At 40.6% G+C, this 59374-nt stretch overlaps 1 protein-coding gene across 1 annotated transcript; it reads right to left on the bottom strand.

Moving 5' to 3' along the window:
- Positions 1 to 6271: 6271 nt before the first annotated feature.
- On the bottom strand, positions 6272 to 37935 carry LOC124273461 (delta-like protein C). The gene is made up of 3 exons (XM_046708736.1): positions 37770 to 37935; positions 7339 to 7452; positions 6272 to 6894 (listed from the first exon to the last, which is right to left on the bottom strand). Exons 1-3 carry the CDS (start codon positions 37882 to 37884, stop codon positions 6815 to 6817), a joined length of 309 nt encoding a protein of 102 aa, XP_046564692.1. The 5' UTR covers positions 37885 to 37935; the 3' UTR covers positions 6272 to 6814.
- Between the last annotated feature and the right edge of the window lie 21439 nt (positions 37936 to 59374).

Genomic DNA, 59374 nt, shown 5'->3' with positions numbered 1-59374 from the left:
AAACAAAACCATGCCCCTGTACATGCAGTAAAGAATGTGTATTATTTCCAGTTAAGCGAAATTTGTCCATTCACGACCAGTGACCACAGAATGGGAAAAGTCAGTTTAAGGCTGCTTCAACGATTTCACAGTTCCTGACTTGTCATGGATAAGGATATTGGTTGATTCCCCTGAAACCAATTTTGTTTAACTGCAACAAATCAAAAAGAGTCATTTTAAGGTTGTTTCAACGATTTCACAGTTACCGCGAAATAAAATTGTGGTTGAAGTGATTGGGAGAAGCCTTAAAATAAGTATATATCAAATCGTCTGTCCCATGACATCTTTTAAACCGTTGTTACATGGTGGTAGGTAGCAGTCTCGGAATGATTGTACATATGTGAGCAAAGACCCTTCACTTTGCAGGAGGAACTGTATTCATTCTGCAGCAATGGTGTTGCGAGCGTGAACACGGAAATGCGCATGGGAATATCCGTAGACATTTAGCTTGTGTCAGCGTGTCGTTTTCTTCTGAGAAAGACCGGAGAGATGAAGCATATATAAATACTCTTTGCCATCGCTTTGTGTGTGAGAATCGAAGATTATGTAGATGTAATCACAGATCACTCTATGTCCAGTATATACGTGCGCATATCTGTGAGAGTGTATATACTAGAAAAAAAAGAGAGCATTGGTTAGAAGCAATGACAATGGATCAGGCTGGTCCTGACACTGTGGGCTATGGCGGCCCATATCGTCACACTTTCACCATAAAACATGTCTACTTCCTGGATACAGTATGCACCTGTGACGTCTGTATACCTCGACATCTTCTACCAGGACGACACAGCACAAATCTAGACGCGTCATTGAATCAGACACGTCTCCGTCGCTGTTTGCACCATTGGTGCCGCTGTTGACGATGTTGAGATGCAAGATGGCACTGTTTGTTCCGATATTCGCCGCATGCCCTGTGTTATCGAGTGAGTGAGTGAGTTAATATTTAACGTGACATCGGCAATGTTTCAGCCATATCGTGACGAGAACAAATTTGACGTTGATAAAAAATATATATATTTTATAAAACCTGTAGTCAAAGGACAGTAAACCAACTAGACTATCACAGTTCCAATTAATACTAGTATGTGAAGTTATAACTACAAGCACTATTTGGACATAATATAAAAACAGGCTATAGATCGCCAAGAACTGACGGTAGATCACCATACTAGGGACCATGGGGACTTACAGTACTTTTGCTACCTGCATGACCCTAGCCGGAGTTACGCCATGCCTTTAGCCGCTGGCGATTGTACTGATATTTAGCCATTATAAAGCAACAAATATTCTACGTTTAAAAAGGTTGGTAGAGCTAAATTGACTTTGAAGTTTTGGGACATACGTACCCTCTCAGTAGCCCTGTGTTATCGAAGCGGTTAACGTTACCGTAGTCGCCCTTTCACGTAGGTGATATGTAGCAGTCCTGGGCGGCCGTTGTAACACGTGGTCAATTGCATCTGGGTGGTCACCCGAGCTGTTGATATCGACCCCATAGTCTGGAAATGTTGGTTCTGGGTTCGCCTGCCTCCAAGCGTTGTTCCTCTATACTGCCTTGAGTCGAATCAGCTCTTCTCGTCGTTACGTTCGCAAAAAGGACACAGGAAAACAAAAGCCTGCCTCTCTATCCGGTTGACGTAGGTATGTGTACATGTACGTGTAATACATGCAATATAGAATGCGTATTATTTCCAGTTAAACGAAATTTGTCCATACACCACCAGTGACCACAAATCAGGAACAGTCATATCAAGGCTACTTCAAAGATTTCACAGTTGTTGATTTGACGTGCATAAGGAGATGTGTTGATTCTTTCTGAAACCAATTTCGTTCAACTGTCACAAATCAAGTACAGTAATTTTAAGGCTGCTTCAATGAGTTTACAGTTGTAGATTTGCGGTGCGGTGAGGTGAAATTGGGTTTAACGTCGTGTTTGAGAATACTTCGCTCATATGACGACGTGCATGCGTGTGTATGTGTATGTGCAGCTGCTTGTACTAGCCCAGACTGAAGCTGGTTTTATAGTGCTAGCCCACTGAGATACCATGTCGCAGTGAAGCATGAATACCCCACTCAGACACATTATACTGACTCCGAGCCGACCAGTCCTTGTTGTACCCATTAATGCCGAGCGCCAAGCAGGGCCCAACAAGTACCATATATTAACGTATTTTGGTATGACGCGGTCGGGGATCGAGGCGGTCAGTTGTAACCACTACACCACGGAGGCGGTCAGTTGACGACGAAAAGAGGAGACATGTTGGCTCTCTCTGGAAAAAACAATTTAACTGTAAAAAAATAGTCAAGGACAGTCATTTTAAGGCTGCTTCAACGAGTTCACAGTTGTGGATTTGACGTGGATGAGGATATGTGTTCATTCTCACTTAAACCATTTTTGTTTAGCTGTAACGAACCGTGCAGTGAGAGTGCAGACCTTTTCTTTGATAGCTAACATACTTCCAAAATCCCATAACTAGGTCTGGTCATCGATATCACGTGGGGGTCATGTGCACGTGGGGCGGCGGGGTAGCCTAATGGTTAAAGCATCCGCTCGTCACGGTAACGACCCGGATTCGATTTCCCACATGGGCACAATGTGTGAAGCCCATTTCTGGTGTGCCCCGCCGCGATGTTGCTGGAATATTGCTAAAAGCGGAATAAAACCAAGCTCACCAACTCAAATTGGATAAAGAGATACAGTTATTGTGTTTTTTCAAGGAATAATTTACCTATGGAGGAAGGTTGGACGACAAATAAGAAAATGCTGCCTACCTGCACCTTTTTTCATCGATACAAAGTGTAGGGCATGTGCAAGTCTGTATTATGGTTTCGCGGTACAGCAGTGATCATTCGATTTTCGAATCCGCATAAAGTTGCAAATGTCATCTGAGTTTTACTGAGAAAAACGTTTTACTGTTTTATTTAGCAAAATCAGTATTGAACTTGATATCTAAATTATTTCACAAAACGGCTTAACAGTCAATTACCTTCCACTGAATCACCCACCTGAGATAAAAGTAAAAAACACGATTGAATCGGTCTTATCTGTTATCTAGAAGAATGCATAAAGTTAAAGAGAGACAGAAACTTTCAACTAAGTGCGACAATTTTCCAACACCATCAACTTGACACACATGGTAATTGATAGCAATGGAACCCTTTCAAGAAAAGGGCAGGGTCAAGTGTACAACTATCTTAACAACGTGCATATGAACCACTATCAAATAGTAATTATGACAGATGTTTGCGGCGACATCAATTGTGAGTATCCTACCCCCTGATGGTACCCGTCATAAACACATGCAAAGGCTAGTCAATGATATGATGCACGACATTGCAAACTTGAAATCACCCCCTAGTAATATGACCTTTGAAGAGTGTTTTACCAATCAGATTTGTATGCACAGGTGTAAACGTGACACACACATGGGTGTCTCACTGGACTCCTATAATTGGTAAATCATTGGAATGGAACTGACTATTGATGGTAATAAAGGATAATTAATTTATATACCTGATGCTAAAGTCAAACTTCTTGGTCAGATTACCTTGTTTTGATCTTGCCAACAAGAGTCATATGCATAAGAAAGTGTGCACAATAAGTGTACTTTGTGATGCTTTTGTTTTTGCAAAATATTTCTTCGCAAATGGGGAAATCCAGCATTTCACATATTGTTTTCTTTTCAGCTAAAAGTTGCTTTTATTTTCTACTAATAATTATTGTTCTGAACCTTTCAATCAGCAGTGGTATAAATTACTGGCAAATATACTGAAACAACCATGGGGGCTTAGCACTGGTGACCATTCGACCATTTGCCAGGTACAAATATATTACTTTTAACAGGACATCATTCTAATCAATACGGTCAAAGGTATTTATTGACAATTATCATGTTTCAAACGGAGTTTTGAGCAGATCATCCAGATCTAGATGCCCTTATATATTCTTAAAAAAACAACAACTTGACATGCTGTTTTGGAGTTGATTTACTGAGTGCATATAACTGATTCAAACATAACATCATTTCTCAATTACAGTGAAATCATGACTTTACACATTTCCAAAATATGATTATCCAGAAAGTGTTTGGTAAAACCACAGAGGGCTAGTAAAATGTCAGTATCGGGTGTGACCACCATGAGCATCGATAACAGCTTGGCAGCAGTGAATAAAGAAAGATGCGAAAGTTGTCTTGAGGAATGTTTTGATACCCTTGCTGAAGTGCCGTGTGCAGTTCTTGAAGTGTCTAAGGTTGCGGATTACGTTTGCGCAAGCGTCGATCAAAAGTACCCCATAGATGTTCAGTGGGGGACAAACCCGGTGATCGAGAAGGCCAAGTTAGCAACTGAACATTGTTTTGCAGGTCCTGTCAAACATGTGCAACGTGAGGTTGAACTTTGTCATGCTCCAAAGATCAACCGTTGACGTTGATGAAGGGAACGCCGTCTTCTGGCAAAAAGTCTGGATTCCCATAGACAATTGCAAACTCTCTGGTCGGTGATTCGGCGCAGTCCAGGGATTTGGATTGTTGTTGATGATGCGGCCCTGGCGTTTGAACGAAGATGTCTCAACCGGATGTAGCCAACCAGGGCGGCGGTGCTAACTCTAGGTCGACCTGACCTGGGTCTGTCATTAACACTCCCAGTATTGTTGTATCAGGTCCAAAGGTTTGAGATGGTCTGCCTGGACACGCTGAAGTGCATTGCCGCCTCATGCTGCGATGCCCGTCCTTGTAAGTGGCCGATTGCGCTGTGTCGTTGAGCTTCTGTCAGTCTTTTCATTCTCTTGTCGTCTATAGTGGCTTAATGCAATGCATGTGGAGTACCATTGATGTGGTTATTTAAAGCCTTCAGTCATAGGCTTCAGCTCAGGGTGATACTCAATTTCTTGATGCACGTGCATTTCATATAGGGGGCGTTTAGCGATTCACTACAGACGTGAGCGTAACGTTACGTTTTTGTTCAACGTTTCTTTTTTCAAACGTTATGTCGTCGGCAACCATTTCCCCACATGTTGGGATTCAGCATGAATGCCAAATATTTACCTAAACTTCAAGTTTTTCCTATGTCAAGTTTCTTTTTTTGAAGAGTATATATTGACTGTTGAAAAACGAAGGCATATCAAAATCACAACGTAATTCAGACGGTTTAAAAGGTGTAATGTATAGTTTATTATTTAGACGAATACGACTTTGCTCTTCGTGAAACAGCTTTAAATTCGATGCGTTACTGTTGGAAATGTGAAAAGTGATGCGATAAGCGAAGCAGCATTTGACAAGCCGTTATCTCCTTGTACACAACACAAAAAGCAAAAGGTGTTGTTTGTCTGCTGACAAAATATGGCACCCGCATAAATATACTGTATCAGAAAGATCGATCATAGATACTGCCTCACAAAGGTTTGCAGATGATGACGAGGAAGAACGCGTGTTGCAGTGTAATGTTTAAATGCAAAAATATTGTACGTTCGCTTCATGTAACATCTTCTGGATTATTTCCCCTTGTCCATGGGTCTCTGTATACGCCATCAAGAGAGGTTCTTGAAGGCTTTGCCAGGGAAAGGAATGACACGCAGTTCCTGTAATGTTTTTGTGTTTGCTGGTCCATGGTTCACTCCACAATATCCCAGTTCCTATATAACAGCATGAAACACATTATCAAATCTGGATTAGACAAACCAGTGAGGGATATTATGATAGACATCCCACACCGTTGCCTACGACGACAAGAAAACACCCAACTGGCCCACTGGGTTGCTTCAAACTTTGATCAGACTGACTGACTGACTGAGTTTAGTTTAACGCCGCTTTTGGCAATATTCCAGCAATATCACGGCGGGGGGACACCATAAATGGGCTTAACACATTGTGCCCATGTGGGGAATCGAACCCGGGTTTTGGGCGTGACGAGCCAACGCTTTAACCACCAGGCTACCCCACCGCCCCACTTTAATCAGAGGTTTTGGGGGACCAAATTACTGAAAATCCATGTATGATTATGTCATTATCAGTTTTAGCTGAGGTACTGAATGACGTATGAGGTTTGGATGCTAGTAGTTTAAAGCTCGTGTTGTGGCGCTGTTAAATTGATGTCCAAATGCGTTTCAACTCAATTACGTGTTCACTATCCCGTGTGGCTGAGGTAAGGGCAATACTACATTGTTTAGTCAAGCTGGGGGTTTCCTGGTAAATTTGTGGAAAAACACGTATCGAATAAACTCGAATACACATGAAACTGCATGCTTCCTTATTTTATTATAAATGATCGACATACATGTACTATTCAACCGACTATACATAAGATAACACACTTCTGGCTGGTAGGTGCCACTCACTGTCACTGTAGATAAGAAGTAGATGACATTTACTCTGTGTCAGTGGTCACTGGGGGACAGGTCCACGTCATCAGTAACATGTCATCAATGGCCTAAAGGCAGACAGGGGAAAATTTTGTCTTCTTATCTGCAGTGAGGTAAATACATTGTCATGAAACAGACGAGGACCAGAATCACTGATGGGCAGGCCCGAGATATGTGTTTAGATAATTATGTTGAAGAACATTTCAAATTGGTTATTGGGATAATTCGTTAATGTCATCAGAAAACCCACCAAGTATTTCATGTCCACTAAGACTACCAAATAACACACTGATTGATACTGCTGTAACCACTTTCAATCTCTTAACGACAATTAATCAACCAATTATTAACGCAACATGTGCCTAATGTTCACTCCAGACAAAATAAACACGTCTAGCATAAAGTAAGGTCTTGTGGTCTTCAGTTGAGGCTCAGCTTTGTGAGGACAGCAATAACAGCAAGCTTCCATATGTGTACCGATAGCTTAGCAGCACCAGATGCTGAAATAGAGTACATTCATGTCAGTGTTTTGCTTGTACCATCTGTAGATTGTCATTGATACAGGCAACAATAATTTTGTCAGTACTTTATGAAATATAACATGTTTTCATGTAAGTATTTCTAAAGGCGTGTTGAAACACAGTTCTCCTCTTTCATTATCCATCTCGCTAAAACCTGTACTCAAAGTAATCATATTCCAAATCATCGCCCACCCTATACCATTCAGTCATGAAATCAGATTCAGAAGGAAACAAAACATTTTTCACTCTGTATTCATTTCACGTTTTCTTAAGGATCGTTGAAAAAATATTCCTTTATCGTCGGAATGCTAAGAATTGTAGACCGAATAATAACACCAGATTGCCTGCATCAGAGCAACCATGAAACATAATTTTCCCACAAATTATCTTTGCCTAAGATGATCACAATCTATATGATGATACCTTTATTGCATGTGTCGCCCCCATAACCTGGGGCGCAGTCACAAACATACTGGTCACTGCTTTTGTCACAGGTTCCACCATTGAGGCAATCTGTATCAGCATCGCATAGTGGCTCTGTAACAAGGAATGCATGATAACTTACAATGAGAATATGATATAAAACTTGCAGCTGCATGACCGTCCCTGTAATCTTAGTTAATTTGGTTCGTAACGCTGTCTTATTTAGAACATGGAAGAAAAACGATTAAGGTATTTGAAATAAGATAATATATTAAAAGCATGCACGGTATTTGCACATGCTTTTCAGCAATTTAATGCATGATCCTCGTGCAATTCATCTGCACAAGGTTTGCAGTTGGTTCCACCAAGTTAGTGGAGAAATCAATCTTCGATGTAACCATACATACTAGGCACATAAAGAAACTGTGCATACAAAAATTTAAAATCTAAATTTATCAAACCTGTGTAGACACATAAGGATTTAAACTCAGAGATTAGTGACATGCATCCAACATGCATGCACGTGCCACGTTCCATGACGTCAGTGGGTTCGTCCTTGAGACGTGCAATACGTTGATGCACGTGCATTCCGGGAATGAGAAACAGAGCAAATGAATGCCACACAATACTGTCACTTTGGAAAGCTCAACCCCTGCCCTTGTGATCGTTCAAAAAATAAACGGCTTTTGAAACGCATAGCATGCCAAGGCTCACGTCTGCACAACGTAATGAGGCCATTGGGATGGTCCGTGGGGGAATGTCTCAACGACAAGTGGCTGCACATTTCCACTGCCACCGGAACACCATTTCTGCACTGGTGAGACGCTACCAGAACACACATGACGTCATCGATCGGCCACGTTCTGGACGTCCACGTTTAACAACGCCAAGACAGGACAGATGGATAAGGGTGACCAATCTTCGCCACAGGTTTCAGACTGCCCGAACAATCCCAGGACTTCGCCGTATCCACCCCAACACAGTTCGCCAACGTTTACGTCATCACAGGATCGGACCACGACGTCCCGCCATACGGCCTATCCTGACACTACGTCATCGACAAGCTCGCCGAATGTGGTGCCGAAATCATGTCCTCAGACCCTTGTTTTGGTGGAGAAATGTTGTTTATACAGATGAGTCCAGGTTTAACATTTCCCATAGTGTTGGACGTCAACGTGCCTATAGACGCGTGGGAGAACGTTATGCACAGGCCTATGTTTTGGAGAGGAATCGCTTTGGTGGTGGTTCCATGATGATTTGGGGTGGAATAACAGCACGCCAAAGAACTCCTTTGGTGATTGTTCAGGGCAACGTAACTGGTGTGGGCTACAGGGATCAAATTCGTCGACCTGTGGCAATTCCTTTTCTGCAACGTCATGGCCCTGGGGTAACATTCCAACAGGACAATGCCCGCCCTCATACGGCAAGGGTTGCTATGGATTTCTTGCAACACCACAACATTGACTTACTGCCTTGGCCTGCAAATTCACCGGATCTCTCCCGAATAGAGCATGTTTGGGACGAGATGGATCGACGTCTACGCCGTCTTCCTCATCCGCCAGATAACGTCCTTGACCTTGCAACAGAACTTGAGAGAATCTGGCGTGACATCCCACAAGCCTTCCTTGCACGTTTGATAGGCTCTATGCGTCGTCGATGCACTGCTGTTCTCAATGCTGATGGTGGACATACCCGTTATTGAGCTTCTGACATGGTCGTTTGACCCATGTCCCGCTTGTGGACTTCAATTTGAATTTCTCTTGACTTGTTATGGTCTCATGATCCCTCCATTAAAGTTTATATGAACCTTTGACATTGTTATCGTACTTATCAACTGGGATAATATTTTGACAATGCACAGTTTCTAGTATATATATATATATACATAACATATAGCGAGTGTTTTAAGTGTGTCTAAACTTTTGATGGGAAGTATATATCAAGAGTCGGGGTATGGTATTCACGGTAATATGACTGTTAACTGTCATAACGATAATAATGTTTTTTATAATTTCATTAATATCTTCTCTCCAAAAGGGAACCATAATCATTTTCTTTAAAGCATTAGTTAGTTTCTCTGTTTGCTGTACCAGCAAAGTTTCAGCTGTATACCGAACGTCTGTAAATACGGAGGCCTTGATCAGACAGTCCATTGATTGACATCTTCAACTTGGGCGCAAAGTCCGGCGGGTTTAGTCTCCATTCGCCTACATCTCAATTTGCCTACATCCCATTTCGCATACAAAAACAATGCAGGATAATTGGGATTAGAAAATGCACCCCTACTCTTATAATGAACCTGACTCACTGGTCAGTGCCATACTAATCAGGTAAATCTTCAAAATTATCCTTGCTCATCTTTAAATTACTTTTTTAACGACACACATTTTGGAAAAAGTAAGCATAAATGGATAATGAACTTTAAAAATATTGTTGACGAAATTGGACTTGGTTATATCTGGAATTCCCAAAAAATTTAACATTTGAATAAACTGAAAACTACAGTTAAATGTAGACTAGAAGATGCGTATAAGCAAGTGTGGTTGTCTACGGTAGAACATTCATCAAAAGGTAACTTATATTGCTCCTTATCTAACATGGATTTAAGTTTTGGAAAATATTGGGATATTTTAAGTGATAATTGTTCAAAGGCATTGTTACGTTATAAAAAAGCAAATCGTAACTAACCCATTGAAACAGGCCACTGGAGCTATATTCAAAAACGTGATAGAATGTGTGACCTTTGTTATGGTAACGACATTGGCGATGAAGTTCATTATTTATTTATTTATTTATTTATTTATTTGTTCTCACTCTATAAATGCAAGAAGTAAATATTTAAGCCATATTTTTATTCCAAACCAAATTTGCATAAAATGTATCCAGTATTCAATAACAATAAGATAGGTATTCTTAGAAAACTCTCTTTTGTCTGTAATATTATTATAAATGTTTTTTTAAGAATCGTTGGTAAGAATACTCCATCTAAATATTTCTATTATCTTTATGCAATCTATGGAATCTATCTATATATATAATGCATTACTTATTCATCTGTATATATGAAATACTCGACTGCACACACATTGTATATAACTATATGGATATATTTAATTGTAACACATATGTAACCTCATATGCCGCTGTCTGCGGCCTGAGTTGAAATATAGTTCAGTTCAGTTCAGTTAAAATAAGATGAAAGGGATTAATGCACAGGCTAAATTGTAAAAGCAATGATGAGATGTAGTTAATTTCTCACTGTAAAATACTCAGTTGTTATAAGGATATGCAGTTGAGTAAAGAGGATTGGTGCATCCACTAAGAAGTTCAAACAATTTTATAATAAAATACTCAGTTTCTGCTACTAATAAGCTTTAAACCAACTTAACCATATAAAATGGAGCGTTCGCCAAGCACTGACAGTCACAATGGCTAACCTGCAGAGGGCAGAGTTCATCTTGTCTCAGAGAGGAAGAAGACAGGTACCACATGATGGCCACAAGTAGCGATTGAATGTTATGAGACAAGAAGCCACACACTGGAAGTGCGTCATAGATAAATGTCAAGGTTAATGCCGTACCACTGGCGACCACATATCTTTCGTCACAGAACACAACCACCCTCCTCTGGTGAATGAAGAAGAGACCAGACTCCTCATCAGACTGAGACAACGTGTTCGTGATGAAGTGAGAATTGACATCCGCACAAGTAAACTTCCTTAACACTAATGTGATATGATGTTATATGATGTGACGTGATGTGAATATCATCGTGATCGGAAAATGGCAAATAGCAGAGTAAATAAATAACAGACAAATAACAGATATATATTCTTTTAAAAAAATTCTTTTTGTCCTTCAACTACTTCAACAAGAAGAGTCCACTTTTAGATCATAGGGGTGCCACTAGTTTACCATTGCGTAATCAACAGTCAACAGACCGTGAAATGTTGCTTTAAAACTGTAGGCGAATTGGGATGTAGGCGAAATGAGAACATGCCGTCCGGCGCGAACATGCCCAGATCAGTTAAGTGACACATAATTTAGGTATATTTGCTATTAGCTCATTATGTCTCCTTTGAAACAAACATGGAATGAGAGATATGTTTACCGAGGTCACATTTAGCTCCACCGTAGCCAGCATTACAAGTACAGACTTCTTCAGGAGGATCCGATGAATCAGGTGCACATGTCCCTTTGCCATTACATGGATCAGGTAGGCATGGATCATCTGAAATATATTGCTGACCGTTACATGTTAAACCTCATTTGACATCATCATGAATCTGTGGTGTTGGGGTACTGTAGTGTAATGGTTATAGCGTCTACCGTCCCGTTGAAGACCAGCGTTCTATTCCCACATGGGTACCATATGTGAAGCCCATATCTGGTTTCCCCCGCCGTGGTATTGCTGGAACTTTGCTCGAATAGTTAAAAAACCCCATAAAATATACAAAGCAGTATGTGTCTTCAGATTTCCATTTTTTATTGTCTAGTTGATGCATGACAAATTTACTATCGAAACTTCGATTTGACGTCCCACTAGATTTGATTAAGTTATTTTTTGCACATATATAATTGTACTTTGATAGTTTTCTATATCCACCTATTGTTTGTTGTGCTATTCGTTGCCTTAATATTACTGTCAGTGTTTAATGCTCTGTGTGCTTTATCATTTTACGTCCATTTTCAAAATATATGTGTGCACTTGAAAGAGGAAAAATACATTTCTATTATCATAAAACAATCTACTAGAAAATACATGATTCTGATTATGACTTGAGCATTTGTATGTGAATCCCTATAAAACAATGACGAGACCAGGGGGTGGCGGTAAGGTCTGACAAGTTTGACACAAAAGTACACAAACAAGAACAAGTGTTTCAGCATTACTTTTTTTTCCTTGACATTTTTAATCGCGTGGTGGTGATAGTTTTAATTCCAAGCGATGACCTAAAACAAACTTTCAGATTTCATTTTCTTTCTGATTAATGTCATGAAAGTTAATAAAAATAGATATGAGTTACCATATTCACAAAGTCACCAATGAAACCAGTGTTGCAGGTGCACGTGTAATCCGTTTTCACAGGTTCCTTGTCCACTGCATGTAGAGTCTCAACTGCAATCAGCCATACTGAGTGTCCCGCACATGGTTGCGACAACACCTGGAAGAGAATAATATGTTTGGTCATTTTAAGAACGGACGTTATGTAAGTTGCATTCTGTTTTGGGGGTATTCGATAGCAATTATCAGTCGAGTCTGAAACTGTCAAAGTATTTCTACAAGATGACTTTGGTAAACATGAAAAACACTGAACCTTCTCTTCCCAGGAACACTCAGAGAGTAATGCACGTTTTTTGTATGCTTGAATCATAGCCCCCTAAACTGAGATTAAAGACCACAAGTTACAAAATACAAAATACTGAAAAAGACAATACATTTATTAAGTTTTATGTGAATAGTTTAGTAAATAACAAGGATTTATTTCATATTTACTCCAGCTTGTATACATCACGTGTAACATTAGTTAATACATCGAGCGCAAGCTAAGATTATTTTTCTTAAAGTCAAATAACATATATACGACGTATATGACAAGCGTCACTTACCCAGAAGCAAAACCGTTTGTGTAAGAGCTTTCATGTTTGTCAGCGCCGTTCTGTCCTCTCTAAGACCGCTAAACGTCTAGATTCGGTTGCGCTTGTCTTTTATATAGGGGGATGTCATAGCGACCGATGTTGATTTTTGTGTTTGCCACAGGTGCGCAAGGTGCTACGAAACGTTTGAGTGATATGTTTTTTCTATAAGACAAATACCCATATGTCTGCCTACTCATGACATCACCATACTGGCAGACACTGTTGTGTGGTGACTGTGCATGTTTACTACTCAGACGTGAAGGTTTCACCATATTTCAACGTTGTTGATGGCCGAAGCTCTATACTATAAATTTCAATTGTAGTAGGGTCGGTGGGGTAGCCTAATGGTTAAAGCGTTGGCTCGTCACGCCGAAGACCCGGGTTCGAATCCCAAAAAGGGGAACAATGTGTGAAGCCCATATCTGGTGTCCCCCGCCGTGATGTTGTCGGAATATTGCTAAAAGCGGCGTAAAACCAAACTCAGTCAGTCAGTCAGTCAATTATAGTACTTTAACTCACGAGCAAAAGAATATACTGATAACTAAAATAGCATAGGGAAAAGGATAGTTGGTCAGCAAAGCTTCGTAGCTGAATGAACAATATCAATATTTTCACATGGGAGGGTTACTGTCACTAATCCTACCAAGCATATACCGAACTCTGCTATATAAACTATGAAATGAAGGAAACAAATAACGAGAATACTTTTGTCATAGAAAACCCACAGCTATTCTCAAGGTGTTCAGCTATGCATCACGTCTTTTGATATATACTACCCATCAAAAGTTTAGACTCACTAGTGTAAATGTAGCCACTTACTTCAGTCAACCGTTATTTAGATTTTGCAAAATATTCCATACTGTTTAAAGGTATTGTTTACACATGAACTGATGTATTGTAATACAAATTCGTAATGTTGAAAGATTACTGTCACGAGTTCAATAAATGATCAAACTCAATGACAATTGACGAATTCTTAACTAAACGTTTCACACCAAAACGTAGTAGTTCATATGTACGATATTTGCACATGCTTTCCAGCAATTCGATGCATGATCCTCGTGCATTCATCTACATAAGGTTTGCAGTTGGTTCCCTCAAGTTTGTAGAGAAATTCATCTTCGATGTAACCATATGTGTACACATAACATATAGTGAGTGTTTTTAAGTGAGTCTAAACTTTTGATAGGTAGTATACATGTGACTGCAGAAACTACAAACACTATGTACAACTGAGAAAGAATCTTACAATGCATTTTCTTTCATGAGTGACAAGCGAATATTAAAGTTCACTACAAGTCTTCTCAAAATCCGTATATATTTTCAATAGAGAACATTTTAGATGACCTTTATATTTTAACAGTGTAGTAACAAGTGTAAAGATTTTGGACAGTAATTCTAAAAACATTGAATTTGTATTAAAGCATGACCATTCATATTGTTCAGGGATAGTGTTATGGACATGATTGTAATAAGCTTATCTGAATTACTTAATTATTTCATTATTATACTTAGTTTTCAAACTGTGATCTCAAGTGTGACGTATGGTCAGACAACTGATTAAGCTCGGCATATACGTTTTCCTTCAGTGTGACTACTTCATTCCAGATGTATCTGAGTTCAGAGTTTACTGCATTGTGTCTGTACACTTGCACAGATTGCATTAAGTTTTCATTATGTTTTTCCACTTTCAATCTTATTCTTTAAAAACTCGAAAATTCGTGAAAGTAACGGAAATTAAAACCACATGAAATAAGTAACGAATTTTTGATAATGTGGATATTTACGTTTCCTATCATGCTCTTGTTTAATTGGAATATCCATCTATTATGTATTATGAAGTTTAGACTGGTACTTGTTCATGGAACATTTAATCAATATTCGTTGTTAACATAACCATAAGGTCTATATGTACGACCTGTAATTTTGCAGTGAAGATTACGTTTGACAACTTTTATCAGTGTTTGGGCTTGACCTTGCCTATCCCATTTGTCTGAGAGGCATGTAAAAGATTCACCCATACATCTTATCCATACTTCTAATGTCCATCTTTATCAACAATTCTGAAAAGCAGCATATTATTAATGATACTTCTGAAATGGTTTTGGGGGGTTCCGGTTGACGTGATTAACTGAGACATGGCGACATATCTGCTTAAGAAATCTAGCCACGGCTATTAAACAAGTATTTACAGTCTTGAGGTAACCTTCTTCCTTCTTCAAGAGCTAATCTAAACTTACTGATGGTTATTCCGTTATTATCATGTACATGTCTTCCTTTGTGGTTGCTAAGGAAGAATTGAACACAAACCAACAATTGACAGTTAGGTAGTAGACTCTATTGTACATGCGTATATAGGAATCTTAAGTTAAAAATAAGATATATCAGACATTACTTGTTCCGTGAAATCATCCGAGGTCCTTGTTGTCCTACACCAATGTACATATGGCTCACAAAAGTACCAGTTTATGCATTATGTGAGTATCTATATGCTTATATGAGTTTCTTTACAAACTGAACTGGCAGTCAAAGCATATGCATTTGGATACCTAATAATATTATATACTGATCACCTTTCAATTATGGATAGAATATGTTATTGTGTGCAGTACATGGCTTTTTGTAAACAAATACAGACATACTATTAAGTGCCGTCAAGAAAAGCGAAGCATGGACTTGGACCCTGAAACATCAAATGATTCGAGGTATTGATCTCTCAACAGCCCAATATCTGTTGTGTGTAAAACCAAATGAAAATCCTGTCACCAAAGAGTTCTGTAAACGGCAGAATTGACATTTAAATAACATTGAAGTCCTTTAACATTGAATTACACATTTTCTTTGAGAGGGAAATGCATGGGTCTGGACTGAAACCCTATAGATGCAATGAACGTCTGTCTATTCTCAACACCAGTTGGCCCTTTTCATGTCATGTGGTACGCGTCACCAGCATTGCCGTGGCAAGAAACCCCCTAAGACGTTTCTTAAGACCTATTCTCCACAGGCGGTCCCCGTTGGTAAATATGTCATGATCGTGGTGCCTAGCCTTGATTTATGGTCGGTGTCCACAGACACATGTCCAATATGAACGCAGTACTGAACAAATGGTGAAAGACAGGTGGTATAGTTGTCACAGTTGGTGAAGTACCTAGAACCTTCTACAGAGGTACATGTTACAGATGCCATTTGAGGCAACGTAAGAGGTTAGTGAAGATGCAGTATTTAAAAGGCAAAATACAAAGACACAATTGTTCTTGACCACCAATCATGTCACAGCTATATCAATTCAAAAGGCAAGCATATCCTTTTATGGACATTTGCAAATCCAGATTCAATTCGTCTGTCATACATGGGGCTGTTAATAGCATATGTCTTTTAACTTGGAATGATGTGTATAAATTATCTCAATACCGCTTACAAATTATTACATACAGAGTGGTGTTCAGCTATTATTATGAGTAAAAGGAACATACATGAAACTCGCGACAGCTACATACCCGTATCAACACTTAGAATGATGTCTCGAAACGATAGCTTTATGGTGCATATATAGTGTCATATTTTACATATGCTGCAATTAACATAACAATACAGTGTTTGTTGTAAACTGTATTGATGAGTAAAAGGAGCATAACTGCCTCACGTTAATTTACATGTTCGAAAACTATGCTTACACTTCGACATGGAGAACGTGACACAAAGCGCATTAGTGGGTGCAGACTCAACTTATAAAATCAGAGTATCAAGCCAAGGAGGCATTAAGGTGCACTTCAGATAAATCAAATAAACGATTGTCAAAGACCTCAGTGCATCGGTTCAAAATTTATTGCAGTGAAACGGAGATTACAGGCCTTAGTTTTATAATGTCATGTGATTATCCGTGCACGATGTAATTCAGAAACGATAATAAAACATTCTTAGTACGACACAACTAATCTCCAGGTACTTAGCAAAATCGAAGTTATCTGTCCAGTGTTACAATCTTGTGAGTTATGGCTTAACTGTGAGCGAGTAGTGGCGTGAAGGAATAGTGTATTGATAACAATTAGTCAAAATCACATAAGAAAATTATTTACAATACCTACAGGTAATTACTGGTAATGGTAAAAATGAACACACAAATCTAAATGTAAAGCAAAGACCATATCAGCATGACTGTATTACTCAAAATAACAGAACTGGAGGGATATATGGGAAATATCTCCAGTACTATCATTATATTCCGGATTCTTTGGCGGCAATACGGTAGGCTAATGGTGGCACATTGGTAGCATCAATCTTATGTCGAAATGTTTCGCTTATTCAATTATTTGTTATGACTGTTTCCAGATGTTACATCTCGACTTCGTTTTGTACTTTCTCGTAATTTTCAAGTCATTCTTGCAGGTATTTCAAGTTTGTTTTAGACTCAAAACTTTCGAAGCTCTAGTGAAGTTACGAAAAAATAGTCATAGGTGAAAAGCGGTCAATTTTTAATAAATATTATCATAATGAAAGTAGTGAAGTACGAGAAAATATGTGAATTTTTATAGACTCGAAACACCTAAGAATAATCGAGGGATTAAACAAGGTATAATTGGTGATGTAACGGGATAGAGAACATTTAAGGTTTGAAAACTATACAACTGTTTGTAATAACGAGAGATGAAAGAAAAAAGATCTTTGTTTGTCCAAAACCTTAGTTTTAAAGGATGTACTTGCAACTTCTATTCAGAAGCTAAAATCTTACGAATCCAGCAATTGCAATAGAGGGCATGTTTGTCCCTTTCTGAATATGATGAAGCCTTTGTTCATGAACTGAACCTATGTGTTACCAGAAGGCATGTTGAGACCCTTGACAAGATTATTACAGTAATGCAAAGGCAACATACAAAGACTACAATCGTTGGTAACTCATCTCATCATGGTTCAGGCTGAACTTAACTACTTAAATACCACACGACTAGAGATGCTTATTATAAAAATGATTATTGTATCGCCCAAAACAGAATTTATTTGTGTCATGCTTTTGATCAGTTGGAAATATTTAAATAAACAAATATATATAGAGCGCATTATTTGGAACCTATTAGCATAAAAACCTTGCTACGCCTTAATATAAATCGTACGTGACACTAAATGAACATTCAAATACGCTTGCCAGACCCGTGAAGATCTGGGTTAGACTTGATCTTCAGTAACCCATGCTGTTATTGTAGAAGGCGACTAACCGGATCAGGGCGGTCAAGGCTCGCTGACTTGGTTAACACATGTCATCGTGTCCAAATTGTGTGAATCAATGCTTATGTTGATTAAATGATTTTCTGGACCAAGAATCGATTGTTTACAGATTAGCGCCCTATAAGCTGGAATATTGCTGAGTGTGGCGTTAAGCTTAACAAACAAACAAACAAACAAACGTACCACACAGACAGCTCCAAACCCTTAAATATGCACCAAATATCTGATTTAACGATATTTTTTTTCCACTTTATGGCTACAAAGTGTAGAATAGTTTGGATAATTGTAATCAAACACACACAAAATCCGCACATCAATATTTAACAAAGAACAAATTGGCTCACTGGTAGACAGGTTAGGGCAGTTGTTCTGTTAATTAACAAAGACCCGATAATGACAAAGTTTGGTTATATTCTATTGTCGAAAAGTTTCGGTGTTATTAAGCAATTTCTGTCTACGTTGAATAATAGCTGCACCGCTTACAGAGATCTCGATATAAGTGAAACCTTGCAGAAACACTCAGCAATAGAGCTTACAACGGTGTATGTGTCCAAACATAGACCTAAAACTTGACACACTCTGCTGTATAAACCTTCAATTGAAGTCACCTGGAAGAAAAATTAAAATAAAGAATTGCACTCACAGTCTGGGCGACGTCCCCTTCAACAACTCAGGTATCCCACAACTATGTACAGACATGTCTTGTTGAAGTGATCAATACATGCAGGCCTATTTGCTGTCACGAGCTCGAGTTCAAGCATACTGTTTGTTACCTTGCAACGATAATAAACTTAAACATATCCCGCGTATCCTAGAACTACAGACTCAACCCTTATCCTCACCCTGGTGTTTTATGTTTGTCTGCACGTCACTGTTGAGGTTTACCACAACCATTAATTGCCCTGCACTAACAGGACGTTTGTTTGCGCAACACAACTTGCCCTGCTGAGAACAAGTGAGCGAACTGTCTGCAATGAATACGAAACCAGTTTCAGCTGAAAGGAAGAAACACACCGGGAGAAAAACCAGGTGAAAGTATTACACAACGTAGCAACAGGTTATTGCTATATTCGTTACCTGGAAAATATTGGCTCCTTTTAGGTGAGGGGTGTATGAGAAGACTTGAGGGCAATCCCTGGCAGCACATGAAATAAGAGTTGAAGTGAATTTTATGATCGTAAGTGCTACTTTGAAAGCTGAGTAGCCAAAGACTTTGCCCTGCTGAGAACAAATTGAACTGACATGATGCAATAAATTAGAAGCAGTTTCAGCTAAAAATAAGACACACAGAGGAGAAAAGCAGAGACGAATGTGTTACACAATGTAAAACAGTTTATTCTTGGAGGCGCTACACAATGTATTGGGTTCTGGTGAGGTTATTGTGAGAAAAGAGGTGACGGTAGCACTAACAACACAACGGATTATTATTATAGTAAAGAGATGCTACTTTGAAAACTGAGATAGAATAATAACATGGTTATGTAACTCAGTATCCTGGCAACCATCTTTAATGTATTGAATTAAACGTAGCGGTACACACTGAGAAATGTTTACACTGAGAATTGAATGTTTGGTTACAGTAAATATTTTCTCAGATGATTTAAAAAGTGTTCTTTCAATCATTGTGGGAGGCATGACTTTATAAACAGCAAATGGTATTTGGCACCCACACTCTAGATAATTCATGGTATAGACTTGGTGGGTTTTGTGTTTGTAATCGCACACCGAACTTTGCTCATAATATCAATCACAGATGAGTGACTATGGGCCTGCTTGGTGTGAGGGTCTATCATATGCCCTTTTGTTATGACATATATTGGCAACGTGGCATATTTGCAGGCAATACACGGTTTTCTATCGCGAATAACAAGTGGTTCGAAAATAATGTACAAAGAAATGCTTCACATGTGTACACTATGGTGGAACTGTGAATTCAACTGACGGTCACTACCGAACATGAAGGAATGTGATTATTGACAAAGTGTATTTTTAAACATCAGGGATACCGAAAATAAGACAAACTGTTGAATCATCGATTGCACAAAGTTGTTATAAGGGCAGTGTTGATCTGCATTAAATGGAGATAAATCCGTTTTCATCATCAGATATCAAACCGTACACATGGTTCCGTTTTTGCCACCGATATAAAAGTTACATGAATAGAATGAGCCAATATATTGCACTACTTATCTATTATTGACAGAAACGATTTGAGTGAACTTGAAACGCTTTTGTGCCTTGAGGCAACATACTAATAATGGCTATTTCCACACTTGTACATGCTAAAAGCGCTAACGCATTATTACTCCTGATAACCCATGATGCATGTGAGGCGCTGAAGTCAAAACCCAGGGCAAACTCCTCAATCCGGTCACCATCAATCACTGTCCGCGACCAAAGGATTTATCGCTTCAACTGATTTGACATGGAGGCTCTACTATGCACAGGACCACACACCACCACCACCGTATAAGCAGCCATTAGCTTTATCATACCGGTGGTTTTAATAACAGGATATTGTTTGTGTTGTTTCGTTATGCGATGACTTCGTTTTTTATTGAAATAATGAATAAATACCGCGTTCGCATTATGACATATTTTATTGATGAGTATGGGTTCTACTATTGCAAATACGAACACTAATAAACAAGGTGATCCCAATTGTTATTTGAAGTATGTTTTGAAGCTACTTTTTGTCTACAGGCATCTCCAGTACGTTTAGATTATGATAGGCCATACAAAAAGCAAAGGACGCAGCAAGAATCTGACAAGCGCATGGCGGTATTTATCTGCTTAAACATGGTGTTCTTAGCTGTATTCGATACACCATTGGAACCGTTCTGGCAAAAACAAAGTGAACGAATACAACACACATTACTTTCATCTACCCACCAACAACCAAGTGAAAAGTATAGTGCTGTGTGTTGACGGGAACACATCTAACGTCTACCTAGATACGCCACTACAATTTCGTTAGGCTTAAATCGTGTTGCTGGTTGACTGTATGCACATGGATTTCGGTGCGCATATGGGACTTGTGTTGCAAGGTTCGTTATGTTTTGCTTTAATGTTCGCAACTTTGTGCACACTCATGAAAGAGCTCCCTACATGCGGTGATGGGATTAAGAGATTTTATTTTTCATAATTACTGAGACGTTGGCGTACATGGACTCGTGAAACTCTGGTGTAGATGTAAAGCACATAGCAAGAAATGTGACTTTGACATTGCAAAGAAATGGGGTATGTTAACGTCATTGACATGTGACATAAATTATTGCTCGTTTATTAATTACAGTAAGATTTGAATGGGTCTATGAACCGAATCTATAGCTGGCATATGAAATACTTGCACATGCATTCTGCGGAAGAAAACGAGAATGTCCACTAAGTGCTCTCCATAGGCATTGGAAGATGATGCATGCAGTTACAAATGCAACTGAACTGAAGAAATCACCACCCAGCATTGAACGTAATGTAAATACCTGCTAGAAATGGCTGCCACAACCATTGAAAAACTGAGCATGCCATTTAGCATTACCGATAATACTGGTATGAAGATTGATTGTATCGAGAACGTACCACTCTCTGAAGTAGGTACAGCAACCATCGTTAGCAGCACAGTTATTGTGGAGGTAATCCCACATATAGATATTAGCCATGTGATTACATCTGTTCATGAACCAATATTTTGTGATTATAATACCGCAGTTGAATCGTGGATTTCTTCATGTTGAGTTGAGTTGAATTGGGCTTTTACGTCACATTGGCATTATTCCAGACATATAGTGACGGGTAAGTCTGTATTCATAAGCATTTTAAGTACTAAGTCCAAATAGATCTTTTTAATATACATATTCATAACATTATTATTTACAAACAGAATATGTCGCAGCACCAAATTCAAAAGCAATTAGGTCATTCACATTACAGTTTATGATACAGGTCAACTTCGCGGGAAGTTAACAATAAGATGTCCGCTCGTGGAGAAAACAAGTGCTTCAGATATCGCTTCATAATGAATTCCCTTGCATTTGAAAAGTCCGCACAGTTAAGAATATGCTTCATGGTGTACTTCTCGCAAGAGGCACACATGGGAGTCCATCTCCATCTGTTTTCAGCAGATAGTCATGAGTAAACCGACGTGGCCAATACGACATCGTCGTGAAATTATCTCATCACATCTCGACTGACAACCCAAGTAGGTTATAACCAATTGTTGGCTTCAGTTTATGAAGTTTATTTCTTCCCACGTTGTCCCCTTTTTATGGCCCGATTTCTTCATGTGTGTGCTACTGTACTGTTGTAGACTACTAAGCATCATTAATGATAGGAAACATCACATCAATCTGAGGATACGTTGACTACACACGTCGGTATGTACATTAATTTTAAAACTCAAAGTGGCAACGCATGAAAGCTGTTAAATATTCCAAACAATCCACTGATTGGCATCATAAAGATAAGATGACGTGTATATTGCTACATCTCTATCAAATAGTGATGATACCAAGAGTTCGAGGAAAAGGCGAAGCGATATCCAGCCATACAATTACAAACCTATGTCAAAGACCAGTCAATTATTCACCTGAAAGTTTCGAGAACACATGGTACAAGTGAAAATGGTGGTGCATCGGACATCATTTTGTCCCTGGCGCATTAAAATTTGAAATACTTACATGACTACCATAAAACAGCACGAAAATCTTACTGAGGACTTAAATATTTAAACCCTGATCGAACATCTTCTGAGCAAGTGTTGGTATGACGATCTTTAAATCTTGGTAAAGGAGGTATACCGCGGTGACCAGTCTTACTGGAGGTATACGCGGTGACCAGTGTCTGGAATACGCGGTATTTCCAGTGGCTGGAGGTATACGCGGTGACCGGTGGCTGGTATACGCAGTGACCAGTGGCGGAGGTATACGCGGTGACCGAGTAACGGAGGTATACCACAGTGACCAGTAACTGGAGGTATACGCTGGTGACCAGTGGCTGGAGGTATACGCGGTGACCGGTGGCTGAAGGTATACCGCGGTGACCGAATGGCTGGAGGTATACGCCGGTATTGACCAGTGGCTGGAGGAATACCACAGTGACCAGTGGCTGGAGGTATGCATGGCGACCAGTGGCTGGAGGTATACCGCGGTGACCGGTATACCGCCAGTGACCAGTGGCTGGAGGAATACCACAGTGACCAACTTGAGGTATACCACGGCGACCATGGCTGGAGGTATACCCCGATGGACGGTGAACGGATTGATTGGTGGCGTTTGGTACTGCAAAGGCTGGGATGGAAATGGCGGACGCTCGAGAACGTAACATACCAGCGTTGGCGGATAGCGGGACAGGAAGAACGTAAAACGCCGGAAACGTAGAGACAGACCGGTATTCTGGAGGCATACCGCAGTGACCAGTGTCTGGAGGTATACCGCCAGTGACCAGTGGCTGGAGGTATACCGCGAGTGACCAGTGGCTGGAGGTATACCGCAGTGACCAGTGGCTGGAGGTATACCGCAGTGACCAGTGGCTGGAGGTATACCGCAGTGACCAGTGGCTGGAGGTATACCGCAGTGACCAGTGGCTGGAGGTATACCGCAGTGACCAGTGGCTGGAGGTATACCGCAGTGACCAGTGGCTGGAGGTATACCGCAGTGACCAGTGGCGGTGACCAGTGGCTGGAGGTATACCCTCGAAGACCAGTGACCACCAGTGGCTGGAGGCATACGCAGTGACCAGTGGCTGGAGGTATACCGCAGTGACCAGTGGCTGGAGGTATACCGCAGTGACCAGTGGCTGGAGGTATACCGCAGTGACCAGTGGCTGGAGGTATACCGCAGTGACCAGTGGCTGGAGGTATACCACAGTGACCAGTGGCTGGAGGTATACCGCAGTGACCAGTACGGCAGTCACCAGTGGCTGGAGGTATACCGCAGTGACCAGTGGATACACCTTGATCTCTTGCCTGACTGTCAGTCACGTTACCTTGAGTAGTTTCACTTACCAGACCTTTATCTCCATCAACTTCAGAACTGTCTTTTCTAAACACAATATCATCAATCTCTCGTGGCATCTCACAATCAGTTGGATCAACATTACAATATTGGCTTGTGTCTGCCTTGTGTTCTAGATGAGAAGTAGGGTCAACAGTTTCTCCACCTCTGTATCCACCACTATCAACAACTAAAGGAGGAGATTCACCTTCGTCAGCAACGCTATCAAAAGTTATACTGCTGGTCAAGGCGACTTGGTCACGGATCTTTTGTGTCATTGCTGAGTCCTGGTTGCGTCACTTTCTATTGTTACAGAAGGTGTGTTTCCTTTCTTTCCGTCTGCTGTTTGGGTGCTGTCAGATCGTGGTGCACGTATTTGTAGAGTTGGAATCTAGATCGACAGCTTCATACTGCGGCACTGTGGATAAGTGATGACTGGCCTTTGCATCTTTGTCCTTCATAGAGGTATTAGTTTGCACAGAATTAGGCGATGTCCTGTCTGTTTTGGGGGATGCAACGCCTGTTTTTGCAACTGGTCCTTTTTTCAGAATGTGGACATACAGGCCGTCTTCATCTGTTTGTCGTATTTGTTTGTGTTCAGAAATTGGGGCTGTGCTGGCAGATGGCAGCAACTCAGTCGTCATCGTGTGACTCTTTTGAAAGAACTCTGCTTTTCCTCGATTGTCAAAATCTCTCGATGATGTAGTATCTGCAAAAACATTCCTTCCCGTTGAATTTGGTTCTAATTTCAAAATCCGTTTGGTGACATCATAGTCCGTTTCATGAACCTTTTGGTTTTAAAGGGAGACCAGATTCTGTTTTTTCTTTGTTGGTTGTTCACATGAGACGTCAGCTTCAACCATGGACGGAATAAGTGGATCATGGGTTCCCTCTCATTCTCTGAATAGCTGACTCTTTATGCTTGAATCATTTGACGTTGCTTGGATGCCTCTCGGGACCTCCAATGTCTTTGGTCAAGTGTCCTTTTCAGACAGAGCAACATTTACCTGCATTGCACTTGAAACAGTAGCTGGTTTAGGATTTAACAGCCGAAGACTAAAAGTGCAGTTTTCAATTTCATTTTTATCCCATCAGCAATAGTTTTTAAATTAACAGACGATGATATTGGCGGCTTCGAAGTGGTACAGGATAACGGTTTCCTTGGTCTTGTCAAGTTAACTGGTTCCAGATTAGGACGTGTTGAGTCAGGAATGTTGTAGAGGAAACCTGCGTTACGATCCAGACTTTCGGGGTTCACTAGAGTTCCAGCTGTATGCAAGAAGGATGGTATGTTATAGGGTCTGTGGAACAGTGGGTGGATGAAGTCATGTATGGATGCCGATGGGCTCGCTGGAAACCGTGTAACAATATGACAGATATGAGTGTCTGTTTAACAAAAAATCGGTCTAGACTCCCACTATAGTCTTAACAATTTATGAACACATGCGTATGTCATATATAATTGGCTTTGTTTGTGTCAGACTTCTGATAATCACATGGGCGGCAGGGGTTGCCTAGTGGAAAAGGCATTTGCCCGTCACGCTGAAGACCCGGGTTTGAGTCCCCACACAGGCACAATGTCTGAAACCTATTTCTGGTGTCGCCCGCCGTAATATTGCTGGAATATTTCTAACAGCGGCGTAAAACTAAACACACTCATTCACTCACTCAATTCTAACCTGGATCTTCAAAAATGTTTTCGTCGAAATTGTGGAAGAGATATGCCAATCAGGCATGTACTTATCCGGTAAGTAGTCCAAAACAATACTCACATATTCATGTTTAGAATAACGTTTCAATGTATATTGTTTACTGCAATACAGCAAAGATGGGTGCCAGGATATCTAGGTTATATTATTAGTCTCTTCGGTTTTTCAAAATTTCACTTTACCATCATAAAATTCCACTTCGACTCCCATCTGAAGTCCTTCCTTGATCGCTCTCACCTCTTCTCATACTCCCTCACCTAAAGACCCAGTACTTTGCAGGTAGCGCCTGTTTTTACATTGTGTAACACATTCGTTTCGTTTTTCTCCTCGGTGTGTCCTTTTCCTTTCAGCATAAACTGGGTTTCTTAATTTATTGCAGCATGTCTTATTCTCTCGGCAGGGCAAGTTGTAAAAGGTGCAAACTAACGTCCTTTTAGTGCAGGGCAATTTACGGTTGTGTGGCAAACCTCAACAGTGACGCGCAGACAAACATAAAACACCAGGGTGAGGATAAGGGTTGAATCTGTAGTTCTTAGATACGGTGGATATGCTTAAATTTATGATAGGTGCAAAGTAACAAACAACAAGTCTAAACTCTAGACAGAAAGCAGACTTGCATGTGTTGAGCACTTTAACAAGTCTGTACATGGTTGTAGGATACCTGGAGTTGGAGAAGGCGTCACCCGGACTGTGAGTAACAGCACTCTTATATCAGTTAACACAAGTTGCTGTTTTCAAGTAACAGTGTAGTGAAAGAATGTATGCAATAAGGAGAAAAACGTTAAAAGAAAAAATGTATTGGTATACATTTCGTAGTGTCATGGATTTGTCAAAATATTATCACCTGGAGTGAGTGAGTGAGTTAATATTTAACGTCACATCGGCAATATCTCAGCCATATCGTGGACGTTATCCCTGGGCGAGTGATCGTTTTCTCTGGCTATTTACTTCAGAAAAGATGGTGCAGATCAACATTATTTAAAACGCTACTTTAGTATACTATGATGAACAGGGTTGATTTTATATCCATTGGATGCCTTCTTCTATTAAAGTGATATTACTGTAAGAAAACTGGTTTTATGAACAGAAATGCCCGAGGTGTTCGATTCTCCCTGTGAGCTGGGAGCGCATTTTCGGAGCCTTCGTTCCTCTGGTAATTGTTTTTTGTTAATAACGCATTTGCTGTAACCCTTTCTAGTCGCTAACTGATTAGGTATGTAACATAGATCCATGAATTTGGGCTGATTATTACAGTTTATAATCTAAACCATAGGGACACATACGCTAGATTGAAACGGACATGTCCTTTACAGGCGCAACACAAGACGACACAAGAAGACAACGCCCAACCATCCACATCGGCGCTGGAGTGAACCGAACAGGAGATATGGCATCCTCAATAATCTCCAGGGTATACGTTACGACCACACTCCACTATACCCTCGATGCATCCCGATAATTACATTACCTCGCTTTGCTGGCTCCGAATTCTCACAGTAGCCAATCAGCTAAGCCGCCGTTACATCCAAGCTTGCCAGTGTCAACAAAGTTGAGTCGCGAAAACTGTCAGCTCGGCGACGATATAGCTGCATTCCCCCTCACTCACTCATATGTTTTGTTCTGCATTGGGAATTTTGTGAATATAGTTTGTTTTTCAGTGCTTAAATAATCTTGTTGATGTTATATTCTGACAATTATCATCAGTTGTAAGACTTTATTTTATTATGACTTAATGCTGTGCTGCTGTGTTTGGTTCATGTTGTACAAGCAGCGTTAAACAACATTCATATATTGGATCGAGCAGTCGTGCCCAATTTAGTCAGTCCTTTGTTCATCTATAAATAAAGTTTAAGTTAGAGGTTGGAGAAAATGTTGGTTATTTATAACCAACAATTGTGAATCATATTGCGAATCACAGATGGAAATGTGAGATGTCGGGGTATGATTCATGGTGAAGAGCGTGCCGTTCTGGTAAATGGGCAAATCTCTTTCTGAAGGGCTAATAGTTGGTGTCAACAGCACTTATTAGATATGTTACGCACGCTTCTAGTAATTTGTTTTAATGTTTTATTTTGTCAACTAATAAGTGAAAAAATGTTTCCTCAGAAAAATACATCACATTTCTAGAAAATTCTTAATTGATTTGATATTATAGTGATACACGTAGCACATGAAAAACTGTGAAAACATTTTGTTATGACAAACATGTAAATAATCAATTTTAAGCAACTGTACAACTACAGTTCATACTTGGATAGTTTATCAATTCCTGAGGATACATACTTAATACTTCTTTATGTATTTGATATCTGTGTGCAGTAATTAGTTCCTCCGTTCATGCATAGTTTCATTATGTTTATTTTAGCTGTCGTTTCACTTCACTTTCATTCTAGTATTATTAATTCTTCCACTCCAAATCCAGCTTTTACTGAGCTTAGTGATGCGGGACGTTTGCTGAGTTCACACTCCTTTCGTATCTTATGACACATTTGCTCGGGTAATAATCCTATATATCACACTCTTATTTAAGTTGTGAAGAGAACCTACACAATACACCATGACAAACCAAGGGTTATAAATATTTATGCACCAAACACAGTGTTGGTCTAACTTAATCTTCTCCCTGGTGAATTTTTTTCGAGGTGTAATTTGTCTTTCCAAGGGTTGACACCATGCGATTTTCACAAAGAACACTAATTTACGCCCTTCACATGTGATTGCACAAAGACTTTGTCGATTTCCCCAAGGGTGGCACATACTGCATACAGCATGCACGACATCCTAATTAAACTAGAAGCAGACGTTCTATCAAAAATGAATCCATCAACAGTAATGACAGAACGTCTAACATATTTCACTGTTAATCAGTTCTGAAACTCGTAAATTGGTAACGCTAGAAATGTATATATTATCTCGGAAGTCACATGTGAAGCATCGTAAAATCTTCCTGTTGAGCACAGTTCAAAGACAAAACCCCCGCACTCGAAAACAGACAAAATAAGGTACATAGGAAGCGCCTTATAAGTAGAATATTCTTGTTGAATGGCGAAAAATAAGAACTCCATATAACTAATGAACACACAACAATTGGTACATGTTACGTTCTTTTACTCATTCAGAGTAATGGAAATACAAGACGATACATGCAATATCTGCGTGAATCTCGCAACTTGTATCTGTCACGTCGGGAACCATTTATTTCAGCACAACACCATTGTTGCCTGCAAAGTAAAATTACAAGGTTTTGTAGTGCTAAGTGAGCACTTGTGTTTCGAATTCATTGATCACAAACTGATGCATATGTGTGCGTCTGTTGAGCTGAGCAGGATTCGATCTGCCAGTTGCGGTAGAGGACATCACAATGTCGTTCTGTGGTGTCGACGGAGGAAGAGATGTCACTGCTGCGGCAGCAAGAAGGGGAGGCATTACTGAATCAACTTCTGGAACCGGTGGTATGTCTGGTAGTTCCTCTGACAGTTCCAGGTTTTCCAGTTTTTGAAGACATTTATTTTGTTTTCCCAGGCATTGGCGAAATATATCCCCTCTCATGGAGATAGTTTTCCTTTCATTACGTGCATTCCAGTTGGTTAAATGGACATACGCATATCCATGAAACAGGTGACAATTTGTGACTGTTTACCTTCCAGCCAAATGTGTGAGATCCTCCTCTTAATCTTATGTATAGTCTCATGAATGGTATACAGCTCATTTAAAATAAAATATGAATGCATGTTGTTGATTATTAGGTAAATATCGTCCTGAGGTGGCTGAAACGACCACATAACTTTACATTGTGATGTCACCACGGCATTGCTTTAGCCAAACAGCGACGTGAACCAGATATTGTTGTCAATCTATCATAGTTGGAATCAATTTGTATTCGTATTTAAAATAGAAAGAACTCGTCATACTGCTCAAAACAAGCTACCAGCATTCAAACGCCATACATCAATCAGTGCCTCAACGTCCAGCAGGAAATCCCAGTTTGGCTTAAGTCTTCATTTCTTCATACTGGCCATTGTGAACACAACTAATCAGCGTTTATCTTTACTTAATATCTGAGCCATTGATTACTGATTATCAGAAGCGGAGATTCCAGGTTACTATTGATCCCCAGCAACATATGTGTTCTGTGAGAGTCAAACACATGGATAGTTTTAGTAGTATTTGTCACGTACGACAATATGGGATCTTGTTCATACCAGTCACAGGTTTGTCTAGTCCAGGCCAGGAAGTGAACCTTTAATCACATTTTATTTCTGGTGTCGATTTCATTTGTAATATGGCGCTCTCTCTGGTCATAGTGAAACCGTTGGACAAGGGGGAAAGCCCCGAAGGTGTTCCAAGAAGCGATCGTACAATACCCATGAATTTCAGCATTGGCTTTGTACAAACGTCCTTCCCCGTCACCATGCCCACCATGTGATGTAGTATCCATAACATGTGGTTCATTTAAATCCATACTGTTTATTATGTCTGCATAGCTGTTCCATATTTTGCATATGGCAAAAACATATTTTTTTTCTTCATTTATCTTCTTCTTTTTTTGTGTGTGTGTGTGTGTGTGTGTGTGTGTGAGAGAGAGAGAGAGAGATATTTTAATCATTGCACTGAACGGATAAAGGAGGAAACGGTTTGTCAGATGTCGCTTCAGCTCTAGTATAGCTTTTGAGATGCCAACATTACATTACGTCAGTGCATGAAATATATAACCTGCTAAGGGCAATGATATTTACTAACAGTATTATTGAACTAATCTGAAAGCTACTTGTTGATATGAGAGGAAAGTGTTACTCCTCTGACATGTAAATAACGTACGCAATGAATTACATCACGATGAAGTATCTCAATTTAAATGTTAATATGCAACACAACCAAAAAAAACCTAAAGCACAAAGAGGTTTCAGTTTCTGGATAACTGCTAATGGTTAAAGCGTAACCAAGTTTAAAACCTGGGTTCGATTCCCCAGATGGGTAAAACGTGTGAAGCCCATTTCTGGTGTGCCCCGCTGTAATATTGCTAGAATATTGCTGAAAGCGGCGTAAACTCCTTACTCACTGGGTCACTCTGTTATCAAGTTGGCATGACTACAAAGAGTCAAAAACTTGAAGAAATTTCTTTTCTTATATTTTTTTAATTTTTCATACCATTTTTACAGTTGCACATGAGCTCCAACATGCCAAAATGAATTTGTAAAAGCGTCGATTCTGGAGAAGAAGAAGTTTCTTAGTGATTAACTAATTGTATAACGGACTTTAACATAGGTGACATTCTGCATCATAGATTCATTGGAAATACATATAAATAGAGCCAACAAAACAGGAAAAGCAATTTTGCCAAAAGAAATTAAGCTCACATTTTGTTTCGTGACCGACTAAAGAATTTGTCGCTGAGTTTTGTTCCCAAAATAGTGTGGTTCCAAAGATACCGATATCGCCTTAGTGTGTTAACTTGAAGTGGAAACATAAGCGCGTGAAACTTCAGATTTATGATTGGCTTGATATGTATCACGAAACGTGTAGTGGCAAGCCCAGTAATAGGGTATCGAAATTACCGCTGACTTCAATGATAACATATCATCCCCTTACTTCAGGGTCTTTACCGCGAAATAAAATTGTCCCCAGCGAGAATCAATTGTGGATTACATATGCGGGTTCGAACTGCAGCCAGAAGACTGCGCAACACACATGAAGTCGTTGAAGTGATTGAAGCAGCATTAAAAGAATTATATATCAATTCGTCTGTCCCATGACATCTTTTAAACAGGTTGTTACATAGTGGTATGTGTCAGTCCCGGAATGACTTTACATATACGAGCAAAGATCCTTCACTTTGCAGGAGGAACTACAATCATTCTGTAGCAGTGGTGTTGTGAGTATCAACACGAAGATGCTAACGGAAATACATTCAGAGTAGAAAATTACTGTTAGCCTGTTGTTTTCTTCTACGAAAGACCGCAAGGATGAAGTACACAGTAAATAATCGTTGCAATCGCTTTATGTGTACTTTTATGTAGACGTGATCACTGCTCTCTCTATGTCCAGTATCTACATACGCATATATGTGAGTGTGTATATACCTGGGCCTCCCTTCACAACGCACTAATGTGATCGTAAGTCACTAAGGTCACCTTGCAATGCTAAAGAATGGGAGTTAAGGTTAACATAAGAGACCATAGATTAGGTAGCCCTGACAATGGATCAGGTTGGTCCTTACATTGTGAGATATGATAGACCACAATTCTACCATCAAACTATTTCCGGGATACAGTTTGCATCTGTGACGTCTGTATACCTCGACATCTTCTACCAGGTCTGCACAGCACAAATGTAGACTAGTCGCTGAACCAGACACGTCTCCGTCGCTGTTAGTACCATTGAAGCCGCTGTTGACGATGTTGAGATTGCACTGTCTAATCCGATATTCTCCTCATGCCTTGTGTTATCTAAATGGTTAATTCTACAGTAGTCGTTCTTTCACGTACCTGTATGTAGCAGGGTTGGGCGGCGGTTGGCTATCTGGGTGGTCACCCGACCTGTTGATATCGACCCCATAGCCTGGAAATGGTGGTTCTGGGTTCGCCTGCCTGCAAGCGTTGTTCCTCTGTACTTCCATCTTGTCGTTCACCAAATACAGTGCACAGGAAAACAATTTAGTACAGAATGTGTATTATTACCAGTTAATCGAACTACCAGTAACTACAAATGAGGAACAGTAATTGTAAGGCTGCTTCAATTTCACTGCTATTTTGTGGCGTGGATAAGGAGATGTGTTGATTCTCTTTGGAACCAATTTTGTTTAGCTGTAACGAACCCTGCAGTGAGGGTGCAACCCTTTTCTTTGATGGCTAGCATACTTCCAATACCCCATTTATCTGTGTGGTCATATGCAGGTTCGGTACAGCAGCGATCATTGTATCTTTGAATCCGCACAAAGTTGCAAATTTCATCTAAGTTTTACTGAGAAAATATTTACTGTTTTAATTAACAAAATCAGAATTGAAACGGCTCCCTTTTACTGAATTACCCACCTGAAATATTAGAAGTAAAAGAGACCAGTGAATCGGTGCCATCTGTTTAATATCTATAAAATGTTTAAAGTAATAGAGCGACAAAAACTATCAACTAACTTCAACTTTCCAACAGTCAACACAAAAGGACATCATAATCAGTAGGGCTTTAAGCTACTGGCAAATATACCGAAGGAGAAACATTACAATCGATGGGATATAACGGCGATTCGACCATGTGCCAGGTACAAAGATATTAGTTTTAACAGGACATCATTGTTATTAATACTATCAAATTATTGGCAATTATTACGTTTGAAACGGACGTTTGGGCTGAAACGTCTCTTTTTGTTTACATAGTTAGGCGCCCATACGTATTAACTATTGAAACATAAAGGCATATCAAAATCTCAACGAAATTTAGACCGTGTAAAATGTGTAATATATAGTTTGTTAAAGACGAGTACGACCTTGCTCTGATATCTGCAAACAGCTTTAAATTCAGTGCATTGATGTTGCCAGTAAATAACAATAGCCTAAAGGGTTAGATATTTTATGTAAAAACTGATGCAAGAGTTGAAGCAGCATTTGACAAATCGTCATCTCCTTTGACATGACAGGTACAATGATTATATACAAAACACGAAAGCAAAAGGAGTTGTTTGTCTGCTGCAAAATATGGCACCTGCAAGAAGGCACAAATATACTTCATGAATTCACGTGAACGATCGATCATAGATACTACCTCACAAGAGTTTGCGAATGATTACGAGGAAGAACGCGTGTTGCATCGTAATGCTTAAATGCAAGGGTATTGTACGATTGTTTCATACAACATCTTCAGGATTATTTCTCCTTGTCCCAGAGACCCTGTATGCGCCGTTGAGACAGATTCATGAAGGAAAGGAAAAGAATGCCACACAGTTTTTATAATGTTTTGTGCTTGACGGCCCAAGGTTCTCTCCACAATATCCCAGTTCCTATATGACAGCATACAGCACATTATCGAATCTGGACTAGACAAAGCAGTGAGTGATATTATGAGCAAAATCATACAGGAAAGCACTCAACCGACCCCTTGGGTTGCTTCAAAGGTTTATCAGAGGTTTCAGTGGACCAAAAGCACTGAAAATCCATGTATGATTATGTCATTATCAGTTTCAGCTGAGGTACCGAATGACGTAATAGGCTTGGATGCTGGTAGTTTATAGCTCATGTTGTTGCGCTGCTCAACTGATGTCCAAATGCGTTTAACTCAATTACGTGTTCACTATCCTGTCTGGCTGAGGTAAGGGCGATACGACATTTCAGTGTCCAGTTAAGCTGGGGGTTTTCCTGGCACATTTGTGGAAAATATCACGTTTCGAGTAAACATGAATACACATGAAACTGCATGCTTTCTTATTTTATTATAAATGATTTATTACAAATTTACTATACATCATACTATACATAAGATAAGGATAACACACTGGTAGGTGACACTCACTGTCACTGTAGATAAGAAGTAGATGACATTTACTCTGTGTCAGTGGTCACTGGGGACAGGTCCACGTCATCAGTAACATGTCATCAGTGGCCGAAAGGTAAGCAGGGGAGAAATTTGTCTTTTTATCTGCAGTGAGGTAATTATATTGTCATGAAGCTGACAAGGACCAGAATCACTGATGGGCAGGCCAGAGATATGTGTCCAGATAATTATGCTGATAAACCTTTCAAATTGGTTATTGGAATATCTCCTTAATGTCATCAGAAAACCCACCACGTATCTCCTGTCCACTAAGACCTTTGTATAACACACTGATTGATACTGCTGTAACCACATTCAATCTCTTAACAACAATTAATCAACCAATTATAAACGCAAAATGTTTCCAATGTTCACTCCAGACGAAATACACACGTCTTGTATAAAGTATGGTCTTTTTGGTCTTCAGTTGAAGCTCAGCTTTGTGAGGACAGCAACAACAGCAAGAATCCATATGTGCACTGATATCTTAGCAGCACCAGATGCTGAAACAAAGTACATTCATGTCAGTGGTTTGCTTGTACCATCTGTACATTGTCACTGATACAGGCAACAATAATCTTGTCAGTACTTTATGAAATGTAACATGTTTTTATGTAACTTATTCTAAAGGCGTTTTGAATATATTTCTCAATTTCCATTACCCGTTTACCTACTACCTCTGCTTAAATGGCAATAAAGTAATCATATTCCAAATGATCGACTACACAATGCCAGTCAATTATGAAATCAGATTCAGAAGGAAACAAAACCTTTTTTTCACTATCGATTCATTTCATGTGACGTTTTCTTTAACGGTCGTTGACAAATATTCCTTTACCACTTGAAAATGTGGGGAACCAAAAGAGTTAACGTGATATACCGTCACGGGTACATCTTACTTAGCGACAAATTGTACTAAAGTATAATGCGTGAAATGAACATCTTCCCTTCTATTTAACGAGTTTTGAATTGCATAAATTGGAGAGACAAAACTGAAACAGAACACATTTTACATCAACTAAATTTCTTTTTTCATGCTCTCTATTTATAATTCCATCTAGTTGCAATCTATGGCACTGGTAGGGGTGATATGCCTCATGGAACCATGGAACCATAAACAAACTTGTGACAGTGCATTGTGCTCATCATGATCAAAATGATTTCACCTATGAATAAGACATTCTTTGATTCAATGGATTATGTTTAGATGCCTAATGTTGTTATCATCACTGGCATCTAATGATACCAAGAGAGGGCCTCCGGTTTTTACATCTTTCTCCCACCAAAAAGCAGCTGAAGACATATTTATCTGTTTCAAATAGTTAATCTTTTCCCCAGAAAGAACGCTGAACGTGTATTGAGGTACATTGTGATTACTGAGATCTATTCTTCATATACTTATAGAATAACACAGGAGAAATATTATCTGTAGCCATGTACATAGCTAACTGAAGAAAAAATAACAGAAGGTCGAATTGTCAATAATGTTGTCAAATGTGTGTTTTGATTAATATAAGAGAGACGGTATTGAATCACAGCCAATTTCACGTATAAATTGTACTGCAATTTTCCGCTCTTATGCTGGATCTTCATACAATTTCAATGTCTAGGATTGGTAGGATATCTATATATCACGTAGACCGATGAATCCGTAAACGTTGGAGACGGAAGCAAATCATGTATAGTGTTGTCATTGCTCTATGCCTGCACGAACAAAAGTTGTTTACTACTCACGCTACACACAAAATGCTCGTGTTTGAAGGTGACGATGATCAAAAGAGGAATATGACAAGCAGATAATTCATATACTCGCATATGTTACTCGAACTGGAACTGGACATTGTTCATATACATATTTACCGTCAGCGCATAAGTCCCCTTCGAAGCCCGGAACACAGAAACAGATATGCTGACCAGAGGTGTCAGCCTTACAGGTGCCACCGTTTTTACATGGAGAGGCATCTGTGCACTTTGGAGCTTGAACAAAAAATGGGATGATCAAATAATGTCGAATGCATACAGAAGATGTACTACGTATAGCGGAAGGAAATGGATGAGTGAACTGAACTACTGGATGTGTACAAGACCATAGTTTACCGTCAGCACACAGGTCACTTGCTAAGTCTTTTACTAAGTCTCTTACTCCACAGTTTCGCGATTCCATGCACAGACATTGAGTCAGAGTGAATTTCAGATGTAAATTGTACAGCGACCATTGGCGAGCTGAATACAATGTCATAGTATTATGGGATGATTATGTTAAAAATTATCTTGGTTGTGAGCTCCGGTGTATAGGAATCAGGGCGTTTCAGGGATTGTACTTTGACTTCATATAGCAATATATAGTGACATCGAACACAAAACACCATATATTAAGATGATAGGGAACGACGATGCGTTTTGTGATTTTGGATTTACATAAATTAATACAAACCTACTAGCTATTTTCTAAAGTCGTAAGGGTAATAACTTCACGTGTTTACAGTACGCACCAAGTTCACAGGTGTTTCCTCCATAACCTGCGGGACAATCACACACGTACGGCTTGCTGTCTGTCTTGCAAGTTCCATCGTTTTCACAATCGTCGTTAACTTGGCAGTGTGGAGCTGAATTGAAATGTAAAATCGGTAATTACGCTACGACGAGTTTACAAAAGAAAGACACTGAATGTGAAGCTGTATTATAGCAATCATGATACATTTCATTTTCAAGAACTGGAACCTCGTGTGAAAACCTTTTACATGTGCTTTTTTCTTAATTTGACTTTCAAAGCATATAACACAGCATATTTGTTTTCGTATTTCATAAAACATATTAGTGCTTAATGTTCATGAGTGAATATATTTAATGTAGATTATGTCAGGCGGTTAAGTGTTTTATCAGAAGAACAGTGACAACACTCAAGAAAGTCAAAACTCAACTTTGACAAAGGCATAACTAGATCTTGAGTTAATGACATTTACCTACTTGTTGTTTCGACATGCCTTTCGAGGCAATCCACGGGTCTGTCTGCGAACTCAAATGGTCCTTTATCAACTGATCATATTCTACGTTTGTTTTGATCTTGCCTTGCATGTCATGACGCTCGGAAGTGTACACAATGAAAGAAGGTAGTATTTCGCACATATTTCGTATAAATCTAACTGTTTGACATGGGAAGAAGGACCCAAACCGCATAGGTCTTCAATCACAGATATGGAAAGTAATCCTTTGGTTGGTGTCCTTGCTAAATGGTGTCAGAGTTTGTATGTGCAAAGTTGGCAAAACTTGTAAAATGTCTAATCTTAGGCTATTGTTCTGATAATGATAACAATTTCAAGTAGTTTCTAATACACTAATATTAGAGGATGTACCCAGTTTACATCTGTCTCCACCCCAACCAGGTTTACATGTACACTCAATGAAGCCGTCTTTAACTTCACATGTTCCTTCATTCAGGCATGGGTTGTTGTCACAGGAAACTTTCATAAATACAAAGTTTACTCATTTTAAATAATGCATGATAGCTGGTATTTATGTAATAAACCTGCAATAGTTACATAGCGTGCTGAATGAAACATGTTTAACATTCAATTTTCAGAACCCAAAGCAAGCTCCATTGATAATATCAAATGTATTCCTGACACCAATAATGTTAAACATATTATAAGGATTTGTGTTTTACTCAGGTCACATAAATAACGTGAAAACGGAACGCTATTATTATTAGTGAGATCTATGCTCCATATATATAGAGTAACATAGGTGACATAATACCTGTAGCCATGTACATAGATACCTGCAAGGAATTGCAGACAACAGAACATCAGGTCGCCTTGCATCAGAGCAAAAATAAATTGTGTTCCGCCTTAAAAGCTGTGTTTTGATAGTAAGTCGTTGTCAAGTGAATTCAAAAGTAAATTAAATTACATTGTTGGTGCCAGATCCCATGGGAACAGAGCCTTGGTAAATATCGCATCATTCATGCAGTTAGAGTAAGCTAGCAAGAAACGCGTACGGCTATTTGATCAAACACGTCGGCGGGCAGAAATAGTGCGTTGCTATTTGTGTATCACATGTATCAGCAATGATCACGGGGATCGGTTCCATCGCTAATAAATAATATGTATTGTTTAAAATGGCGTGAGAGAAACGCATGATATTACGGAAGATTTTCACTTCGGGGAACAAATATTCTTTCTTAGCATGTACGCATGTGGGGTATGCATTTGTAATTATATGCACTTGTACATTGTATATAATAGTTATCATCTTAATTATCGCTATTATCATCAGAATTAAACTGCAGATGGATGTCTTAAGCCCTGTCCACACGAAGTCATAAAAATGCACACATACAAACAACAGAAATTATCTGATAATATTTGCATCTTCACCGAATGTTTCCTCCCCATCCAGGTACACGTACACATTCAGCCAGAACCTTGAAGTTCCTATTTGCATGTTTGATACCTATATTAGGAATGCAGTACATGCCCTCAGAAATACACATCAAAATCATTTCTATGTATATGTTAAAGGATAAATACTGACACTATTTGTGTTTTATATGTATTACATTCTTGTACTATACGAATGCAAGCCACGGTACGTACAAATCACTTAAAAGTGAATTACTCTCGGCAAAAGATACATTTTTTATAAGTAAACTGTAGATATGCAGAACTCATGACGGACGCAAATTAACAAACTAGTAGAAGGTAGTCTGAAAAATGTTACCGTCTTGACATCTGTTCCAGCCAAGCCACCTAACACACGTGCAGACAATTGAGCCAGTGCCATCTGCACGTTCAAATCGTTCAGGCATGGATTGGTGATTTTTGGGACACTTTAAAAGACATAAAACGTTATACACAGTTTTGGTGATCCACTAAATGCATCTTGATCAGCTTTTACGTCTGTGTTGAAATTTTATGATGTCAGCTTATCGGGGATTGTCAAGTGTATGTTATTACAAAGAAGTTTGTTCCCTTTGCTGAAGGCCATATTTCTACCGGGATGGATTGGTCACGATTTCGCCGAAGTCAATTATTTGGACGCGGACTGTTGGGGGTCACAACAGGGGTTTCATCATGGTATTAAATACTGAAGCGGTAACTGCCCGGAACTTGAAATTCACCTTGCATGTTTGATGCTTATATTCCGGCATGCATATGTTGCTGATACTTATATTCAAACATACACATGTTTGATATTTATATTCAAAACATACACATGTTTGATGCTTATATTCAGAGCATGGCGTAATATATGAAGTCCTTTAATGTGGATGGCACGGGCGTTGGTAGCAGTAACTTATTTATAAATAATTACTTTCGGCAAGATCCATTTTAGAACCTAACTATGTAAATATTTCATCCAAAGTGCCAGTCCCCATCACGGGTGCAAATTAACATACAGTAGAGATGAAACAATACTGATAATGTTACCAAGCCGCTACGCATCAATACCATCCCGGCCAGGCGCACACGTGCGAGACAATCTTGCTGCTGTCGGCTGCGCACGTCCTTCATTCAGGCATGGATTGTTTTGCGGGCGCTTTAAAGGCATTTGCTCAAGAGATCAAACGCATGCAAAGTTTTGGTGCATGCATTGAAAATGCATCTTTGGTGAAGGCTTTAAAGTCTGTTATCAAATGTTGTGATGTAAACTTATTCGAGGGATTGATAAAAATTATGTTTATTACAAATGTTTTCTGCCCTTGCTGAAGATACATGTTCTGCAGGATGGTTGATCGTTTCGCGGGAGGTCAATTATTTGGACACTTTGACTGTTAAAAGGTTCACAACAGGGGTTTCATCATGTTATTAAATACTGAAGCAGTAACTTACCCGGAACTTGAAATTGCGCATGTTTGAATAGCGCCATTCCAAACATGCATATGTTGATACTTATGTTCAAAAGCATACACATGTTTTGATATTTATATTCCGACATACATGATGAAATACTTATATTCAGAAACATAAAGCGTGTATATTCGAGTATACAATATGGATGTACATATTGTAACTTTAACTTACGCCGTGATTCGCTCAGCAAAGAGATCCATTTTTAGAACTAACCTTAGTAAATATTTCATCAAAAGATTTTTGCAGTCCCATCACCGGGTGCAAATTAACATACGGTAAGGAATAGTAATCTGATAATGTTACCATCTTCGCGTGTCATCCATCAACCAGGCGCGCACGATGCGAACAAAATGTGCTGCTACATCGGCTGCACACGTCCCTTCATTCAGGCATGGATTGTTTTGCAGGACACTTTAAAAAGACATTGTTTTCAAAATCCAAAACATGCGAAGTTTTCAGTGATACATTAAATGCATCTTGATAAAACTTTACGTCTGTTATCCAAATCATTACTCAATGCCAGCTTGTCAGGGACATTCAAATTATGTTATTACACACAAATGTTTGCTACCCTTGCTGAAGAGCCATATTTCTGCTGGGATAGTTGATCGTTTCGAGGGAGTCAAGTGATTGGACGCTGACTGCTTGAAAATTCGCAACAAGGGTTTCATCATGTAATTTGTTACTAAAACAGTAACTACCGGAACTTGAAATTCACCTTGCATGTTTGATACTTATATTCAGGCATGCACATGTTTGATACTTATGTTTAAACATACACATGTTGAGTACTTATATTCAAACATACACATGTTTGACACTTATATTCAAACATACTCATGTTTTGATGCTCATATTTGAAACTTAAACATGTATGGTGTATACAATATGGATGGACATATATTATTGTAGTAAACGAGTTTATACAACTGACTATATATGAGTAAAACTCAGCAAAGATCCATTTTGGGAACTTAACACCAAATATTTTCATCCAAAAGTGCAATCCCATCACGGGTGCAAATTAACAGACAGTAGAGCAAGTAATCTGATAATGTTGCCATCTTCACACGTGTCTCCGTCAACCAGGCGCACGATGCGAACAATGTTGCTACTGTCGACTGCGCACGTCCCTTCATTTCAGGCATGGATTGTTTTTGCAGGACACTTTAAAAAAGACATTACTTTCAGAAGTAAACGCATGCAAAGTTTTGGTGATACGATAAATGCATCTTGATAAAACTTTACGTCTGTTATCTAAATGTTATGATGTCAGCTTGTCAGGGATTGGCAAATTATGTTATTACAAAATGTTTGCTTCACTTGCTTACTTTGAGAGCCTTCTGCAGGATGGTTGATCGTTCGAGGGGTCAAGTAATTGGACCACTGACTGGTTAAGGGTCGCAACAGAAGGAACATCATGTAATTTGATACTGAAACAGTAACTACCGGAACAGGGGATTCACTTTGCACGTTTTAATACCTCATGTTGAAGCATTCATGTATTAATACGCGATAATGGATGCATTCTTTGTGGTTAACGATTGTACACAACTTATTTAAAATAATTGAGCACAGCAAAGGTCCACTTTAGAAGTTAAGCTGTGGCTGTACACCATAAAACACCTGCGATTATCACGGTTGCGGAATTAACAAACAGCAGAGAGTAAACTGAAGCCAATGTTACCATCTTTGCGATGTCTCCATCCCAGCCAGATGCGCACATGCACATTCAAATGAGTCGCCCGACCCAGCTGAACAGGTTCCTCCATTTTTGCATGGATCACCGGTACAGACGGTACCTAAATATTGCATGTTTAAAGATAATTCAAGGCTATCTTGTAAAAGAAATATAGCACAAGATGGAAAAATCAACCTTTAAGAGTCACGGATACTGGAGGCGAGTCGCCCGTGATCAACATTTACCCTTATTGTTCTGTTGATACGTGGAAGGAAAATGCATTTAATGCATAAGATCCAGATCGCGACAGTATTGATCGTTGTTTTGCAAAACTTACTTGCTATACACTGGCTGCTGAACATCACCACAATCGTGATCAACCCTGTAAACATATATTGGTGTAATATTTGAATTATTTAACTTTCATTAGCAAAACATCATAATGGCCTCTGCAAAGTTTAATTTTAACTGCTCGAGCCTCACAGAGTATTGTAATCATCTGGACGAAATCTACACTAAAATAGAGATGGAACATTCTTTGACATGACAAGATATATACAGAGGATACAACTGACGCACTTCTTCAAAGACATGATAACACTTGTTAATTCGTGATGAATGCTTACCCACGTTACACGAGACTTCATACTGACAAACCCATCTTCTTGCTGCCAGTGGCTATTGTTGTGACCATAGCTCGTTCCTTATATGTGAAGTGCAAATACTTACATCTACTTCAGTACAACACATCTGATTGGAGGGAGTGTAGTTGAGAAAGCTGGCGTATATTGAGTCAATGTTTTGTCACACTGCAATGTTACATAAGTTGCGGTTTCTGTTGGTAACAACAGTCAGGCTTATGTCTTTAACGGCATATATCTTGTCTGAAATACCAATGTCAGTGAGAGACGCGACTCAAAGCAGTTGCTAATGATTTGGACTGCAAGTGGAAATACCGCCTTTACTTCGACCTTTATTGACGAGTTAGAGACGATACAGCAGCTAAGCCTGCTACACGAAGCTATCCTGATGTCTCTCCTTCATCATACCATAACTTTGTTTCCATTTCAAATCTTGAATGTATTCTTTGTAGTAGACCAAATATCTGCTTGTGAGTGTAAACGTGTTATATATATGTTAGGAACCACGATGTCAGAGTCGTTTAGAGTGGCACTGAGAAGGAATACTTTTCATAATCGCACGTCATTTCCTAAAGTTGTCAACAAAATTTTTGTCTTGCCTTTAAGATGGAGTGAATTCTGTCAAAGGTACCGAAGAACAATATATACCGATTGATGACGTGTACGGACACCTTTGGGATACTAATTACCTGTTCATGTGAAACTAAAAGATTTCATAACTTAACATATCGGCTGACGGTGAGTGCCGTCACGGGAGAAATAAAGCATGAACATTACTTATAACGCACAGCCTGTTATCATATTGAACAATCTCTCAACAATGTAACATCTGCTTTTGTGCAGCATCATGAAATGCCTGTGAACAAAGCTGTCTGTAAAAGGCAGGTGGCATCGATGTACGTTTACATGATGTTACAAGCGTTTTGTATGTCTTTCGAGAGGAAATGCATTGAATCTTTAACAAAAAATCTGAACTGGAAATATCATTACGAGTCAACGTCTGTCTATTCTCAGCATCACTTGTTTATTGGCCTTTTCACTCATGTGGTACATGTCATCATTGGTATGGCGAAGACCCTTAGTAAGACGTATCATAACCCTATCCTCCACAGGAGGTCCCAGTTGTTGAATATGTCTTGGCTCATGGTGCCTAACTATGCTTATTTGTGGTATGTTTCCCAGACAAAATGTCAACATTAAAGTACCGAGCAAAGTGGTAAAAACAGGTGGAGTATATGGTTGTCCAAGATGATGAATGTGTTTGTGCCCTCGAATATATTTCAAACCTAGAAGTTGTTGAAGTACTGGTACCCAATGCCTACAGACGTATGTTGGAAAGCCAGTAAGCGGTTTATGAAGGTGCAAGCATTTAAAGACAAAGACAAACAAATCATTTGTCGGTGACTATTAATCATGCCAAAAAGCTATATGAGTTCTTTTAATACTCAACAATTGTCAAATATTTGGCTAATTGATAACTATGTTTAATGTTTATAGGAAGGTTAAAACATCATTGAAAAAGATGCATTTGAACGGGATTTGGTTGACATTTAAGTGTCTCCATCTAATGTTCGGTACAGGTCCAAGATCAACCATTAACGATGAAACATCAGAAAACATTTGTTTAAATTGATGGTGTCGGATGGTGACCTTTAAAAGTTGAAAATAAAACATTATGACGTGTAGAACTTTGCTGCTTATTGATTTGAGATTCAACATGATATTTATTAATTTTGTTCAGATACTTTCCACGATTCATACAACAGATTTACTGCAGATATGTCTTACAAAGTTTTGCAAATGCGTGTGTGGTTCATATTGATATACATTGTATATGTTAAGAATATCAAGTGTTACTGAGAGGATATACTCAATACACCAAGATCATATTAATTTTCATCTGTTGCATTCTCGGAGGTCATTGTTATAAGTAAAGGAAGCCATGTTGCTGTAACAATACAATGTAGTTTTCAACTATGAACATAAGTAAATGGAGTTTACATGAACACGATATAGCTACATTTCCACAGAAATGATGGCTCTATTCGTGCAAATGTACGCGACTGTAATAAAATACATATGCTGGTAATAGAGACAATTCAATTTTGTTTTAAGCTATTAGTAGAGTACAAGAAGTCCAGTAAGAGATAGCTTCATGAAACTGTGCTTGGACCAGCATTGCGTACGTGACTGAAACACTGGTTAGTGCAGACTCAGGGTCAAGGCATTGAGGTTGCACTTCAAGCATGAACCAAAATAAACTATTGTCAAGAACAAAAAGTGCATCGTTCAAATTGCAGTGAAACGAGTACAGGCCTTAGTTTGATAATACCATGGGATTTATCCGTTTTGATAATGAGTGGTGAGTGAGTGGGGTTAATATTGACCATTGAGACGTGTTTACGTATGTTGAAGTGGGATATATATATAAAACCACCAATGAGCAGAAGGACAGTAAAACAACTAAGAATATCACAATTTCAGCTAAAACTAGTATGGAGTTGAAGCAGAGTAGCACTATTTGAACAATACAATATAAAAAACAAACTATGAATCATAACTTGCCCCACAGAGGTAGATCACCAAACTAAGGACCATGGGGACCCATGAGTACCTTGGCTATATGGACCCTAGTTGGTTACACCATCACTCTTCTGCTGCCGATTGTAGAAATATTTAGCTACAATTAAGAGCGAAATGCGATGAAGAGCTCGCAACTGGGTTTGGAGGTACAAGGCATTATGGGACTGACTGAATTTTTGCGGTGGCTTTGGCATGGGGTTGCGTGACTGATCTGTGCGTTCAGTTTCGACTTACAATCATGACGTTTCGCAGATGTGTTTGGCAAATTTCGAATTTTAAAACCGTAGTAAATGGGGACTTTGTGATGTTGGTAAGATCGCTGAAGCTGGTTCGGGTTCGATAGATGTCTGGTGATTGGGTACTCATGCTGGTCAAGGCGGGGCGTTGGGTTGGATTCTCTGGGATTACCAAAGAGCGGAGGATGCTCGACTTCGGCGGATGTGCGTACGTGATGTTTGATGGGCGTCGTCGGTGGTATATTCGAATCTGGATGGCCATTTGGTGGTGGCGACTGGGTAACGGACGGTACTGGCGGTTTGGGATCAGCAAAGGATCGTGGAACACGAAATGCCGTGACGGCGGGCGATGATGGCCAGTAGCAGAATCATTGCTCATGCTGCTATCGAAAGTTTGGAAGCTCACGCCGTATTTATGGGAATGAACATGCCAGCTGGAGACCAGCTGAAGCGGATGGTGCTGCGGGTTTCAGTTGAAGTTCCAGATTGACGGAAGAAATTCGTCAGCTTCAACGCAGCAACAACATATCGCAGCTATAGTGGTCGCTTTAAACAGAATCTGAAAGCACGATGAGCAGCAATAACGATCTACTAACTCATCCATCATCTTCATTGAACCGTCCGGCATTCAATTTGCAATGACCGTCGCGAATATCTTCAATCGACTCTTTCTTCTCTCATTAGCTACATTAGCTCATCATCAAATCAATCTTAAAATGGTTCTGAAATATCAATAATCCCTATGAGAAACTCAAACTCCTTCCTCAATTCACATTATGAATTCATCGTCGGGCGGAATAATCGTGGAAGCATTGTCGTGATAGCCGCGCAGGCTCATGCGCGGTTTTACTGACCGAGACCGGTCGCCGTTTTGTCGCGGCGATGATGCCGATAAGCATCGATAACTGCTGACTTTGCTGTTGTGCTCCATCTGCAAAGATGGCATATTCCCAATCAATATGAAGGATTTTGTATGAGATATACATTTGGTATTGATTTTTAAAATGGTAAGTGGGTAACGGTACAGCAACGACTTATGCTTGATTGAAGACGGTGGCACGGGTGACCGAGCTGACTTTGGCGATATAGAGGTAGCTGTGAAATGACGATGCCACGAAGAACCGTAATCCCAAAACTTTTCAAGATAATTGCTGCCGAATTACGACGTAGCATTCTTCTTTGTGGCAACTGGCATTTTCGCGTCGACGGCAGCTGAAACGGTATCGGCTTTGGGATGCATGCGGTAGCTTGGTTTTCGGCAGAGATACGTGGTCTGGTTTGACGATAACACGCTTCTGTTTGTTGACGTCTGCTGGCTTTGTTTTGCTGTTGACATTATCCCAAATAATATATGTTTTCTCCTTGATTTTGGTTATTATGACCGGACTGTTTTGCGACAAACTGGTGTTTGAGTTTCGCCGCATATTCGCGCAAGCGCAAAACAACCGTTTATATCGCCTGTAACAGCTGTGCCCGTCGGGCCAAAATGACCCGGCTTTCACTCACTCACTCACCTAACCATCGTGCACGAACTATCCCATGACCATCGGCAGGCTGGCATTTTGGTTTTACTTTGCAGCCAGGCCCGACGACCGCTTTTGTCTTTGTTCAACCAGACTATTTGACCATTTGGTGCTTTCATTCCTTGTGACGCGGTCTGCGCTGACACCGGTGTTTCGTATGCGTACGCTGATAGAGAGATAAAACGCGGTTCGTGACTGACTTTTTAACTCGAACGACGCCGTCGTGCGGTTTGGCAGGGCCAATTTGTTCTGTAACGGCGGCGTATTGCTTTGTTGAAGTGACATTGCACTATGAAGCTTTCATCATTTCGTGGAGAAATGGCGCAGCATTAAACGTTTGTGCAACCTGCTATAATTCATGATTAACTTCCTTCTCGTGTTGCTTAACCTGCTTCATGCAAACCTCAACCGATATGCATCCTCCCATCACAGATATGTCCAGCTCATATCTTCTCGGTATTTTACCCAGATATTCTTGGCGCTGCAATAATGCTCGTATGAACCGCAGACGTCTTGCGGCCGTCGTTGGCGAAAATAGTCGTGGGAAGCTCATCTGGTGGCCGGTCTCGAAATTCACTGGCGGCACGATTTCTGTCGCCATGTTGAATTTTCAGCTTTAAAGATACTTTATCGACTGCCATCAGCAACAATGGGCACTGGTGTTTCATCGTTGAAAATGACCGATCTTGGACGGTCACGGAGCCGGCAGATGGTGAAATGTCGGCACCAGAAAATACGACCCACATCATCTTTTACGTGTTTGACTGCTTTCTATAGCGGCCAAACGCCAGTTATCGGTGGCAAAATATTGACGGTATTGATGACCAAAAGAACTGCGCTGGCTTTGGCATCGATCAGCAGTCGCGACATGTGTTTGTTGATAACGATACTTAATCTTTGCCTTCATAGCTGCTGCGGCGCTTCAGCGTAATGGCCTACTGGCCGAAAGGCATTGGTACTATTCAACTGGCAACTTCACAGGTTTGAAGAGCATGACTAGAAGAACAAGCTGCGATAAATCATCACGACGGCTTCGCTTTTGTTTTTACCGCGCCTTTCATTGCCTTAATGTTGACATTTTGTCTGGGGAAAGCGCTGCACAAATCAGCAGCACAGGCACCGTAACCGGGCGCTTATTCGGCAACTGGAGACTTCCTGTGGAATAATTATGACCCGTCTTACTAAGGGTCTTTAATACCAGATGACTGACATCTTCAGCGGTAGTGAACTTATTAAGCAAAGCTGACGAATGAACGGGCGTTGACGTATGATATTTCCGGATTCGGTACTGTTAAAGAAATTCATGCGCATTTCCCTCGAACGCCTGGCGCGTTGTAACATCTGTGAAACGTACATCGATAACCACCACCACGAACGGCTTCGATTCACCAGGCATTCGCCAACGATGCTGAATATTCGACCGAAGAACTGTTGCTTATGACAGGCTTGTAAAAAGATGATATCAAGCTGGTTAAATAACGGCACTCTTTCCCGTGAACGGCGCACTCAATGATAAATGATAATGATGAATTTATGAAATCTTTAATTTCACGTAACGGGCGGCGTGTATCTAAAAGATGTCACGTGCGTCATCGAAAATCGTATGTGTTCGTACCCTGACTTGAAAATTCACTCAATGTAAAGGCGAACAATTTGTTATTTAACTTTAAAGCGACGTGCGTTGCTGGTATTCGCTGCCGGTTGCTTTCAAAACGACGACGCATTGATTCATAACGTTTGCGCTAACGAGCACGGTATTTTGATGCCAGGCCGTCAGGCGTGAACGAAGTTACCGGTGATGAAGGAGAAGAACATCAGGACTTCAGCTGGCGGCGGCAACATCGTCGCTTCGTCAATAAAGATAGAAATGAGCGACGACTTCCCTTGCCGATCAATATCGTCAACAACTGCGCAATCGCGTCTCGCGCAGTAATATTTCGGGCGCAGATACTGTACTGGGCCAAGTAAATGACTGTTGTTACCAACGAAAACACGGCATATCTTGACTTTACAGGTGTGACAACATATTGACTCAAAGACACTCACTACTACTCCCCAATCAAAATATTATTTGTACTGGTAGACCAGCGACTTCACTTCACCATGGAGGCTGAAGCCTTGATGCAACCATGGCGGCGCAGAAGATGAGGACACCATTAAGAACGCCGAAGAAGTGCGTTAACGGCTGTGGGGTAGCGCATTCATCGGTAACGAAGATGACCTCATGTCTTTGGTGATGATTCAGCGGCTCTCTGTTATGATATGTCGAAATTTATCCTTTTGTGAATTGTCCGGGCGATTGTATCTCTTGTGACTCCGGCGGTTAAAGTAAATGCTGTGAGAACAGCCCGCTGATGTTTTGCTTTGTGAGAAAGTTAAACTCTTAATATTACGCAATATTTGATTTCGTCATTCGCATTAGTCTGTATAAATCATCTGAATAACTTTATGCGTCAAATGCATTTTCCTTTCACGCATGTCAGCAAATAAACAGGCGAAATGCGACTACTGACGACATCTCTGTATCTGTTCTAAAGATTTGTTTCCCGTCTTGTCTTATATTTACAGAACCAACGAATTATCTTTGAAGCATGACGATATAAGGTACTGTCTGTGCCGGTAAATCCATTAAAAAATGGAGAATTTGTTCGATTGTCGGCATTCGAATATTGCGTATTACCTGAACGGATAATTTGCGTCGAAGATATTTCGCTTGACCGTTTTCTCTGCTGTTTTGTTGAAATTTGCGCCGCATTGATGGATGGCGAATTTTGATGAAATATTTGGTTTATTCGTGAACGCTGTAATCGAAGTATGCAAATAAAGTTGATATTTTGTCGATTGGCTTCACAGAATATTGTACGTCATATTATTCGTACTAGCCATGAGAGATGTTTGATGCTGGGCGACTAACGTGCCAGAGGTGACTTCGGATTCGGTGATTGTTTCGTATCAATTACATGATGAGCCTGTTGCGACCATAGCGTCGAGGTGTCAATTACCGACTTCGGCTTTCGATCCGGCTATCCTGAAAATATGACCTTCATGAAGGTGGCACGAAGCTGACTAATAACGCTGGTGACAATCTGACAACTTTCGATATCACCCTTCCATTTTGAACAACGAACGTGAAATTTACCATCAGCGAAGATGCGATATGTTATCACCAGCTTTGTAGTTGACGCAACGTGTCTAACGGGGCCGATACTGCGTACTGAACTCGAAGACGTATTGAGTTGCGTAACGGCATTATTCTGCGTTGACGCTTTGATGGTGGTACGTGTCGGTACTATACGATGCTGGGCCAGTTGCTTGCGTGATGGACTGCTTTTGATGATATTTACGGGTTGGTGCCGAAACCAGTTCAACGCTGAAAGTGATAGCATATGAAAGCGAAGTTTGACATGGCTCGTTTGCTACGGCTATTGTGATAAACGTAACCGTACGTGACATGTTTGATGCCAGTGTCGAGCAGCGGTAATAGCGAAGTTTCCGAAGCATGATGACGTGTTTGGAACAAGCCTGAAACGCCACCGATCATCGAGCATAATCGACGACGTACGGTATTTCGGGATGCGTTACTGTTCGCTCAGGCTGCGTGATGACCTGTTGCGACCGCTGACGATAAGTCGATCGGTACTGACCCTCGAGCGATCGGCTTTAACTCTTTGCGAAATAGCGGCGGCGGGGCGGCAACGACTGGCAATGGCATGACGACGTCTGACGGCTTGACGTGGCGTTTTGGATAACGAGCGACCGAAGTTTATCGTGCGTTGTGTGCGACAAAGGCACGCGTGTTTGACGAAAACGTATTTTTAAGTGTCGCAGCAATCATGCGAATGAAAGGACGTTGACGACGGCATTGGCGTGACGCTGACGGATGGTGCGTGAAGATGACGGCATTGTCGAACGCTGCTACTGGCGTGTTGTTGCGCCTGTGAACTGCGCATTGATATTTGCGATTGGTTAAAATGGTCTTTGCTGGCTGTCGTTATAATGGTTACGGCTTATTATGTTGCATCGCTGTGGCAAGCCGTGATTTGTGTTTTGACGAAGTGTCGTGATATGTTGAACAAATATCGAGCGTAATGTTTGAACAGAAAATTATCAACATATTGTTGAATATGAAAATATCCAGAAGCGTAAAAGTATTCGAAGTTCCAGTGGTCCCCTGGCTTCGTATGGCTGTTATTGACCATATTTGGTCGGTAATCCCAATAATGACTTGCTTTAATCAACTGTCACTGATATGACTTCGGGGCGGCAAAGCATTTGGCAACGGCATGGTGACGATGCTGTTTGGTGATGTCGCGGCGATTTGGACGTTTCATAAAAGATATCCGTCATTGCTCTTCATCTTAAGCGCTTTGCATGCGTTCGAGCACACGAAAGCAATATTCTTTTAAAGTGGCGAAAAGCTGTCAGAACCGTGGGTGGGCAGTAACGACATTGTCACGTCGCCATAATTCGATGGACGTGAAGTGGCAATATCGAAAGGTACTTAACTCCTTTTGACCTGTTATTCTGCGCCCGTGATGTTGCTGATGATAACCTGATTGAATAAAATGGTCTTTAACGGCGTCGTTTGCCAATGGTTGCTGCAATGACCAATGTTGCATCCCGTATTGTATTAACAAAGCTTGCGTGTTTTGTTTGACCTTAATCATCGCTGCCGTAAATGTTTAGAGCAGCGGAAGCTGTCGAGCGTGATGACGTGTTTGAAGACCAGTATCGGCATATCGGTGTGGTGTCGACGTAGCGGGCACTAGTTCGGTACTGGCTATCGTTTAATGGTGACCGCGGCGATAAAGTGCGGTACGGGCATGGTGATAACTTTATCGCAATGACGCTGTAAAGGGTGAAACACAACCAATAACGCAGGCGGCAATCTGATAACTGACATCGCCAGAACTTCAATACCGGAAACGTAAAAGGCCGATCATGCGTTATCGAGATCGCCAAACTGTCATGTTTGTCTTTTTAAATTGTCGCAACACCAACTGATCCATCGCTACGAAATGACGAACGTGTGCCGGAAGCGTACCGGCTATTAATACTCGCTGGAAATGACCGTGAGCCGAATGTCGCGTTTATTGGCATTTTTTTCAGGTACTCTGCTGTTTATTGTGCGTCGTCATATTCTGCATATCTGGTTACTGCGTATCTTTACTGATATCGCTTTGACCGGGCACGTCGTGCGACTTGCGGTGAACACGGAAGTAATACCGGCCAGCACCCAGTAGTGTCGGTATTTGTCGCTGGCGTATGCATGGGCGGTGCGATGACATGCTGAACGTATGTGCGTTAATAACGGGTATCGAGCGTAAAATAAAGGCACTTCGAAGATTCTGTTGAGGAATATTACATTACACCGAATGAGCTGTTATTGAAAGATATTGGCATTGTCGGTGGTACTGCGATACGTTTGCCAGCTGATGATGTTTCGTGAGGACGGCGAACATTCGTCTTGCGTTTGTTGCGGATAACGGCGACGGTCAGATGACGACATTGGCGGCGATATTTGGTGCTGCTTATTGCGATGCGCTGCCGTGGCATGTAATGAAAAAATTGTTTGTTCCGGTAATCTTTCACGTGCGGACGCATATTGCCCGTTGCCGAAACATTATTATTGACCCCGACTTCCGTGAGTCATTTACCTATTGATCAATGATACATTTTGTAATCAATGATAAATAACAATCGCGCTGCAACGTGACCGTTTTCGTCATCAAATTATATTAACCATTATCTAATGAACTGTTCTTTCTCTACGAATGATATGTTGCGATTATCGCAATATCGATGATTATCAACGCTGCTTCTCTATTAACTTCACATCGCTTACATTTGTCGTTTTCTTTTCGGCAAAAGACTTTGCCAAATTTCGTAATCTAAACTAATAACATATCGTGAAATTTCGTAATCCCTTATTTGGGAAACCATAAAATCGCGAATTCGCGAAGATTTTCGCGTTATCACTGACTCTGTCAAGGTGCGTAAAACCATGGTTTCGCATTTATTTTATATCAATCACTGTGCCATTTGAAGAGATGATAAAATGTTCCATATGGCTTTGAAATGTTATTTCATTATTCGTATATGGCTTGCATCGGTATCATTTTGCGGATACTTTCTCCGGTGAACAATGATGACTTAACTGCGTGATCGATAACATTATTTACCAGGGAGCTCCTGTTCCCCGTGGGATCTGGCACCAACTGGCTAACGGGCGGTACCTTTTGAATTTCGCCGACTGGCTGACTTTACTATCGAAAATTGCGGCTTTTAAAGGCGGAACTTATTTTATTTTGCTCTGATACGAACGACTGATGTTCTGTTACGTCTGCAATTCACTGCGAGGAACCAATGCGTAACTGCGATGACAAACTTCTTACGTAATGGCTATCGATTACGCCAGTAACGCTGTGATACGGCTCTTTCGCCAACTAACTAATGGCGTTCACGGCCTGCGTGTATTATAATGAACCTGGTAAAAATCGCCATAACCAGGTTTAAAAACCATTGATTGATCGAATACGTTTGTTTCAATGAGACTTGCTGATTCTGAAACCAGTGTTGCATGTTTCATTCGGCATTACTGATAACATTTATTTGCGGGTTTTATTATGAAATGCCGGCACATCATCGACCCGACTGAAATGATGAAGCTTTATTGTTCTGAAAGTTTCCTGGTGCAACCCGATAACGAAATGAACGCTCAATGAGGATTAAAGGAACGGCTTTCGATTGAACATCGAAACTGGTTTGGTGAAGACGGAATAACCAGCTGGTGCATCTCATATTAGTGTATTGAAAACTTTACTGAATTGTTAATGTTAATCGGAACGGCAACCACAAAGATGGGCATTTTACAAAGTTTTATGGCTTTTGCGCATACAAACTCTGACTTTTCGGTAACGGGACTTTCCAACAAGTTGCCTTCCATATCGCAACGTTGGCGTTATGCGGTTTGATCGCTATTTCCCATGTCCAAACTTTGATTGAATGCCCCGCTGCGTATCGATAACTGATACCTTCTTTCATTATTGATACGCTTCCGGCGTCGCTGACCGGAGTGAATCAAAACTGGCGTAGAATATGATCGGTTGATAAAGGACCGTTTGGTTAACGGACGAACCCGTGGTTACTCACGAAGGCATGATAAAACAACAATGGGCAAATGATAAAATTAACTCGAGATCCTGGTTAATAACGTCGGATTGATTTTGGGCTTTCAGCGGTGTTGTCGCTGTTCTTCTGATAAAACAACGAACTACGCCTGATGTATCTACATTAAATATATTCGCTCGTGACATTAGCTGCCTAATGTTTTATGGCCTACGAAGCTAAGTATGCTGTCAATTATCATGCTTGTCGAAGTAGAAAAGAAAACGTAACAAAAGGTTTCACGAAGATTCCGAGATTCTTAATGGTAATGTGATGCTATATTCAGCTTTCTGTCAGTGTCTTTCTTTAACGAAACTTTAGATACCGATTTTATTCAATTCAGCTTCACTGCTTCGAAACTGGCGACGATTTATTGAAACGATAGACTTGGAACGAACGATTATTGCGTCGTATTGATGTCCCGCGAATTATCGGAGAGGAAACACTATGAACTGGTAGCGTACTATAGCGATGAAGTTAACCTGCACGACTTTGAAAAGTAACGAACAGTTTCGTGGTGAACATCGAGAATGCGAAGCGCGATGATAGTTGCATTCGTCGTAACGGTTTTCGCCGTTAGATCGCCATATATTGTATGATGCGGGGCGATATCGACATTCGCGGGAAGCAAAACGAAGCAATTTTTAACGACTCGTCGCCAATATGGCGACGTTGTTCATTAAGCGGATATAACTGTTTGTTGCATCAGAAATTCGCTCATTCGTATTCTTATTTGCGTGGATAAACAAACGAATGCAGAACTTGTGAACAACGAAGCGTTTACCGACAACGACTTTGACGAAACTTGCTCGATGCCAGACATCGTATTAAATTTAACAAATCATTTCGCTTCATGCCGTCGATAAATCTTCTTTACGTACGTAATTCAGGCGACGATGCGATAATCATTTTTGTTCGAAGCTTCAAAATGCTGAATATATCATCAACGATGACGAGCTTTGGGCGCATACGATAAACATCTGTTCTTCGTGTTCCGGGCACAGAGGACATTATGCGACGATATGTGAACATTGACCAATTCAGATTCAATAACTCTTTGATATATAATTATCGCAGCGTTAACGCTATGCGATGCCTTCAGTACGGCATTTTATTGATGACGGCGGCGGTAGTAAACGGCTTTGTTCGTGCGAACATGAAACAGCGACGACTGCATGGGGCATGAACTTCTTCAGCGTTTACGTTCATCGTGCGTGATTCAGACTGTCACCGATCTGAACATTATTTATGAATCGGCATGAGCGGTACATTTTGGTATGCGTGATGACGACGATGTGCCGTTTCTCATTGTCGGCGCGGCATTGGCCAATTCGACGCTGTTATTTTCTCGGTGCTTATCATGACTTTGGGCAGCCTGTTTTGCTTTCCGCGATGATTCTCGAAGTATGAAGGCAGATTCGACATGCAATGTTTTCGGCTGCGTTCGGCTTCTTTCTGGGAAAAGACGGCTGGCCCGACTTTCGAATAATGGCGATGGCTGTTTAACGGTGGGAGAAAGATATGGCGAAACCGGAATCTTTGTTGCGTCGACCGGAATAACGGTGATGACTGACGGCGTGAACATCTGGCATGACCGGTGGTCGAAATGGCGGGTGATCATTTACGTCATGATGGCACTGTGCTGTCTGGTGTTGTGATTTCCATGTTCGAGCATCACCTGTGCTGCAGAGTACGGCAGATGAATTATAAATGAGGCATGAAAAAAAAGAGGCACGAGACGATGTAAATGTGTTGTTTCGTTTTGTGCTCTCAATTTATGCAATTCAAACTTTCGTGTAGAAGGAAGATGTTATTCGCGTTATCACCAAACCTGGTATAACTGGCTGGAAGCGTGTGCCGTGACGTATCTTCGCGACCAGCTACTGATTTCTATTCATCATCAAGGGCAATCTTTGTTTTCGATGAAAGCGTGCGTGAAGCTGGTCGACAGTGAAAAGGTTTTGTTCGCCTGCGAAGGCCTGATTTCATGACCGACGGCGACGGTAACAGTCGATGGGCTGAATATGTTGCTGACGCTGCATTTAAGCGGTAACCGAAACAACGAGCGTGAAGAGACCGGAAAACCTGATAAAAGCGCCTTTGAAACGGATTTTGCGCTCAAAGGCATGTTGCATTTCGCCAGACGCACGACAGATTATTGTTGCGCGCAGCGTCGGCGCGACTTGTCAGTGTTTTTAAACCGCTGGTAACAGTGTTGCTTTGTTCGGCGTGGTAACCTTATCGAGTGCGCATAATTCGCGCTTTGTTGTTGCTGATAACCAGCTGACTTCGGCGAACCGAAGACATTGCTTTGCTGCGAAAGACGTGGTATTTCGTCGCGGAACGACATTGAGCATTTTGGTTGCCTGTTGGTTACGATTGACGGTGGGCCGAAGACGAATATTGTTACGGCCATCATCGTGTCGTTGCAGATAGCGGTGAACGAAGATACGTGACCGAAGATTTTCTGATGACGTGAAATATTCCAGCAACTCGAACTGAATTTGCTCGGCATAAGTATCTGGACACCTGCTCTGTGCTGCTTATCAGTGATTCGATAACGATAAACTTTTCATATTAACTGTACTACCACTGCGAACAAAGATTTATTTCTTCCTGCTTCATTACGCAATGACATGTTACTGACTGACGACGGATATCCCGAAGTGACTTCCGCGACACAGAAGCAAATAATCGCATCTACCTAACTTGTTGACGGTGGTGTCTACCAGTATCGCTACATCAGCATGTATGGTATGATATAACAAATTTGTATCATCATTGCAACGAAATGAAGCGTCAATTTCATCGGCTATTCATCATTTACTCGGCGTCATTTCCACAAAATATTGCCAGAGCAACTGCTGTTGCTAATCAATTAATATCGCCACCTCGACAGATGAATGAGCTGCATCAACCAGTTGCGCGACTGAATGCGCATCGATTGACTTTCCAGCCTTTCTTATATTTATGAGCTACTGACATCAAGCCTATTTCACGTCATTCGTACCTCGCTTTGAAACTTGAGCATATTGTTTATCAATCATCATGGATTTTCGGTGCTTTGATCCCGCAAGCTCTCGATAAACTGCTGAAAACAACCAGAATTCGTTGATCTTTCACAATAACGATCGTATCGCTGCTCGCTTCGTGGTCGAACTGACTGGTGATCTTATTAGCACGATAATGAACTTTCGAGGACATTGACGGAAGACCTTTGGTGCGTCGGCACGAGCGCCCGCCAAAGCGACGTTTCTTTCACCATTCATGAATGCTGACAACGACATCATGCGAGATATGCGGGTTGAAGGCTGATCTGAGATGTTGTGGCTGATAATTTTAATACGCGTCTGGCGTTACGTGCGGCTTGCGCGTTATTTCTCGACGATATTAGCAGGCTCTTTACCGGTGACGTATCTTATGATCGATAAATTTATAATTCATATTGTTGTGCCCTGTAGGTGCTCATATTTGCGGTAAACTGTCGCGCTTTCAAACGTTTGTGTACAATGTTGACGCCTGTCGTGTCGAGAGACTGTTGTTTTGATCGAAAACTTCGCTTCGACAATCATTTTTGCGTAAAATATCTGACACGAATGACGTTGCATTTGGCGGCGTCGGCCGCTGAACGAAAACGTTTTGCGAATGTCGAAACGAAAGGTCGTACTTTCAGATATGTTTTCCAGCTTTATTTATAGCATGCATTTTACGTTCTGAAATTTCGTTGATTCACGATAACGTTTCAGCCGGACCCGGCGCATTATCCCGATGAAGAACGTTTCCGGCAGGCATTTCGTTTCGAAACGTATTGCCGATATTTGATGGTGTCAACACGGCGTGATGTCTGTTAAGCAACTGTCTTTCGGCGCTGGCGCATCGTCGAATCGCCGTTATATCATCGTTAACAATGTTTATAAACTCGTCGCTGACTTGCCGGTAACGAAAACGCCATGATGTCGCTTTTAACGTTGACTTCCGATGAAAGTTGAGACCGGATACGACAGTTTTGTCGCTCTGTACTGGCGACACATGAATATTGGCGAATGGCGATTCGCGATATACTTCGTATTTCGGGTGGTATTCGTAAAGGAGCCATTCAATGCCGTTTTGTTGACCAAAACGGTAAATGTTCTCGACAAACGCAGGTGAAACTGCGACTTTCGACAACGATTCAGACAATGATCGCTAACGTACCGAACGCGCGAACTTACTGACAAATGAGACATTGGTATCGAAAGGTGCCCTTCATGCGGGGTGCGTTATCGCAAAATGAATTCAGAATCAACATCATCGCCGCGAAGCCAACGATCTGTTACTGTTCATATTTAATGAATTACTATTGGATTCGATAATATCTACGATATCACTAAAACGTTTTCGCATTTTGTTGACTGATGAACGACAAGATGGTCGCAGAGAACTTGGCAACGCGGCGAACATTGGGCTGCATTTCGAACTGTGGTCGTTATCGGCGGTCGAACGCCGGGCTTTAACTTTACGGCTTACTTGCGCTGCTGCGGGCGTCGGCGACTGCTAACGATTGACCATTTGGGCAACGCGAATGAAGGTATCGATTGAACAGTGCGATACCAGCATCGTCGGCAGCATTCAACAATTTTAACGGAACCGTCTGTTCGGCATTTGATCGTTTGACAACGATGCTGAACTTCGAATGATAAATGCCAGTGATACTGAATTGCAGGCTTTATTGTCCCCGATGTTTGATGAGCAAACCGTGATTAACCTCTTATCTGCAATCAACGGAACAACCTGATCCCGACCGATAAAACCTTGTCTGCTCGATTATCTTATGTTAACAGCTTTCCATTCTTCGGCGTAAAGAGCGAACGCCATTGTTTGCATTCACATTGAACGTTGAAAGACTAATTATGCCTTTTCATATGTCTTTGTGTGGAATACTGGACATGAAGAGCATTGATCGCAATCTTTTACAAAGACGCTTAAAGCGAACGCAACGACCATTGCATTGACCATAAATCGCTGCGATCTTCATGAAAGAAACAATGAACAACTGTTACTCGACTATTCATTTCGTTGGCATCGTCGTCCGATATCTAACTGCTACGGTGACAGCGGATTCTTCGCAAAAGGATCACAGCAGCCTCGTAAAAGTCAGGCCAGTTTGACACGCTACCACAATAACAACTGTTTAAAAGACGATATTGATTACGAAAGGTGAACGGTGATGCCATATTCTTTTAAATATGCTTCATCACTTCGGCGACTTTCATGTTGTTGCCGGTCTTCGGCTGCG

The sequence above is a fragment of the Haliotis rubra genome, unplaced genomic scaffold (assembly GCF_003918875.1).
Source record: "Haliotis rubra isolate DU_JTF1 unplaced genomic scaffold, ASM391887v1 Scf1805, whole genome shotgun sequence".
NCBI classification, from domain to species: domain Eukaryota; kingdom Metazoa; phylum Mollusca; class Gastropoda; order Lepetellida; family Haliotidae; genus Haliotis; species Haliotis rubra.
The sequence above is the reverse complement of the archived record's forward strand: the minus strand, read 5'-3'. Positions and strand labels throughout refer to the sequence as shown.

Excerpts from the sequence above, each read along its gene's own strand:
- LOC124273461 (XM_046708736.1), bottom strand. The coding sequence starts at position 37,884 with ATGAAAGTTTCCTGTGACAACAACCCATGCCTGAATGAAGGAACATGT. Across the intron at positions 7,453-37,769 it reads TGGAGACAGATGTAAACTGG|AGCCACTATGCGATGCTGAT; the intron begins GTACATCCTCTA and ends TCCTTGTTACAG. Across the intron at positions 6,895-7,338 it reads GGGCGACACATGCAATAAAG|CATCTGGTGCTGCTAAGCTA; the intron begins GTATCATCATAT and ends ACTCTATTTCAG.